The sequence below is a fragment of the Ornithorhynchus anatinus genome, chromosome 3 (genome assembly GCF_004115215.2).
Source record: "Ornithorhynchus anatinus isolate Pmale09 chromosome 3, mOrnAna1.pri.v4, whole genome shotgun sequence".
Lineage (NCBI taxonomy): Eukaryota > Metazoa > Chordata > Mammalia > Monotremata > Ornithorhynchidae > Ornithorhynchus > Ornithorhynchus anatinus.
In genome coordinates, this window is record NC_041730.1 from 56,069,452 (window position 1) to 56,141,540 (window position 72,089).

General features: G+C 41.5%; 2 non-coding genes across 2 annotated transcripts; both read left to right on the forward strand.

Moving 5' to 3' along the window:
- Positions 1-24,427: 24,427 nt before the first annotated feature.
- LOC114810689 lies at positions 24,428-24,565 on the forward strand. Its single transcript, XR_003758384.1, has one exon. It is a non-coding gene; the product is annotated as a small nucleolar RNA SNORA7 (small nucleolar RNA).
- Positions 24,566-69,586: 45,021 nt separating this feature from the next.
- TRNAL-CAA lies at positions 69,587-69,695 on the forward strand. The gene is made up of 2 exons: positions 69,587-69,624; positions 69,650-69,695. It is a non-coding gene; the product is annotated as a tRNA-Leu (tRNA).
- Positions 69,696-72,089: the final 2,394 nt, after the last annotated feature.

A 72,089-nucleotide genomic window follows, 5' to 3' on the forward strand; every position in this document is an offset into this window, starting at 1 on the left:
CAAATACCATAATCATTATTATTATTATTATCATTATCTGGAGTCGTTTCACTTTACTTTCTCCTGGGCTAACTAGGACATTTCCAGAGTGGACTGGGGAAGCGTGACATATTTGATTCAAATAGCTTAATGCCAAGGCTAAGTTCCTCAGACAACCAAACCTAAAGTCAGCATTCTGCCCTAAGAAAGCAAAAGCATCCAATCTTCAGGCTTCAGAGTCAGGAGTTGTCATGGAGAAGAGAGATCCCGTCTGGCTGAGCCTATGGGAGATACTGAGGGGGAAACAAAAATGACTAGAGTGCTTCTCCAGACATCCTCTGAACTGATAGGGTCACTGCTGCCCTTAGATTTCCTCTGGCATTTGACTCAGAGGGTTTTCTTCTTGTGAGACAGAAGCAGAGATTAAATCTCCCATTATTAGGAAGAGACAAGGCCTAGAGGCAGAGCTCCAATTTGACCTTCAATGAGACAAGAGCAAAATTTGACTTAAATTGGAGTAGGAGTTACAGAATCTTTCTTAATGCCATAGAAAGAGCAGTTCATTGAGGGTTCCTTGTCATAGCCACAGAAGCTCATTTGAGTTCAGGGTATAATCATACCTCCTTCTGGGCACAGAGGGGAGACTCGTCTCACTGCACGCTATCTGTATCCTGACGTAGGCCAGAGAAGATAGCCTAACCACTAGAGCCAAAAGAGCAGTAGGGTCCCAAACTAGGCAAATGAAATCCAGAGGCAGGGTTGTTTAATGGAAACGTCAAGGGTCCTGGAATCAAAGGGCCTAGGTCCTAGGCCAAAGCCTCTGTCCTGAGACTTTGAAAAACCACTAGAATGTGAGTTCATTATAGGCAGGGTATATGTCTAGCAACTCTGTTATACTGTACTCTTCCAAGTGCTTAGTCAGTGCTCTACACCCTGCAAATGCTCAGTAAATATAATTGATTGATAAGTTCTCAGGGCCTTGGGTTCCTCATCTATAAAATGGCTCAGAGGAAAGAGCCTGGGCTTGGGAGTCAGAGGTTATGGGTTCGAATTCTGACTCTGCCACTTGTCAGCTCTGTGACCATGGGCAAGTCACTTAACTTCTCTGTGCCTCAGTTACCTCATCTGTAAAATGGGGATTAACTGTGAGCCTCACGTGGGACAACCTGATTACCCTGTATCTACCCCAGCGCTTAGAAGAGTGCTCTGCACATAGTAAGCACTTAACAAATACCAACATTATTATTATTATTAATAATAATAATACTTGCCCTGCCTCTCCTCACATGAAGATTTTTAAGGACAAGATGAAAAAAGTTTGAAAAAAATGAAAACCCCATACCAAACTGTTATCATTAAGCTCTCAATCCCTTGGTAATACTTACTGAGTGCTTACTGTGTGCAGAGCACTCTTCTAAGCTCTTGGCAGAGTGCAATACTGCAGAGGTAGTAGACATACTCTTGGGATATCTGCTATTTACCAGCAGTTGTGTGGGTTACCATGGTTGAGTTTCTTTTGTTTTCTTCTCTTATGGTATTTCTTAAATGCTTACTATGTGTTGGGCACTGTCCTAAGCAATGAGTAAATATCAGTTCATCAGATTGGACACCGCCATGTCTCATGGTAGGGTTCACAGTTTTAATTCCCATTTTGCAGCTGAGGTAACTAAAACACAGAGAAGGTAAATGACTTGGCCAAGATCACAGAGCAGACATGTGGCAGAACCAGTACTCAGGGCCTCTGACTCCCAGACCCATGCTCTATCCATTAAGCAACACTGTTTCTCAGTCCATTCCAAGCACTAGGAGGATCCAGCGCCTCACATAGGAAAGGAGCCTGGCCTGCTGAACTATCGCCACCACCCACTATGTGCAGAGCACTGTACATTTCCAGATGAGCTGAAGACTTACAAGGCAGAAAGAGACACAAGACCCCACCTACAGAGATAAGACCCAGCAAGTCCTACTGCCAACTCTTAGTACAATGGTTTGCACACTTTTTTAAAAATAGTATTTATTAAGCACACATTATGTGCTAGGCACTGTACTAAGCACTAGATCTAATCATTCAGTGGTGTTTATTTAGCATTTACAGTGAGCAAAGCATTGTACTAAGCACCTCACATCAGCCTTCTTACAGTCATTCCCGCCACCTATCTCTTCACACTCTAGTCCTTACTTTGCTCTGCTACCTTGATCATCTTTCTAAAAATAACCTCCTTAGTGCATGTCTCCCCTCTCCTCAAAAACCTCCAATAGGTGCTCATCCACTTCCACATCAAACAGAAATGCCTTACCTCAGTTTTAAAAAACTCAAACAACTCTCCCACTCCCTACTCTACCTCACTTCATACTACAACCCAGCCTGCACACTTCACTCCTGTAACTCCAATTTACACACTATACATCAGTCTCGTCTATTTTGCCACCAACCCTTGTCCAAATCCTCCCTCTTGCCTGGTATTCCCTCCCCTTCTTCATATCTGACAGACCACCACTCTTCCTGTCTTCAAAGATTCATTAAAATCACATCTCCTCCAAAAGTCTTTCCCCACCCAACATGGCCCTCATTTCCCCTACGCCCTCCCCCTTCTTTGTCATCTATGTATTTGGATCTTCATCTTTTAAGCACTTGATATTCACCCCATCCTCAACCCCATAGTACTTACGTACACATCTGTAATTTTTTAATGTCTATTTTCCCATCTAGACTGTAAGTTCCTTGTGGGCAGGGAAAGTGTCTGCCAATTTTGTTGAATATACCCTCCCAAACCCTTAGTATAGTGCTCTACACATAATAAGTACTCAATTAATACCATTGATTGAGTGATTGATTGATAAATACCACTGATTGCTTGTGTAAGCTCTGTTTGGGCAAGGAACATCTCTATCAACTCTGTTTTAGTGTACTCTCGCAAGTGCATGGTACAGTGCTCCGCACACAATAAATGCTCAATAAATATGATTGGTTAATTGATTGATTATTACTCTTAGGTTAGCCAGATATCTTGGACAGATGGTAATTTCCTTTATTCCATTTCCTGAGCCTGTTTTTCCAGAATATTCTTCCAAAGGAAAGATATCTCTGTCCCACATTTGAGAAACAGAGACTATCCCTCTGCAAGAGCAGCCAAGGTGAATCAAGCAGGCTCAAAGCCAGCATCTTTATTCTTCAATCTGAACTGTCTCCACCCAAATTGTCTTCACTCAGCACACTCGAGAGTTTAAAGTGGGGACTCATGTCCTTACTGTCCCCACCAGAAAAGTTTTGGGCATAGAATATTTTCATACTTTACTACTGATTACATATCTTGAGGGAGTTTACAGCCTTGTAAATAACACTGCTGAGACCACTCATCAAATATTGCATTCAGTTCTGAGGCTCTTCAGATGTAGAAAGATGTTGATAAATTGCAGCAAATTCCAAGAAGAGCAACTGAAATGATTAAGGGTCTGGAGGAATTGATTTATGAGAAAACATTAAAACAACTAAATATGTATGGCTTGACTACCCAACGATTAAGTGTGGGTGGGGGGATTTGACAAATATATATTAGTATCCAAAGGATATGCGCCCCAAGGAGAGAGGAGCTAAGCACTGTAGAGAAAATAATAAAACGAAAAATTGAAAAAAATACACTGAAACTTCCCCGACTCTGTGCCACCAGATTGTGCCTACTCAAGACTCTCTTACCACTCCTTCTGAGAAAGGAAAGATATTCTGTGAAATAACAGTTTAGGGCTTCTGAGGAAATACACAAAAGGCAAGTTTAAAAAGAAAATTATGCTGATGATGTTCTAAAAATATAAACTATATGTCAGAAAGCATGGTTATGCATGTGATACACACACACAAACACACACACACACACATACCCACATTTCTCCCCATCCATTCAACAGAAGACACCCTGAAGATGTTCAGTGAGACTTTGTCAGCCAAATTGGAAGAGCCAAGAGGACACCACTAGAGCTGCAAATCCAAATTATAAAGCTTCTGCCCCTATTGCTGGCTGTGGAAACCTAAAAAACTCCATACAGGGAATGTCACTGTTTATTTCATATTGTACTTTCCCAAGCACTTAGTACAGCACTCTGCACACAGTAAGCACTCAATAAATACAACTGAATGGGAAAATGGGAGAGGGAAGTGAGGAAGCAAACAGGAGTGGAAGGAATAAAAAGACAGAGAGAGGGAGAGAGCACAAATACACAACACAGATGGAAGCAGATGAATACACTACAGTATGGGAGTGATCACTGTGGCTTGTAAACACCTGCACGCATGGATCCTGTCTATCCACTGGTCTGTTCCAAACACTTAGTAAGGTGTTCTGCATACAGTAAGCACTCAGTAAATATAATTGACTGTGGCTTCCCTGGACAAAAACACCATTCTACAAGGTCAGTGGAGAGAATTGGATGACCAGCAAATGTTGGATTAGGTAGTCTCCTTATACATCTCTATTTGGCAGGTTCCAACAAGGAGCTATCCCTTCGTAGACAGTGATCTTGCTATCTGGCAAATTTCTCTGTTCCATGGCCTTTCCCCTCCCATTCCTTGCCTTTCAGAAAGAGAATTCTGACATTATTTTCCTCAGGGAGTCTGGAACACTGTTAAGTATAAAACTAAACAAAAGCTTAACCTCTGAGTCTCCCTATTTAACCTTGTCCATCTGACCTCCACTTTATCCCAATCCTTCACTGGAATTGGCAGGTTCCACTGAAGTCATCATTTAGTGAGTGTACTCTACAAAAATAATTAAAGGACATGAAAATGGATCTTCTCTTATGGCCAAAAAGTCAGCAATATCAAGCAATCAATCAATAAATATCAAGCAAACAATGCTATGTATTGAGTGTTTATTATGTGCAGAGCACTGTATTAAGCAGTTGTAAAAGGAAGTGGGGCCTATAGGAAGGAGTATGGAACTGGGAATCAGAGGACCTGGGTTTTAATCCCAGCTCTGTCAACTGCTTGCTGAATGACCTTGGACAAGTCACTTAACATCTCTGAACCTCAGGCTCCTCAACTGTAAAATGGGGATTAAATACCTGTTCACCTTCCTATCTAGACTGTGAGTCTCATGCAAGACAGGTACTCTGTCCAAACCAATTAAGTCGCACCTACACCAGTGTTTAAAACAGTATTTGACATATAGTAAGTGCTTAACAAATTTCATTTTTAAAAAATACAATAGAGTTGGTAAACACAATCACTGTCCACAAGGAGTTTACAGCCTACAGGGGGAGACAGACATTAAAATAAATGACAGATAGAAGAAATAGTAGTAGAGCATGTGGATAAGTGCTCTGAGATATCCTTTTCTGTTTTCCTCAGTGCCTGGGCCACCTTTCATATTATTTTTGCTTGATCTTAAAGAAAAGGAGGCTGAACTCTGGTATGATACAGTCAAAGGCTCAAAGTCAACTCAGATGATAATCCTCAATGGAGAGGTTTGTGCAGTGTCTGTAAGGACAGTGTAAACAAAACCAAGATGGAGTTGACACAAGTAGGATCTTAAATACCTGTTGTAAACACTAAAATATGTTCTGTGGAATTTTAATAACAATTGCCCAAAACATAGTTCCACGAAACAAAAATTCCACCAGAGAAGCAACGTGGTGTAATGGAAAGAGCATGGGCCTGGGAGTCAGAGGATCTGGGTTCTAGTTCTGGTTCTGCCACTTGTCTGCTGTGTGACCTTGGACAGGTAACAGCGTGGCTCAGTGGAAAGAGCATGGGTTCTAATCCCGGCTTCATCATTTGTCAGCTGTGGACTTTGGCAATCACTTAACTTTTCTGTGCTTGTTACCTTATCTGAAAAATGGGGATTAAGACTGTGAGCCCCACATGGGACAATCTGATTACCTTGTATCTACCCCCCTGCTTAGAACAGTGCTTGGTTAGATAGTAAGTGCTTAAAAAATACCATAATAATTATTAATACTATTACTAGCTTCTCTATGTCTCAGTTACTTCATCTGTAAATAGAGATTGAGACTGTGAACCCCTGGACGGACATGGACTGCATTCAACCTGGTTATTGTGTGCCTATCCCAGTGTTTAGTACAGTGACTAGCACATTGCAAGCACTCAACAAATACCATTCAAACAAACAAACAAACAAACAAATAGGCCTGACAGTGGTTTCTGTGATCCATAAAAGTGAGTTTGGCTGAAGAGGCAGATGCAGGACTTGCCCCTAGTTACCCCATAAACATCATTCTTTGGTTGGTTACCAGAATCATGGAGCTGGGCATAACTTTGTTCCCAGTATTGTCTCTCCACTAGGCAGGGTGTCATCACACTTTGTGTCGGACTGCTGCGTGTCAAATCACTCTCACCGCTGTGCCTGCCAGCATATTCTAGTCTTCCTCTGGGGCCACCTATTTACAGGGCTGAAGGAAAGCAAGCAGATGTACTTCCACCTGAGAACTGCACACAGTTTTTCCCAGGTGTTTCTGAAAACGGCACCGAGACTACATTTGGGATTCAATATACATCAATTTTAATTCAAGATGTTTGTTGCCTGCGGATTCCCTGTGACCAACATTTAACTAAAATCAATGAACTCTGTGGTTAACCTAAATAGAAATCAACATTTGGCCATCTTGATAATTACAGTTTAGTTTGCACATTCCTGAAGCTGCTCATCAGGGCTAGAAAGGCGATGAGTTTCACATTAAATGCTTCTTTTAGGCCAGCATGGCTTTTTACAACAGATCCTCCTGCCCTCTCTGGTTTGAATTTGTATGGCCCCTGTGGATTCACAATCCCTGTTGAATTTTGCAAGCCTGACGACAATGACCATAATTGAGGTATTTGTTGAGCACCTACTATGGGCCAAGCACTGTACAAAACTCTGGGGTAGAATCATGTTAATCATGTCAGACAGAGCCTCTGTTCCATCTGGGGCTCACATTATAAGTAGGAGGTAAAATAACCTAGTAGTTAGAGGATAGACCTACGAGTCACTTTGACCTGGGTTCAAATCCTGGTTGTTCTGCCACTTGTCTGCTGTGTGACCTTGGGTAAGTCACTTCTCTCCTCTGGTCCTCAGTTCCCGCATCTGTAAAATGGGTACCAAGACAGAGAGCCCTGTGTGGGACAGTGATGTGGTCCAACCCAATTTATTGTAGAATGGTTTAGTGGCAAGAGCATGGGCTTGGGAATTAGAGGTCGTGGATTCTAATCCTGACTCTGCCACTTGTCTGTTGTGTGAACTTAACTACTCTGTGCCTCAGTTACCTCATCTGTAAAATGGGGATTGAGAGTGTGAGCCCCAGGTGGGACAACCTGATTACCTTGTATCTATCCCAACGCTTAGAACAGTGCTTGCCACATAGTAAGTGTTTAACAAATACTATAGTTATTATTATTGTATCTGCCCAAGCCCTTAGTACAGTGCTTGGAACATGCTAAGCACTAACCAGATACCACAATTACTATTACTGTTATTACTCTCCATTTTACTGATGAGGAAATTGAAGCAAAGAGAATTTAGTGACTTACCCATGGCAAACCAGGAGGAAAGTGGCAAAGCTGAGATTAGAACCCAGCCTTCTGACTCCCAGGCCCATGTTGCTTCCACTAGGCCACCCTGTTCAAGGAAAATGCCCAAGGAGAATTCCACCAAGTAGGCCTTTGTAAGTCACTGGGCAGAAGAGGCAGCTGCTCCAAGCTTAGTCTTCAAAGAAAGGTGCCCATGGGTGTACAGGAATTCACATTCACATCTTGTTGGGGAGAGGCAGGGCCAACTTGGATAAACATTTGGGGGATGATGGTCATGGGACTTCCTCTGTCCTCAGATCATCAGTTTTCTAATGTGGTCCTGCCAACACAGGCTCAAAATTTCTGGTTAGCTGGTGGACTGGGGTAGTGTGAGGGCTCTTTGATCAACTGTGTTCAGCCCCAGGCTCAAGTAGCATTCTTTACTTTTATGTCCACTCCCCAAGTATAATAATAATGATGGCATTTGTTAAGTGCTTACTATGTGTGAAGAATTGTTCTAAGCGCTGGAAAAATATTAAGCACTTACTATGTGCCAAGCCCTAGCAAATGGGGTTGGATCGAGTCCCTGTCCCACATTGGATTCACAGTCTTAATTGCCATTTTACAGATGGGGTAACTGAGGCCCAGAGAAGTGAAGTGACTTGTCCAAGGCCACACAGCGGACAAGTGGTGGAGCTGGGATTAGAACCCATGACATTGTGACTCCCAGGCCTGTGCTCTAGCCACTAAGCCATTCAGTGCTCCTCACATACTATATAGTTGTATATCAGATTTGAAAAAAGCAGCACTGATAGCTAAGTTATCATTATTATTATTATTATTATTATTATGGTATTTGTTAAGTGCTTACTATGTGCCAAGCACTGTTCTAAGGACTGGAGTAGATACAAGGTAATCAGGTTGTCCTACGTGGGGCTCATAGTCTTAATCCCCATTTTACAGATGAGTTAACTGAGGCACAGAGGAGTGAAGTGACTTACCCAAGGTCATACAGCAGACAAGACCTTCTGACTCCCTGGCCCGTGCTCTAGCCATTATGCCATACTGCTTCCCCAGTTACGTTCATCGCAGCTCCGCCACTTGTCTGCTCTATGACCTTGGGCAAGTCACTTCAGTTTTCTGTGTCTCCATTACCTCATCTGTAAAAAGGGGATTGAGAGTGTGAGCCCCACGAGGGACAGGGACTGTGTCCAACCCAATTTACTTGTATCCACCCCAGCACTTTGTACAATGCCTGGCACATAGCAAGCACTTAAAAAATACCAGTTATTGCAATTATGATTATCTACTTGTGTATGACTAAAAGGTCAACTGTGGGATCCACATTTCCAGGTACATTGGGCACAAAAAGGTAATTCCTAATTATATTGCTGTACACATCTGCACACAACTGTTCAACGTATGCCTATCTCCTTGTTTTGTTTTGCTATCTTCCCCTTTTAGACTGTGAGCCCGTTGGTAGGCAGCGATTGTCTCTATCTTTTGCCAAATTGTAAATTCCAAGTGCTTAGTACGGTGCTCTACACACAGTAAGCACTCAATAAATATGATTGAATGAATGAATGAATGAATGAATGCTCTTAATGATGATGTTGAGAATGATAATGGCACTGGTCTCTTGCATATAAAAAGTTGAATAAGAAAAATAGAAAGTTAGTTTTGACTCTGATTAATAACACTGTCTAAATTTGACTGCAGTTAACTCATGATTATTTGGGGAAATGGAGGAAGGTCTTAGTATAGATTACCCCAAAACACTCAAAATCAACTGAATATGCACATTTGGAGCCATAGCATGTGGTATTAAATTAGAAATGAAACTGCTCGTTAAGGTCCATGTATGCCTGCAAAGATAGACAACCACATTGTTATAAATTATTTCAATTACAGGAAAGTAGGAATATAACAGAATGAACTGAGTCTAAATATCACTAAATATCACTGATGCTATAACAATAAAAAAATCATCTGGTTATATGCTGTCATTCCCTGAACTTCTTTTTTCATTTTATTTTTCCCCGAGCTTTGTGGCTATTTCAAACTGAAATGACTGGAAGAGCAGCATAGCCTAGTGGAAAGATCACAGACATAGAAGTCAAGACCTGAGTTCTAATTCAGACTCTTCCACTTGCTTGATGAGTGATCTTGGATAAGTCATTTAATTTCTCCAGTCCTCATTCTCCCATAAACTGGGGGTTAAATGTATGTTCATTGTGAACAGGGAATGTGGCTACCAGCTCTGTTATACTGTACTCTCCCAAGTGCTTAGTACAGTGCTCAGAGGATGGTAAGCACTTAATAAATATGATTGGTTGATTGATGTTCTCCCTTCTCCTTGGACTGTGAGTCCTAACTGGGACAGGTCTGCGACTGACCTGATCATCTTGTGTCTATCACAACGTTTGACACATCAATCAATCAGTGGTATTTATTGAGAACTTACTGTGTGCAGAGCACTGTACTAAGTGGGGAAGTACAATATAATAGGGTTGGTTGACATGAACCCTGGCCTCAAAAATCTAGTAAGCATTTAACAAATACTACTATTAACATTATTATTAGTAGTAGTAGTAATAATAATAATAATAATAAGGGTGGTATCTGTTAAGTACTTACTATGTGCCAAGCACTGTTTTAAGCTCTGAGATAGATACAAGGTGATCAGGTTGTCCCACATGGAGCTCGCAATCTTAATTCCCATTTTACAGATGAGATAACTAAGGCACAGAGAAGTGAAGTGACATTCCCAAGGTCACACAGCAGACAAGTGGTGGAACAGGTATTAGAACCCATATCCTCTGACTCCCAAGCCCATGCTCTTTCCATTAAGCCACACTGCTTCTCTAGTAGTATCATTATTATTATTATTATTAAACTGAAGGGGCTGATATTTGCTCCATGCAGTATAGAAAAGTATCCTAGAAGGTCATTACAGAGATAAAAGTGAAGTTAGACATATGATTCCAGCACATTGATTTGGGGGGCACTGACATCTTCAATACTCCCTTCCAGTGTCTGTCCTTTTACTTCACTTGTGAAAGAACAGAGAAAAGTCCAAGGGTATGGGTGAAGAAGTATGACACCAGTGCTATCCATTCATTGGATAATTCATTGGGACTTCCACCATAAATGTGCACTGTATCTTCAATAGCCACACAGGTGTTACTGACAACTCTTCAGCTGCCCACTTTCTATCACTCCTCAACTCCACAAAACTCATGCTTCACCTGAGTTCTCGCACTCAACAACCTGAACACACATTTGATCTCATCTCTTCTAGTCACTATACATTCTGCCCCTTTGCTGTGTGGCTGAGGGCAAATCACTTCACTTTTCTGTGCCTCAGTTATCTCATCTGTAAAATGGAGATTGAAACTATGAGTCCCACATGGGACAAGGGATTGAGTCCAACCCGATTTACTTGCATCCACTCCCATGCTTAGTACAGTACTTAACAAATATCACAGTGATTATTATCATTACCTTCGTCAACTTTGAAACCCCTCTATACTACCACAACCTCCTCACCTGCCTTCTCTCCCACACACTTCTTCCCTGAAAATATGTCCTATTACCCCACTGAGTCCTCCAATCTTTTGACTCCATCCAATTTTCTCAAGTCTCCATACCCCATTTATCTTTCATACCCAAACTAACTTTCCTTGATCACCAAATTGTCACCTTTAATACCACCCTCTCTACTGCATTCAATGCACTAACTCCCCTCTCCCTTTGTCTATATCGTACCATTAATCCATAGCCCTGGATCACCTTCACAGCCCACTTCCTATGCTCCTGTGCATGAACCGCAGAGCACTGCTGGTGGAAATCTAGACATCAGGCCGATCTCATCCACCTCAAGATCATCCTGGCATGCTTCAACTCTGCCCTCTCCTCTGCCGGACAAAATTATTTCTCCATCCTTATTGACACCCATGCCCATTGCCCTCACCAGTTGTTACAATTGTTAACTCCCTCCTCAAACCCCCTGCCCCTGCCTCCCCCATCCCTCACCCCAATGACCTGGCTACCTACTTTACTGAGGAAAGCAAAATTATCAGGCATGATCTCCTTAAAATCTCCCCTGCTGTTCTCTAGTTCCTTCCTCCTCTTGTCCCTATGCTAACTTTCCCAACATACCCAACAACAACTATCTCAAGAGGAAATCTCTCGCCTGCCTCTTAAAATCTTCCCCCTCCACCTGTGCATCCAACTCCTGTGCCCCCTCCCTTCTTCCCTCCCTGACAGCCATCTTCAACTTTTTTCTTTCTTTTTTTCCCTATGGCTCCCTCTACAGCTCCCACAGCTCTCTCTCTCCCTCCTAACTTTCTTCTCCAAACTTTTTGAGTGAGCCGTCTGCACCCTCTGTCTCAAGTTCCTTTCCTCCAATTATCTCCTTGACCCTCACCAATCTGGCTTCCAGCCCCTTTATTCTACAGAAACCACCTTCTCAAAGGTCACCAATGATCTTTCTCTTGCCAAAGTCAACAGCCTCTACTCCATCTTAATTCTCCTCATCCTCTTAGTAGCATTCAATACCGTCAACCACCCCCATTCTCCTGGAAATATCCAACCTTGGTATCACTGACACTGTCTTCTCTTGTTTCTCCTCCTATCTCTCTGGCCACTTGTTCTCAGTATCTTTTGTGGGTTCCTCCTCTGCCTCTCACCCCCTAACTATGGGAGTCCCTCAGGATTCAATCCTAGGTCCTCTTCCATTTTCCATCTACACCCTCTCCCTTGGAGAACTTATTTGCTCATATTGCTTCAACTACCACATCTCTGCAGATGATTCTCAAATCTACATCTCCAACCCAGAATTCTCTCCCTCTTTTCAGACTCACATATCCTCCTAACTTTAGGACATCTCTACTTGGATGTCCTGCTGTCACCTCAAACTTAATATGTCCAAAACATAACTCCTTATCTTCCCACCCAAATCTTGTTCTCCCCTTGACTTTCCCATCACTGTAGACAGCACCACCATCAATCTTGTCTCACAAGCCCATATCCTTGACCCATAACCTCTCTCTCATTCAACCCACATATTCTATCCATCCTTAAGTCCCCTTTGTTCAACTTTCACATCATCACTAAAATCCATCCTTTCTGCTCCATTTAAACTGCTACCATGTTAATCCAAGCATTTATCCTATATTGCCTGGATTACTGCATTAGCCTCTTTGCTGATCTCTCTGTGTCCTGACTCTTCCCACTCAAGTTCATACTTCACTCTGCTGCCTGGATCATTTTCCTACAAAAACGTTAAGTCCAGGTTTCCCCACTCCTCACGAACCTCCCGTGGTTGTCCATCTACCTCTGTATCACACTGAAACTCCTTACCATTGACTTCAAAGCACTTGCCCGCTCCTATCTCAGATTGCTACTTTCCTACAACAACCCAGGCCACACGTTTCTCCCCTCTAATAACAACCTACTCACTGTATCTTGATCTCATCTATCTCGCTGTCAACCTCTTGCCCATGTCCTGCCTCTGGCCTGGAGTGACCTCGCTTTTCATATCTGACAGACAATTACTCCACCCATCTTCCAAGCATTATTGAAGGCATATCTCCTCCAAGAGACCTTCCCTGAGTAAATCCTTATTTCCTCTTTTTCCACTTCCTTCTACATCACCTTGACCTGCTCCATTTATTCACTACCCACCCACCCTCCAGTCTCCCAGTACTTATGCACATATCCTTAATTTATCTGTTTATATTAATGTCTGTTTCCCCCTCTAGACCATAAGCTCATTGTGGACATGGAATATGTCTGTCATATTGTTTTGTACTCTCCCAAAAGCTTGCTACAGTGCCCTGCACACAGTAAGGGTTCAATAAGTGCAACTGATTGATTGTTGATTGATTGATTCATTTATTCCTAATAATAAACCTTGTAAAAATAGGAACATAAAGTGGTTACCTGTTTAAAATGGGTGCCCTAGTGAATCAACCCCATGCCTGAGAGCCAGAGGACCTCGGTTCTAATCCTGACTCCACCATTTGCTTGCTATGTTACCTTGGAGAACTCACTTAACTTATCTGTGCCTCAGTTTCCTCAACTGTAAAATGGGAATTCAATACTTATTCTCCTTCATACTTAGACTGTGAGCCCCATATGGAACAGGGGCTGTGTTTGACCTTATTAACTTGTATCTAACCAGAGCTTAATACAGAGCTTTATACGTAGTAAGCATTTAACAAATAACATAAAATATGAATATTTGGACTGAACTGACAGAGATATGACACCTTGTAACAGCTGATGATGCAGTTGGTCCAAAATGCATTCTGTGTCTCTAAGCCTAACCTTAACTTTATTCCTCACCATAATTGTAGCCCTAGCCCTACCTGTCAATGATCAATCCTGGCAGCATTCTGAAATTGATTGCTCTAACTCCTGACTGCCTGTGAATGTCATATCTTGCTTGGTCAGCTTTTAGAATATGGTGGTTTGTCAGTCTGCACAGTATAATAAATAGGAAACAATAAGTTAACCCCACAATTCTTCAGGGAAGCAGTAAAATCTTCAGCTGGCAAGCATCCAATATAGTCAAGCAAAATGTTTGTCATTTCATTCATTTACGTAGTGGATTGTATTTCTCTAGAATTAATGGATAAAAGACAAAACTTTCTGTCGAGTGGAATATTTTCCCTTCACCTTATTATCCAACTCCCTTTCTAATTTCATCATTAAAAAGTTTTCTGGTAAGTATATTATGAGACACTGATGGGCAATTTTTCACACCAGAAATATGCTTAATCAGATTACCTTTAAAGATAATGTTTCCCAGGGTATATGCATTCCCTATGCAGGTGAGTTTCCCTTTCTTTATTACAGACAAAGTGATGCAGTAAACAGGCAATAAAGGAGTAAATTGCAACACTAGAACTGCTGTTTCCTATAAAATAAATGACTTAAGAAAACTGCAAATAAAGTAGTGATTACTAAGAGTCATTCGAGCATCTCGAAGTCACCATTCAAAATGGTGTCTTATTCACAGGTATGGAAAATTTCCCCTCGGGCTTACTCCCAAGATGTTAAGTCACTCTGATTAACTAAAGTGAAACCTCATTCACCTTGCTTGTCCAAGAGGGCATATTGTTTTGGCAAAGGGCATAAGTCAGTTTTAACATCCAGCTTTGCTCTGTCTTTTCACTCTTTTCACTACTTCCTAGCTTGGTGACAAAGGGGTATAAGGGAGTGGATTTGGAATAATCAGTGAGTGGCATAAGTAAATACAGTATGTTATTATACTATGTTGCTAAATCTAAAATAAACTAAGGTTTATGAGCCTGTGACAGTTAAACCTAGAAATCAGTGGTGATGTATGCCACTTACCGATATATCTAATTGTCCTCTGTGTTTGAAGAAAATCCCCTGATGGTGAAATTTACATGAGTGCATGACTAAAAACTGGAACCACAGTTCCAGCCATAATGTGCACCCCAAAATTTCATCCCTGTTATGTTATCATGCTTGACATTTTCAGTGTCTTACACTGTTTTCATTTTTGTCTCCATATCTATCAGTTCTTTTGCAAGTTTTGTCCAAAATGAGCCACTATTTTCTTTATTACTGTGCTATACTGGACCATTCTCTGCATTTCATTCCCAATTCTTGTCAGATATATAGCATTATGCAAAGCCTTTCTACTGTCTCCTCTGTCCTCCTTATTTTCAGTTCTCCAACTTCAGCTTTCCAAACAGGTATTTTTGGATATCCTGTGTAGGATCATTTTCATCCCTCTTGCCCTCTTCCTTCTCTTTTCCCTGCCTGTCATCTTCAACTGTTCACTTTTCAATGGCTCCTTCCCCACTGCTTTCAAACATGCTCATACCTCCCCATTAAATAAGAGTCCCTTGACCCCACAGCTCCCTCCAATTATTGCCATATGTCCCTCCATCTATTTCTCTCCAAACACTCAGAGTGAGTTGTCTACACCCATTGTCTCAAGTTCCTTTCCTCCAGTTCTCTCCTTGACACCCTCCATTCTTTTCTCCACTCCTTTTATTCCACAGAAACTGCTCTCTCAAAGGTCAGCAACGATCTCCTTCTTCCTGAATCAAATGGCCTCTATTCCATCCTAATCTTCCTCAGCCTCTCAGCTGCCTTCAATCACTCCTTTTTGCTGGAGTCATTATAATGATAATCAGTATTGTAGTTGTTAAGTGCTTACTATGTGCCAAGCACTGTCTGCTGTGTGACTATGGGCAAGCCACTTAACTTCTCTGTGCCTCAGTTACTTCATCTGTAAAATGGGGATTAAAACTGTGAGCCCCACGTGGGACAACCTGATCACCCTGTATCTATCCCAGTGCTTCGAATAGTGCTCTGCACATAGTAAGCACTTAACAAATGCCATTATTATTATTATTATTACTGTCTTAAGTACCCGGGTAGATACAAGTTAATTGGGTTGGACACAGTCCCTTTCCCACATGGATACACACTCTTAATCCCCATTTTACAAATGAAGTAATTGAGGCCCAGAAAAGTGAAGTGACTTGTCCAAAATCACACAGCAGATTAGTGGTGGAGCTGGGATTAGAACTCATGACTCATGTGCTCACAGGTCTGTGCTCGATCCACTACTCAATGCTGTTTTCAACCTTGGTTTCATCAACAGTGTCCTTTTCTCCTCCTATCTCTCTGGCCACTCCTTCTCAGTTTCCTTTGCAGGTTCCTCCTCTGCCTCCCACTTTCTAACTGTAAAAGTCTCTCAAGGTTCAGTTCTGGGTCCCCTTCTATTCTCCATCTACACTCACTCCCTTGGAGAACTCATTTACTCCCATAACTTCAACTATCATCTCTACGTGGATGATTTCCAAATCTCCATCTTCATCCTCATTTTCTCTCCTATGCATTCTCAAATTTCCTCCTGCCTTCAAAATAGCTGTATTCAGATATTCTGCTATCACCTTAAATGGAATATATCTAAAACAGAACTCCTTACCTTCTCACCCAAACCCTATCCTCCCCGCAACTTTTCCATCAGTGTAGATGGCACTACCATCTTCCATGTCTCACAAGCGCATAACCTTGGCATGATCCTCAACTCATCTCTCTCATTCAATCCACATTTTTAATCTGTCACCAAATACTGTAGATTCAACATTCACAACACTGCTAAAATCTGCCTTCTCGTTCTCCTCATTCAAACTTCTACCATGTTAATTCAAGCAATTGTCCTACACTGCCTTGATTACTGTATCATCCTCCTTGCTGACCTCCCTCCCTCTGTCTCTCTCCACTCCAGTCCATACTTCTCTCTGCTGCCCGGATCACTTTTCTACAAAAATGTTCAGTCCAAGTTTTTTCACTCATCAAGAACCGCCAGTTGTTTTCCATCCAGCTCCACATCAGAGTCCCTACCATCGATTTTAAAGCACCCAATCACCTTGCCCCCTCCTATCTTACCTCTCTGCTTTCCTATGACAATCCAGCCCATACACTGTGCCAACCTACTCACTTTACCTTGGTCTCATCTACCTGGGCACTGACCGCTCACTCATGTCCTGCCTGTGGTCTGGAATGTCCTCCTTCTTCATATCTGACAGATGATTGCTCTCTCTACTGTCAAAACTTTATTAAAACAAATCTCCACCATGAGGCCTTCCCTGACTAAGCCCTCATTTTCTCTTCTCCCACTCCCTTCTGCATCATCCTTGCACTTGGACTTTCACCCTTTATTCACCCTTCTCTCAGTCCTACAACACCTATGTACATATCCACAATTTATTCAATCATATTAATGTCTTCTGCCCCTCTGGACTGTAAGCTCATTGTGGGCAAGGAATACATCTACCAATTCTGTTATACTGTACCCTCCCAAGAGCTTAGTATAGTGTTGCACAGTGTACACTGCACATAGTGAGCATTCAATAAATACTACTGATAGATATTTCCCACCCAACACAGTTGGAAGCAGCATGCTCTGTTTATAGGATACGGGCTTGGGAGTCAGAAGGACCTGAGTTCTAATCCTGACTCTGTCACTTGTCTGCTGTGTGACCTTGGGCAAGTCATTTCACTTCTCTGTGCCGCAGTCACCTCATCTGTAAAATGGGGATTAAGACTGTGAGCCTCATTTGGGACATGGACTATGTCCAACCTAATTAGCTTGTATCTACCCTAGCACTTAGACCAGTGCTTGACACATATTAAGCACTTAATAAATACCATCATCATTATTATTATTTGTGAGAATAGATGACATCAACCCTAGGAGACTGACTTGGTTCTAGAACTTAATTTCTTGTGATCCTGTCCTGCTACTGATATTGAACACAGCTATTAACTGATGCTGATGGAAGTGGTCTCAAGGAGCCTGATATTGTACCTCTAGGACATGTAGGTCTTACCACCCAAGGAGGAGGTTGAAGAGCACTCCTGCTCTACAGACTGTTAATTTGTCTGAATCCTGATATCATAGCCCCCCCCCCTTCATCTTACCAAAGGGTGGATTAACCTTCTTGATTGATTTTTCTACTTCCCTGCCTATTGTTGCATCGTTAGACAGTGCCCTACATATGTATATAGTTTTGGGGCAGCAATAAGGTCTGTGTTTCCAATAGAAACTCAGTAATGATACATCCTTGTTTTATTCCTTGGAAGATGGGAAATGAATCAACAGGCCACCTCAGCTCTAGCCTGGACAGTTATACCATCATGAATCAGAACCCTGATAAACTTTTCAGGGAAGCCACATTTGCCAAGTAACTTTCAGATCTCAGTTCTACTGAGGACATCAAACATATTTGTAGGGCCTATGAAACAAAGTCTTGGTGCCATTCCCTTCTCTTTTCCTTCATGATGTGCAGAGATTGGAAACCAAATCGTGATTCCAGAAGTAATGATGATTAATAACAATTAAGGTATCCATTAAGTGCTTATTATACATCAAACACTGTTCTAAGCACTGGAGTGGATACAAGTTAATCAGGTCAGACACAATCCCCTTCCCAAATGGGGCTCACAGTCTAAGTAGGAAGAAGAACATGCATTGAATCCCCTTTTTTCAATTGAGAAAACTGAAGCAGAAAGAAGTTAAGTGACTTGGTCAAGGTCTTACACAGCAAGCAGGTGGCAGGGCTGGGATTAGAACCCAGGTCATCTGACTCCTAGGCCCATGGTCTTTCCACTAGGTGACAATGCTTCCTTAGTAGACTGACAATATTATTTAGAAATTATTCCAGGAGTACTGCATTATGAGAGTAATGAGATGTTTCAATTATTGCAACAATTATAACAATAATTGCAGTATTTGTTAACCATTTACTATGTGCCCAGCATTTTATTAAATGCTGAGGTAGATACAAGATAATTGGGTTGGACACAGTCTCCATCCCACATAAGACTCACAGTCTTAATCCCCATTTTTCAGATGAGGTAACTAAGGTACAGAGAAATGAAGTGACTTGCCCAGGGTCTTACAGCAAATGCAGGATTAGAACCCAGGTCCTTCTGACTCCCAGACCTGTGTTGCATCCACTAGGCCATGCTGCTTCTCAACCCAATCCTTTTAACCTTTCTCTTGAACACTGGTGACGATGGCATCTTTGAGAACCAGTGGCATTTCTTCAGTGGTCCATGTATTAAGAGGGTGCATGAATGGGGAAATAAGGTGTCCCTTCCATGCTTGTAGATCTCTGCAGGCTCATCATCAGGTGCAGGCGTGATTTGTAATTTCCAAGCACTTAGTACTGTGCTCTGCACACAGTAAGCACTCAATAAATACCAATGAATGAGTGAATGGATGAATGATTCCACTTCTCAGGGCTCCAGCCTATGCTATGACATTCCCAATAATTTCTCCAAAGCCATTCTTCACATATTGGAAGATTTTGCATGTTTTACAAAGCCTCGGCTTCAACAGTAGTAGGTGTGGTGAGGAGAACTTTGAAATGTCCTTGCCATTTTGAAGGATCCCCTCCTCATCTCCAAGGGGACTGAAAACAATGGCACCCTTAGGAGGATCCATGACTGCACAAACCAGCCACATTATGGCTTTAGTAATAACTATGAATAATAATAGTACTTATTAAACATTTACTCTGTGCCAAACAACTGTACTAAGAGCAAGGGTAGATTTAAGACAGAATGTTGGGCACAATCCCTGTAATGCAAAGCGCTTAAAATTGAAGTAGCTCACAATCAATCCAAGTGTGTAGAAGTGTTTGGTTTTGTGTCAATTTGCATAGCCTTGGATCTTTTCACTTTCACATCACACCAACTTTTTTTATGGTATTTGTTCAGGATTAATTAGGTTCCATGCATTACGTGCTGGTGTAGATAAAAGTTAATAGGGCTAGACATAGTCCATGACCCACAAGGGCCTCACAATCTTAATCCATATTTTGCAGATTAGGTAACTGAGGCACAGAGAAGTTAAGTGACATGCCCCAGTTCACACAGCAGACAAGTGGTGGAGCCAGGATTAGAACCCAAGTCCTTCAGACACCCAGGCCCATGCTGTATCCACTAGGCAACGCTGCTTCTCTGCAGTGAGTATTGTTCTACTTGATTTTCAAGTGGCAACACAGGTTTCTGAAAATTCCACTTTCATCAGAGTTCTCTGGGCCGCAAGATTCTACTGCTACAATTGATGATCCACAGCAAGCCAACTTCTTATCTTTGAATCATTTACAATGAACCTGAAGATGTCCAATATCTTGGCAACGGTGCGGGATACAGCACCACGGAGAAATGCTCATTTATCATGCATGTTGGGGATTGTGGTCTGATTTTTTTTTTGAGGCCTGAGACTTTGGGCAATCTCAGGGCAGTCTCCAGAGTCCAGCAGGCTGGTATAGAGAGAGGGGAGCATCTTAGAGCCCTCAAAAACTATGGCCAGAAGTTATCAATTGAGAGATTCCCTGGGCTAAACTAGAGGCACACACGGCTTAATAATTTTACTGTAAAAAAATAAATACCTCTTCATGGTGTCAGGATAATAATGTCTTCAAGCCCCAGATTGAAACAAAAATCATTAGTGGTGGACCCCCTTCTCCTCCTACTACTATAACTACTACTAGTAATAATAATAGTACTTGCTAATTCTTACTGTGTGCCTTTACACAGTACTAAACACTGGGATGGATACCAGATCAGCCACAGTCCCTGTCTCACAGTCTAAGAACAGGTATAGAATCACCATCTGAAAGATGAGGAAAATGAGGCACAGAGAAGTTAAGTGACTTACCCAAGATCACACAGCAGGCAAGTGGCAGAGCTGCTATTAGCACCCAGGTCCTCTGACTCCAAGTCCAGTGCTTTTTCCACTAAGCCTCATTGCTTCTCAGATTTTGTTTGGGCCATTAAGACAAAGGAGGATTTTGCAAATTCTTGTCAGTTTCATGTTAGGTGTGTTCCATTAAGATTTGATCATAGCTAGACATAATTCCAACCAGCCAGTTCATTTATTTCATTCCCATTCTTTGTCTTTCCCAGGGAAGAAAAAGGAAATATACTTGGCTCTTTCCTAGAAGCCCTGGAAAAGGGCTTAGTTGGGGAGGGGACATATAAATTTGAAAAACTGTCCCTAAAGTAATGATTTCTCTCCAAATCACTGTAATATTGGTAAAAAAAACTCCTATCCATTTTATGACATTTCAGGAACTGGTAACTTGCTCCACCAATTACAGTACATCATTTATCTACATTTCCATAATTATGAGAGGGAGTAGGATAATGTTGGGAAGTTAACTTGATTAATTTATTAAATTTCAGATTTTAACATGATTTGTCATTCCCAATTTGGTAATGATCTGGATTTTCTACAATTAACCCTGGTCTGTTCATAGGCCAATATACTAACCAATTTCAGGAGGTTTCCAGGTAAAATCTCAGAAAACTGCAAACCCACAAATTCATCAAAATGTTAAATGTGTTACAGTATTCCGCAGTGCACAAGGCAAATGCCTAGTTTGCGCGTGAACCATAATTAAATATATCTTTGTTTTCATTGTAAATTGACTTTTTTCAATTTAGTCATAACTTTTCCACACTACATAGACTGTAAAATTCTATAATTTGCCATGAGATTACAAGTTATTCTTGAAAATGAAAAAGATTCTATTACATTTAAATCTGTTCTTTTGTACAGGGGTTTATTACTTTTCCCTAGATGCAGGAAATACTTCCCTAGGATCATATACATTATGAATGAGAAAAAGAGTGTCTGAGGGTGCTTTGAGTTCTACAAAGACAGAAGCTTTAAAAATTACACTTAAAAAATAGTTTTCTGAAAAAGGGACCTTCAATATCTGCAAAGAAGCTATGCACAATTCCTTGACTATAATAATAATAATGAGAAGTAGAAGAAAAAGGAAGAAAGAAAAGGAGGAGGAAGAAGAGGAAGAGAAGGATGAAGAGGAGGAGGAGAAGGACAAGGAGGAGGAAGAGGAGAACAGGTTATTTGGGCTCTCATTCTTGTCTTTATTATATGTTTGCAACTTTTTTCTGCTTGTCTTCTGCATTAGATTGCAATAGTTCGAGAGCAGAGACTACGTCTTTCATTTATATTGTATTTTCCATGCATGAAGTATAGTATTCTGCATAAAGTTGTGCTCAGTAAATACTGATGATAATGGTGATGATGAACTCAGTATTAGACCCTAGTCCTTCTGACTCCCACCCTCAAACTCTTTCCTCTAGAACACTGCTATTTAGGTTGGGTGGGTGTCTGGGGAGAGATCAATTTAGGAACTAAAGCTTCAAGCAAGAAAACTATAGTAGATTTAAATATGTGGTCAATTTCCTCATGTTTCCTGTGAGGCACAACTCTTGAAAAGGGCCTTTAAGCCATTGATTGCTTAGTAGCTAATTAGAAGGATTTGTGTTTAATACTAAACATTGATTTTTTTAGTATCTTATTTCTGTTCTGGATTTTAGAACACTTGTACAGACATCTGTCTTCCCGGGAAGCTCATGTTAATGACTCTTACCTGCCCAAGCCATCTTCATACCTAGTTAACAAAGCACCAGCTAGAAAATCTACAATTGATCAGGTGACATTTAAAACATGTGAAATACTGAAAGAACAGATAAAATGAGTAAAGAGTATATATCTAATATCACTTGATTTCAGTTCTATAGGTGAAACCATAATGTAATGCAATATGCTGAACAGCATCACTGGGACATAGCTAAAGTTCAAAAGTAATGGGTGTTTGATCTTTGAGGAGATTTATAGTTTTTTTTGGACACAAAATTAAGTCTATTGATTTGAAAAAAAAATAGAATAATAGAATATTCTCCAACAATATGCTGGAAATGCACCGGTCTGTGATCAAAGTAATATATAAATGATATCTTTAACCACATTAAGAAACATTATTTCCACTATAGCCTTTCCCTTACAATTGCCAGTGATTTTATTAAAGATCTCGCACTTAAATTATCAATATCTAGTGCCAATTAAAAGAAAGTTTAGGCCAAATTTCAGCTATGTCATCTTCAAATAAAGATAATCTGTATATCCAATGGATATTGATTTTTAAAGTCCTATGGCTTGGTTTTTAAAACATAGATCCACTAGAATAAAAATAAATATTGAATCCTCATGTTTTTAATTGATTGAATGCTACCTGATTTATTATCTATTGAACATATGGAAATTTTATTTCTATAAAGAAAATAAAAATACAAGCAAAGATATTATAGGGTCAGACTAGTGGTCCATCCAGTCCAGTATTGTTTCTCTGACAGTAAACAATAGGATTTTTGGAGACACTATATGATGGACGGTTGCTCTCCTATACTCCCGTCTTCATGATTGAAAAGTGCCATTCACTCCCACATTTTTTGTTTCTTTCTCCGCACTAACTTTCCCTCATGTAGCACACTATGGACTTCTTATCCATTAATTATACCAAAACACTCTACTGAACCTACTAATATTCTCTACTTGCACAACTTTCTGTGTGCTATACTGTGAAGAAAAAAATGTTATACAGTAAAAATTCCTTTGTTACCAAGCATTACAAGGAAACAAAGTGTTTCCTTTGTTCTTTTTGAACCTATTCATATTTCTTTTCTGTAACTCAACACAGTCTAATAGATATCACCTTGCACTTTTTTATTAATTTCTCTCATACTGTCTTCTTTTGTGAGTCTGCTAATTATTCCTTGAGTTTAACTTATTGATAGTTTCTCCCTGGAGGTGCTTTGCCTGATAATTTTTCCTCCCTTGAGTAAATATGAAGCCCCATGGCCTAGTGGAACGATCATAGACCAGGGAGTCAAAGGACCTGGGTTCTAATCCTGCCCTGTCACATCTTCTGTATGATCTTGAATAAATCATTGAATTTCTCTGTGCCTCATTACATCATCTGTAAAATGGGGATTAAGACTGTGAGTTCCATGTGGGGCAGGGACTGTGTCCAATCTGATTAACTTGTATCTACCCCAGTGCTTAAAACAGTGCTCGGCACATTGTAAGCATTTAACAAACACCATATTTATTATTATTATTATATGTAACATGTACATATTCTTAATTTCAATCAGTCATATTAATTGTTTACTGTGTGCAGAACACAGTATTAAGTGCTTGGGAGAGTAGAATACAACAGAGTTGCTAGACATATTTCCTGTCCACAAGGAGCATACAGTTTTGAGGTGGAGACAGACATTAATATAAACAAATGCAATACAGATACATGCATAAGTGCTGTGGGGCTGAGGATGGGGTGAATAAAAAGTACAAATCCAAGTGCAAGGACACATAGTGGGAGAAGAAGAAATGAGGGCTTAGTTGGGGATGACCTCTTGGAAGAGATGGGCTCTAGACTGTGAGCCCATTGTGGGCAGGGATTGCCTCTCTTTATTGCTGTATTGTACTTTCCAAGTTCTTAGTACAGTGCTCAGTATACAGTAAGTGCTCAATAAATACAATTGAATGAATAAAGCTTTGAAATAGAAGTTCCCCTCTCAGGTTTGCATCTGGAGAGTTTCCAGTACTTTACCAGTCTCGACTACGAGAGGGAGAGTCAAGCAGAGGCATACCCATTCTATTTCTAGCTTTGGCAGTGGCTAGCGAGTGGAACGCAATCTGCTACAAATCAAAACTCACCATTCCTGGGTAGCAGCGGCATGAGAGAGTCGAGGGTGGAGACTCAAGTTTACTGCGCAGAAAGAGACAATGGAAAACCCCTTTCGGATTTTTTCCAAGAAATCTCTATGGATACACTACCAGAAAGATTGTTGATGGAGGAGGGGTTTCTGCAATAAATGTATCCATGGTGTTGCCATGGTTTGGAGACAACTTGACAGCATTAGACAAGACAAAATACAAGTTAATCAGTTTGTAGACTGTTTCTGTCCCAACTGGAGTTCACAGTCTGAGAAGAAAACAGATATTGGGTAATCATTTTGCAGTTGAAGAAATTGAGGCACAGAGAAGTCAAGTGATTTGCCCAAGGTCACACAGCAGGCAAATTATTTAAAGGAAATTATTTGAAGTTTCCATTCACACTTAAGAAATATATGCATGACTGAGTCCTAAAGTCAAACATCTTCAACTGGGAAACCCGAAGACATGCAGTTTCACCAGGCACAATTAGGTAAAATATGGATGGTGATGAGTAGCAGAGTGGCCTAGTGGAAAGAGCATGGGCCTAGGAGTCAGATGACCTGGGTTCTAATCCCAACTCTATCACTAATCTGATGTGTGACCTTGGGCAAGTCACATAATTTCTCTGTACCTCAGTTCCTCCATCTGCAAAATGGAGATTCAACACCTGTTCTCCCTCCTGTTCATATTGTGAGCCCCATGTGGGATCTAATTATCTGGTATTTACCCCAGTGGTTAGTACACTTCTTGAAACATAGTAAGCACTTAACAAATACCACAATTTATTAGTGGTGGTGGTAGTAGTAGCAGCAGCAGTAAGAGTAGTAACATCGATAAGACTGTAAATTTCTTGCAGTCTGGTGCCTTGTACCCTAAACATCTAGATCAATCAATCAGTGGCATTCATTGATTACTTACTATGTGCAAAGCACTTTACTCAGTGTTTGGGAAAGTGCAAACCCCGACAGAGTTGGTAGACAAGATCCCTGCCCATTTAGAATAGGTTCATTCACCCAGTGGGTGCTCAATGAAGACACTAAAAAACTGACTGTAAACTCCTTTTAAGCCTCCCCATGGACTTGCAGTTTGCAGAAGTGGGAAAGTGGCATATGTCATTACTCCTAATCAATAATGCATTAAATTGTAAACAGGTTGTTCCTTTCAATACTTGGAAGTGTGGTAAATTTCAATGCAATGCTATCCATCACGCCCCAGGTGCTTGAAGGCAGAAATCAGAAATCTATCAGCTTTCAAGGACTGAGTGGTGGGAAAGGGAGCAAAACACCTCCAATTTGGACTGGGCAAAAACAAAACTGCTAACAGATACTGAGCAGCAATATATTTTGATATTTTATTGCCTGTCCAATCAGGAAGAGGGCCAGAGGAGGGCAAAATACTTTGTAAAATAGTTACATTCAATCCAAGGAAAATAACCAAGGGATATGGAGACAGAAGTCACAAAAGGACCCTCTCCTCTCCATCCAAACTGCTACCATGTTAATACAAGGACATGTCCTATCCCACCTTGATTACTACATCAGCCTCCTTGATCACCTCCCTGCCTCATGTCTCTTCCCAGTCCAGTCCATACTTCATTCTGCTGCTCAGTTCATTTTTCTACAAAACCGTTCAGATCATGTTTCCCCACTCCTCACGAAACTCCAGTGATTTCCCATCTACCTCTGCATCTCCTTTCCATCGGCTTTAAAGCACTCAATCACGTTGCCCCTTCTACCTCACATCACTGGTTTCCTACTACAACCCAGTCCATACATTTTTCTCTTTAAATGCCAACCTACTCACAGTACCTTGATCTTGTCTATCTCACTTCTACCACTTGTCCACATGCTGCCTCTGGCCTCAAATGTCTTCCCTCTTCATATCAGACAGACACTTAATTACTTCAAAGCCTTATTGACACATCTCTTCCAAGAGGACTTCCCCGACTAAGCCCTCATTTCCTCTTTTCCCACTCCCTTCTGTATCACCCTGATTTGTTCCTTTTTTTCATCCCTCCCTCAGCACTTATATACAGAGCACAGGCCTGGGGGTTAGTAGGACCTGGGTTCTAATCCTGGTTCTGCCACATGTCTGCTGTGTGACTTTGGGCAAGTTACTTAACTTCTCTGGGCCTCGGTTATCTCATTTGCATAATGGAGATGAAGAGTGTAAGCTCATTTTGGACAAGGAATATGTCTACCAACTCTGTTGTATTGTATTTTCCCAAGCATTTAATACAATGCTCTGCACACCCTAAGTGCTCAATAAATATGATTGACTGATTAATGTGCTAGTCCACAGGAATCCCATGGAGAATCGCATCACCGTACCTTGATGTGTTTTGCAGATCCAATCCCAAGAGGTGATATTGACCCTACATAAATCACAGTAACATCTGAAATAGAAAAGGTGGATGAATTCAGCAAATGGACCTGTCTAGTTGATGTTTGTTCCATTGTGAAAGTTGGCTCCTTGCTCTGAAAATCAATGGCTTCTTAAAGAGCATGTGGCTCAGAGACTTTCTGGGCTTATATACCAGAATGGAAGAAAATTCCATTGACCTCATGTTAACCTTCTCTCCTCAATATCCCCCTGTCTAATGTAATGACTGGAATTCCACATCATAAACAACCCTCTCCAGCCCTCTCTACCAAAGCAAGTCCTTGAGAAAATGACAAAGTCCCCAAGAATAGTAAAAAAGCATTCCTTCAGCATTTCTTTGGTAGCCTTTGCCAGTGTCCAGCAACAGTAATACCCCCTCGTGCCCTGAAAGTGTGAATGCAGCTTCCTAATAATCTAATGTACTATCCAGGAAGAATGGGCAGCTAGGAAATAAAGGCTTCATGAAGCCAATCTGACTTTATTGACAGGGATCCTACTGTTTGGTGAATTCCCTAAAGATTGGTTGTTTTAGAGGCAGCTTTACAAAGTGATTTTTCCCTTTCACAAGTCTACAAAGCATCAGTTTTGACATTGCTAGGGAAAAGCTGTGGGGCAGAGGGAGGAAGCAGCATACAGCCCGGGTTGATGACCAGGATTCCTGGACAATCAGGAAAAATGCTGCCAGGGAAGTTCTCCTAAAAGTGCTCTGAATGGGACTTGCATCCAGCTACCCCACCCCCACCACTTTTATTCCCAATTTTCATGGAATTGGATCAAGGATACTGACTGTGCACCTCTCCCGGACTGCTCCTGCCTTGTTCCCAGCAGAGAATCAGGGAGAATCAGGAGAAAGATTGCAAGAGAAAATAACATGTTCTCCTTTCTCTCCCACTTCTAATCAGTATATTGTCAAACTTTAAAAGTTATTGAAACTTCATCAGGTTTATAAGGGGAGAAAAACACCTTTCCCTATTCAACTCCAAACTTCAATGGTGGCATCCAAACTTCTCCCCATCCCCCATCACTTCCCATAGTTTACGATATGAGTTTTCCCAGAGCTTTTGCTAAGGAAAGACGCCAGTACCGGTTGTCAGGAGAACTGGGAAACAGATTGTCTCCAGATATGAGAAGCAAGATACAGTGGGTGCTGAGTGTCCCCTTTACCATTCTTTCACAGAAGGGATTGTGTCACTGACACAGGGGACTCAGGCAGATTTTCCACCAATCAGACCATGGTGAGCACTGAAAAGGCAGATTTGCTGACCAATCCAATCCTGCCTGAGGGAACCAACTGGGGAAGTGATGGTAGGAAAAACATATCATAAACTGATGTTTTAAATTGATAGAATCCAAACACAGGTTTTCCAGAAGTATTTTGCTTGTCATGGAAGTCATAGATTAGCAAGCCTCAAACATACTGGGCACCTTAAATGATCCCAACTCTATTGTAGTAGTGTATATCTGTGGTTCTATGTATACGTGTGTGTGTGTATATATGCTTGCAATTATCCATTGCTTTTCAAGGTGCTGCAATTGACAGTGACCTTTTATAAGGTGTGTGAGAAGATCTATCCCTGACAAGCAACTGACTCTTGATGGACTGAGAGTTGATTAATTCTGCTTCCTTGATTCACCATCTTCCCAAAGAGTCTCACCCACTCCCTACAACATTGATTGCTGTGCAAATAATAATGAATATGTAAACTCTTCCTACCTGACACAGCAGAGGGAAATCACCTCCAGTTACATGCATAACAGATTGGGGATTCTTGGCATTTGTCTGCTTATACTTAAGCCATCAAGCAGAAAAGATTTTCAGTTAATGAAATCAGACAGTCTTTGTCACTGAAATTGAGTCCTCTCTCCCTCCATCAGCCTTCGCCTGCTTGCCTGTGACTCTCTGCTTAGCCAACCCAAGCCAGTATTTCCCACTGGCTAACCAACCCTGCATTCATCGGGATGTGAGTAGCCCCAAGCTCCCTTTAAAGCTCCCATTGATCTGCTTGCAGAATTGACCTACTGCTTGTGAAATGACAAGGCAGTTCCATAGTTAAACAATAAGAAATAGCTACATTATTTTATACTCTGTTAACTAGAAGCTGTCCCGTAGGAATTCATTCATATTTTAAATACAGGTGAACACTCTTTCTTTCCTCTCTTTGTATATGAAATGAAGTTTCTATGACTGAATAGGACAGTGGAATATGTAGAGTCACCCTGCAGTGTGGCAAAAAAGGCAAGTATTAGATGGAATGATAGATTCTAGTTCTGGTTGTGTAAATCTATTTCTATGCATCTCTTTTCCAGTCACTTAATCTCTTTCAGACTTGATGCAATGTAAAGTAGAAGGTACTTGGAAAGTACAGAATAAAGTGACATGTTTCCTCCACTAAAATAGCTGGCACAAATGATGGAGAAAAACATAGGCATTTACAACTACAACTCCCTTCTCCATCTCTTCCCCTCTACCCTTCCCCATCACACACTTATATCTGGTCTCTCTTTGCATGGTATCTGGTATAAAAGGATTGGAAAACTTCCTATTATCTTGTATCAACCCCAGGATTTAGCAAATTACTTAGTAAACACACTGTGAGCCTTTTGAGGACCAGAGACCCGGGAACCTACCGATTTCTCACCCATGTATTACTTCCCAGTGTAGATTGCACTGCTTCTCTTACCAAGTCCTTAATTAATATTATGACAACCAGTAATAATAATAATAATTATAATTAATACCATTGAAAAACAAAACACCTCTTTTACTTGTATTGGTCTGTTACCTTGGAAATCATGGAAGGATAAAAAGATGTTTAAGATCATGATGAATTTCTTCCAATAAGCACTGGATGGTATTATGTCTTCTATTCTCTTTTTGTATGTTCAGATTACCTCATTGCTGGCCATTCATATGAATAACCGCATAGCTTAGTGGATAGAGCACATGCCTGGGAGTCAGAAGGATCTGCCTTCTAGTCCCAGCTCTGCTACATATCTGCTGTGTGACCCTGGACAAGTCACTTAGCTTCTTTGGACCTCAGTCACCTCATCTGTAAAATGGGGATTAAGACTGTGAGCCCCATGTGGGACAGTGACTGCATCTAACCTGATTAGCCTGTATCTACCCCAGTGCTTAGAACAGTGCTTGGCACGTAGCACATAACATGTATTATAATTATTACTAATTATTATATGAGCCATCTTTCTCTCCATTTGGCTTGGTTGAGCTGAGCTGATCATTAGACAAAACATGGAGTTCCCTAGAGCCCACTGCTGCCAGTATCTCCCTACCCCAAGCTACTGGGTGTCCAGTACAAGAAAGGGTGTCCAATCTAATTCACTTTTGTCCACCCCAACACTTAGTACAAAGTACCTGGCATATAGTAAGAGCTTAACAAACACCACAATTATTATCAAGGATCTTACAATATACAAGGGGAGGCTGACTTAAAATAAATTACAGCGACGGGGGAATGGCAGAGTCTAAGAATAAGTACATAAGTGTGGTGGGACTGGGATGGAGAGTATCAAAATGCTTAAGGGGTACAGAACCCAGTGCAAAGAGGTTTCCAAAGTCTTTAAATGAGGGACTGAAGTGAGAATGGCTTCCCTATTTCTATATGGAAAGTTGGAGATAAAGTTAGAACCCAAGGGTGTCAGGACAAAAACCAGCATAGCCTAGTGGACAGACCACAGACTTGGGAGTCAGAAAACCTGGGTTCTAATCACAGACCTTGAGCAAGTCACTTCATTTCTCTCTGCCTCAGTTTCCTCATGTCTCAAATGATGATTCAATATCTGTTCTCCCTCCTATTTAGACTGTGAGAACTGAAGGGAAGCGAGACTATGTCCAGCCTAATTAACTTGCATCTTCCCTAGAGTTTAGCACTGTATTAGCATATGTGTTTGACAAATATTATTACTATTACCAAGTTTTCTTTGTCCAGGCACCAATTTTCCAATCTAAGCACAGGTCAGTAGGACCTCTATAAGTGTATGGGGGGTGGTGTCCAACTCAGGACTCTATCAAAAGTTTTCTTTCTGCATTCATTTCAAGATAGATTAGAAAACACAGAAAAAATAAGAATGAATGAGAAATTCACTAATCTGAACATGAATGCTTATTGCCCTTTCTTTCATATGAAATTATACTTTCAACTCCCTAAAGCTTTCTGCAAACAAAGAGAGTGAAGAGAACAGATTTTTAAAAAATGACATATGTATCAACATAGTGTATCATTAGTTGTTCATATACATATGCTTTTTTGACTCTATCCTTCTTTGTATGTTCAGAATGAGTAAAATTTGTCACATAAACATATATTATTTAACAAAGAGATGCTGGATGACCTAGAGAAGCAGCATGGCATAGTGGAAAAGGCACAGACCTGGGAGTCAAAGGACCTGGGTTTTAATCCTAGCTCTGTCAATTCACTGCTGTGTGACCTTGGGCAAGTCACTTAACTACTATGTGTTTCAGTTTCCTCAACTGTATAATGGAGATTAAAAACCTATTTTCCTTCCTACTTGGACTGTGAGCCCAATGTGGGCCGGGACTATGTGCAACTTGATTAACTTGCATCTGCCCCAGAGCTTGACAACTAGTAAAACACTTAATATAACAATAATAATAACAATAATAAAACAATATCCTTTTGGACAACTTATTTAAAAAACAAAGCTGTCCCCATTTGCAGGATTAATCTAACTTTGCTTAGAAAGGGTGCTAATGGTATTGCATTTTGCTTGTGTTGTATCATAAATGGATTATCAGTCTGTTAGAGTGGTTTGTGCCATATTCTGTATCAGTGGGTACTTAACAAATACTGCTTACTGACTACCATATGGTTAATTTTTTCTATGTCATGATTGTTAAGACATGGAAACAAAATCAAAACAGAGGCCTGTACGAAAACGTAAGATAACTTGGTAAATAAAATAAATCTATATTATCTCAGTTGGCCAACCTTTCTATTACCCTAAAAGAGTATCTGAACCAGAGTTATTGTATCTCTTATCACAGAATAGATTTTTGACTATTTCCCTCTAGACTGTAAGCTCGTTAAAGGCAGGGAACATGTCTGGTAATTCTTTCGTATTGTACTCCCCCAAGGGCTTAGATGGTGTTCTGCCCTTAGTAAGTGCTCAATAAATATTGACTAATTTAATTTTTGTTATACATCATGGAAAGGGTTGGCATGTTTATTCATTCTGTACATAGTATGCACTTAATAAATATGATTGATTAATTGATTGATGTCTGATTTGGACCACAAGATGTATTCATCTAACTCTATTGTGATGAAATTCACCTAATAAACTTCCACTGTGGCAAGATGAAAAATCAGACCTAAACTCTACTTTCAGGGGCTGGAAACTTTCTATACCCTCCTTCCTGAATCTTCATATAATGGGAAGAGATACAGGATGACATTAGTAACTACTGCAATCTTAAGACAGTGGAAGAAATGGGCTGTAAATTATAAGAAATGTTTCAGTTATTTGACTTAATGTTCAAAAATGTGGAACAAAATCCAATCTTCAGTGTATCTAAGTAACTCAGGACAACTGCAATTTGTACAATTCTTTGTCTCCTGAGTAACTCAGGACAACAAGACTTAATTAGAATTTTTCTAGATTTATACGTGCCTTTCCTTCAGTAACTGACAACGACAAAAGAAATCCTTGACCAGAAGGTCTGAGAACTATAGTGGCTTTCTTATTTTAGCTTTAGAAAAGGAGAAGGCAGAAGGTAATTACTTTTCTTCATTGGCTGCAATGTAATCAGACACTCTTCAGTTTCTTGTGTCTCTGTTTCCCTATTTTTACAACACAGAAAAGAATATGCATCTTATTCTGCTTTCTCGTCTTACTTCATAAGGATATTGTGAATACAGGCAAAATAAGGCTTACACGTTTGCAAAATTAATCTGCTACTTAACCTACTAGGAACACATGGGGAAAATGAATGGCCAGAATATGCAAGTCAAGTTCAATTGTTATTGGAAGCTTTTCTTCTTTAAAATAAAGTTTCATTTTATGAGTAATTTTTACATCATTCTCATAAAACCTTTAATAAAAATCCATTAAGGTAAGTAAGGGAATGCTTGTGCAAGGCTTTGAGCAACTTGAGAAATGTCCCTTAAGGAATACAAAGTGCTACGGTTATCAAGGATTGACTTTATTAATGATGAACTGTTGAACACCTTGAGCTAATATAACTCTAGGAAAATTACATTATCAAGATCTGGTGAAGAGTTTTGAACACTTCACTCAAGGACAAAAGCACGTTGGCATATTGCTCATGACCAGAGCTGTAAATTTTAGAGGTGAATGAACCAGCCATCTGACATGTCGACTCACAACTGATACCATTACTTGGATGGCTGAATCTGACCAATAAATGGCAGGTTTCTTCTCTCGGTTCATCCACCCGTAACAGAATGATTGTCATACTCTGACACGTTTATTGTTGGGTGGCTAATCCAGCTATCTGTTGTGCTCACTCTACAGCTTTTCAAGCCGTCGGAACATAATCATAAAAAGAATAGACCATTCCTAGGTAAGAGAGGCAGTGGGACACCAAAAATCCGTCCAGGAGCTGATATCCAAAATGGAATGCAGATTCCCAGGGATCTGCAGGATCCCAGGCAACAGTTTTGTAAAAGACTGTGTAAGTCTTCTCAAGGGAGAAGGCCAGAAAAATGGTATGGTAAAGGAAATGAGATGTAACTTGGAAAATAAATAAATCTCCCTTCAGATAAACCAAATATAGATGAAGGATGGAGAAAATGTTGCCCTTTTATACAAATGGCTAGGCAAAATTCAATATATGAAACAACAAAGCAGCATTTCAGAGTTTTTTTAAATTCACATTTTCAAAAATATAAACTGTAAATAGGAAAAAGAATCAAAAGTTACATCATTCAAGAGAACTGAAAACAAGCTAAAGTAAGAGCAGAAAAAGGCAGGGAGTGGGAGAAAAAGTTAAATCACCTAGATAAATTCATACACCTAGTCATCATTATTTATTGAGTACCTACTTTGTGCAGAATACTATTTGTAGGCTTTTGAGAGCTTACAATAGAAGTTGAAGACATTATCTATGCCCTCAAGTAGTTTATAATATAGTGGAGTGACAATAAAAATGTCTCTAATGATCTGCATCCAAGGTTATTCAAAGAAATGGCCCAAGTTATTTCAGGATCATCAATCAATGGTATTTACGGTGCACTTATTGTGGACCAAACACTGAACTTAGTGTTTGGGAGAGTACAATATAATAGAGTTGGTAGACATGATCCCTGCACTCAAGGAGAGTATGGTCTAGTGAGAGACAGACAATAAAATACATTTCAGGGGAAATAGAGAATAAGGATATGTATTTAAAGGCTGGGAGCCAGGGATGGAGTCAGAATCAAAGTGTTTCAAGTGTTCAGACCCAAAAGCTTAGGTGACATGAAAGGGAGGGCAAATAAGTTAGGGAAAATAAAGTAACTCCATTAATTTTGAGGATTCATTCAAGACTTGAGAGTTCGTTAGAGATTGGAAAAGACCCTATCACAGTCTATATTTCATAAAGGGAAAAGAGAAAGCCCTAGAAATATCTTCATCAGAGAATCAATAAGTAATTGAAGAGGGAGACAGGATACTGAATAAGAATCTTGTTTTTTCAGCCCCATTTGGAGGCATGATGGACATGGGTCAGAAGACCAGAACAAACAGTTCTATGCTTACACAGAACCTGCATCCAGATCCTGCCTTCCCCTGATTTTCCCATCACTGTAGAAAGCACCATCACCCTCCCTGTCTCACAGGCCTATAACCTTGTCATTATCCTTGACTCATCGTTTTCATTCAACCCACATATTCAATACCAAATATTATCAGTTCAACCTTCACGGCATTGCTAAAATCCAAGCTTTCCCCTCTAACCAATCTGCTACTATGTTAATCCAAGGAGTTATTTTATCCCTCTTTGATTGCTGCATTGGCCTTCTGGCTGGCTTTCTGGCCTCTTGCCTCTCCATTCTCCATTGCAAATTTCATTCTGCTGGCTGGATCATTTTTCTACAAAACCACTCAGTCCATTGCTCTACACTCCTCAAGAACTTCTACTGGTGGCCCATACACTTTCATTCAATATTCATTCAATGGTATTTATTGAGCGCTTACTATGTGCAGAGCACTGTACTAAGCACTTGGAATGAACAAGTCGGCAACAGATAGAGACAGTCCCTGCCGTTTGACGGGCTTACAGTCTAATCGGGGGGGACGGACAGACAAGAACAATGGCAATAAATAGAGTCAAGGGGAAGAACATCTCGTAAAAACAATGGCAACTAAATAGAATCAAGGCAATGTACAATTCATTAACAAAATAAATAGGATAATGGAAATATATACAGTTGAGCGGACGAGTACAGTGCTGAGGGGATGGGAAGGGAGAGGGGGAGGAGCAGAGGGAAAGGGGGAAAAGAGGGTTTAGCTGCGGAGAGGTGAGGGGGGGTGGTAGAGGGAGTAGAGGGAGAAGAGGAACTCAGTCTGGGAAGGCCTCTTGGAGGAGGTGAGTTTTAAGTAGGGTTTTGAAGAGGGGAAGAGAATCAGTTTGGCGGAGGTGAGGAGGGAGGGCGTTCCAGGACCGTGGGAGGACGTGGCCCAGGGGTCGATGGCGGGATAGGCGAGACCGAGGGACGGTGAGGAGGTAGGCGGCAGAGGAGCGGAGCGTGCGGGGTAGGTGGTAGAAAGAGAGAAGGGAGGAGAGGTAGGAAGGGGCAAGGTGATGGAGAGCCTTGAAGCCTAGAGTGAGGAGTTTTTGTTTGGAGCGGAGGTTGATAGGCAACCACTGGAGTTGTTTAAGAAGGGGAGCGACATGCCCAGATCGTTTCTGCAGGAAGATGAGTCGGGCAGCGGAGTGAAGAATAGACCGGAGCGGGGCGAGAGAGGAGGAAGGGAGGTCAGAGAGAAGGCTGACACAGTAGTCTAGCCGGGATATAATGAGAGCCTGTAGCAGTAAGGTAGCCATTTGGGTGGAGAGGAAAGGGCGGATCTTGGCAATATTGTAAAGGTGAAACCGGCAGGTCTTGGTAACGGATAGGATGTGTGGGGTGAACGAGAGAGACAAGTCAAGGATGACACCGAGATTGCGGGCCTGAGAGATGGGAAGGATGGTCGTGCCATCAAAGGTGATAGAGAAGTCTGGGAGAGGACCGGGTGTCTCAAACCCAAACCCCTTGCCATTGGCTTTAAATCTCAGCCTGCACACTTCACTCTTCTAATGCTAACCTCACTGTACCTCGTTCTCATCTGTCTCTCTGCTGACCTCTTGCCCACATCCTGTCTCTGGCCTGGAATGCCTTAGCTCCTCTTATACAACAGACAATGACTCTCCACTACCTCAAAGACTTACTGAAGGCACATCTCCTCCAAGAGACCTTCCCTGACTAAGCCCTCTTTTCATTTTCTTCAACTTCCTTTTGCATTACACAGACTTGCTCCCTTCATTCATTCCCCCTCCCTGCCTCATAGCACTTATATACATATCTGTAATTTATGCATTTATATTAATGCCTGTCTCCCCCTCTAAACTGTAAGCTCTTTGTGGGCAGGGAATGTATCCGTTATACTATCATAGCCTACCCTCCCAAGAGCTTAGTACACTGTTCTGCACAAAGTAAGCACTAAATAAATATGATTGACTGGCTCAATCACCTTGCTCCCTCCTATCATATCTCACTAATTCCTACTACAGTGTAGCACAATTGCTTTGCTCCTCTAATGCCAATCTACTCACTGTACTTTGATCTTATTAATCCTGCCACTGACACCTTGCCCATGTCCTCCCTCTGGCCTGGAACTCCCTCCCCTTCATATCTGACAGACCATTACTCTCCTCATGTCAAAGCCTCATTAAAATCCTCCAAGGGGCATTTCCCGACTATACCCTCATTTCCTCTACGCTTCTACATCACACTTACAATTGGATTTACTTCCTTTATTCACCCACTTTCAGTGGCAAAGCACTAATGTATAAATGCATAATTTATGTATTTTTTATCAATGTCTGTTTCCCCATTTAGATAGTAAGCTCCTTGTGGTCAGAAAATGTATTTACCCACTCTATGTTGTAGCCACAATACCATGCTATTTCCCTTCTGTGCACACAGTAAGCACTCTATAAATATGGTTGATTGATTGATTGATTGATTGATTGATTGATTACACAGCACCTGGTTGGAACACTCCCTTTCCAGAGAGTAATTTCCCAGCATAATGAGTCTCTCCTGGATGCTGAGCAGACAAGTTATCAACTATCACTGCAAGCTACAACCGGGCAATTCTTGGATTCATGAGGTCTACAAACCCCATGGAGCAGAGACTAGAGGAGGTTGAGGGGTGGAGAAGGAATCTTCTCTCTCTGACTTGTAGATCTCATAGTGAATATCTTCCTGGCAAGGGTAGGAGAAGCAGTGTGGCCTAAGTAGAGAAGCACTGTGGCCTAGTGGAAAAAACATTTCCCTGGGAGTAAGAGGACCTGGGCTCTAATCCCAGATCCACTACTCATCTACTGTGAGACCTTGGGCAAGTCACCTAACTTCTTTGTGCATCAATTTCCTCATCTGTAAAATGGGGATTAAGACAGTGAGCCCTATATGGGACAGGGACTGTGGCCAACCTGATTCCCTTGTATCTACTCCAGTGCTTAATACAATTCCTGACCCATAGTAAAGGCTAAACAGATACCACAAAAAAATGTTAAGGTGTGTGGCTTGGCTTGTTCTTTACCACATTCCTCACACACCACCATCACAAGGAGGTTTGATTGGATTTGTTGGCCCTAAAAGTATTGGTTTTTCACCCAGTGAGAAGTTTCCTAAAGAAGCCCGTAGATCTGAGTGGTCATTTGAAGCTAAATTCGGAAATCGTACCAACAACAACAACAAAACAAAATAAAACACTACCATCTGTGGCTGAAAGAAAAGGCCATGAAGTGGGTGAGGAGGATAAGGTGGTGTGTTGGATCTCAGATGACATTTTGGTTCTTGGAAAGAGCCAGAAGTTTATCCTAGCAAAGGAGCAGAATATTGCTGAAGTAAGATAATGCTTTCTTTTCCTATTTCTTAGGAATTATGGCCTATAAGAAGGGCAGATAGAGAGGTAATCTCCAGGAGAATTATTTTACATGGAGGTTCTTTATTTCCTATCCTATTTTCTTAGCTAAATATACTTCTAAATGTATGATCCTTCTATTTTAAAGAAAAGGCTCAGCATAAATTAAAGCGTACTTTTGTATCTCATGCTATAAAATCATCATTTTGCAGTCTGTTCCATTTTACAGGTGTCATATATGGAACTAAGCAACTGATAGACAAAAGGCAAGGATTACTTTCTGAGCTTTTTTTTAAATCCAAACCAAAACCACGAATATATTGTCAACTGTCCATTTAGAATTCTGAAACTATCTATTTTAATGATGGTTTCTCATTTTATCTCTGTCTTGGGGCCTGGAGTAAGATGTAATTGGATTAAGCCTTAAGAAATAAGAAACCAGAGTAAATTGGAGACTCAGCAAAATTAAGACATTAAGACAGCCAAAGATGCTCTGTGAATTCTGAATGCACTGTGAATTCTGAATAGTCCTGCCTTACTATTAGGTGTACTTCAGGGAATTCTCCAGAGTTGTGGGCAAAACCATATACTCAAGACATTGTTGACTCTAGAAATATTTGATTTATATTTTCCGTTGATTTTAGGTAAGGAATATGTCTACCAACTCTGTTGCATTGTACACTGGAAAAAGCACGGGCTTGGGAGGTAGAGGTCGTGGGTTCTAATCCCGGCTCTGCCACTTGTCAGCTGTGTGACTTGGGGCAAGTCACTTAACTTCTCTGTTCCCTCATCTGTAAAATGGGGATTAAGACTGTGAGCCTCACATGGGACAACCTCATTACCCTGCATCTACCCCAGCGCTTAGAACAGTGCTTGGCACATAGTAAGTGCTTAATAAATACCAGCATTATTCATTCAATAGTATTTATTGAGCACTTACTATGTGCAGGGCACTGTACTAAGCGCATATCATTACTCTGCATTCAATAAGATCTCAATAAATACTACTGATTGAAGAAAATTTGTGGAAGAATCTTTCCTGCTCAGAGGGAATGAACCAAACTTCCAAAGAACTCTAAATGAGTTCAGTAGGACTCATAAACAGTATTTGTTTCTGTTGCTTTTTCAGTATCAACATCACTGATACTTACTAGATGCCTCCTCAGTGGTGTGTTTGCAACCCCTTTCAGGCCCTTCACCACCAACCACTCTGCAGTTGGGATATTTTATTTAGAACTACTTGGCCATTCCTTGGGTCTGAGTCCTCTATTCAACTCATATAGGGGGAAAGGTTAAGATGAGAATAGAGCCAGATGAAGATGACCCATGTAGATGGAATCGGTGGTGTGATTAGAGAGAGCCTTAGTAAGCCTTTAGGTTGAATACAAGACCTGTAATTCGATAAGGAATGGCAGAAGCAGGTCTTGTCCAGACAGAGATGAGGGGAGATGAGTGGTCTTAAGAGCTGAGTTTTTTTATGGGCCCCTGAGCATTTCAAAATTCCAACTCTGCAAAGCCATGACCAAGAGTCAAGGGCTTAAGTTCACCGTGGGGCCTGATCTTGTCAGGATTTTCAGCCAGTTCATCTTCAGTGGCTCCTGCAAGATGTCGTGACCCAGAAAGGGAGGTTGGAAGAGAAGTGTGGCTCTTCACTGCTCAGTCTCTCTGCCTGTCAGAAAGGCAGCAGTCACCTCTGGCAGAGATCTGTGACTGGATGAAAACAGGGTTTGACTGGGGAAGCTTTCATTTTTGTGCCTAGGGAACCAGGAAACTAAAACCTTCTGGAAGAAACTCTCCACCAGTTTGTGAAGTGCCAGGAGGCTTGTCTCCATTTGCAATGATAGTGTTTTCATTTGGGCTTAATCCATCATTTCTCCCCTGCCTCAGCCTCCTTCTAGAAGGTAAACATAATGGTAAGGCCACCACGCCTGCTATAATGACACAGTCAGAAATGCTAAATTGCATCTGACTCACCCTTCCAAATTAATAACTACATAATTCACTGCACCTGAAGGATGCTACTAAAAATGAAGACCAATGGACATCTTCACGATTAGCCATTCATTTTTAAGTGCTTCCTAAGAACCTTTACAAGCCATTACTGACATTCAAACCAAGAAAGACGTGAGTGTTACATTAAGGGGTGAGAGAGGGTCTTCCTCTCTCCCAGAAGCCAGTCACCTATTGAGTGGCAACAGAGAGGCATAAACCTGCTGCATCATTGGCGAGTGGCCGGGGGGTAGCATAATATCACACATCTCCTGCCTGTGCTCTGAAGGGCATTTATTCAGAGACATATTGGCCCCTCCGGAGCCATGTGACCTAGTGCCAAGAGTACAGGATTGGGAGTCAGGAATCCTGAGTTCTAATCCCAGTTATGCCACTTGTCTGTTGGGTGACCTTGGGCAAGTCATTTCACTTCTCTGGGCCTCATTTACCTCATCCATAAAATGGGGATTAAATGCTTGTTCTCAGCGTGGCTCATTGGAAAGAGCCTGGGCTTAGGAGCCAGAGGTCATGGGTTTGAATACTGACTCCGCCACTTGTCATCTGGGTAACTGTGGGCAAGTCACTTCACTTCTCTGGGCCTCAGTTCCCTCATATAGAAAATGGGGATGAAGACTGTGAACCTCACGTGGGACAACCTGATTACCCTGTATCTACCCCAGTGCTTAGAACAGTGCTCTGCACATAGTAAGTGCTTTACAAATACCAACATTATTATTATTACTCCCTTAGACTCTCAGGCCCATGTGGGACAAGAACAGAGTCTGATCTGATTATATGATAGCTCCCTCAGTGCCTAGTACAGTATTCCTCATAGTAAACACTTTAATGCACAAGTATTATCAATAATAGTATTACACATAGAGAGTTCATGCAAACTCCCCTGGATCGCACTGTTTTGTCATGGAACCACACACACCTCTGGTAATTTAATAACCTTCAATCCTTAGAAACTGCTGCTGGCTTCTGAGACAAGAATGTGAGGATCCCCACTGGACCTGCATTTCCTGCTGGGAAAAGGGAAGAGGGTAGTTGTAATGGTTGTCCCTGATGTGCTTGTCAGTGCCTGTGGTAGCATACCTATTGCCATTTCTACATGTAGGCATAGGAAGAGTGTGACTATCTGTAACAGTTACATGGAATGGTCTTATAGTCAATTGTATATTGAATTATTTATTCAGCTAATGAACCTCCCACATTTGCTCTAATACCTGCCATATCCTTATTTTTCCTTCTGCTCACATTCATTGTACATTATTTTTACCTGTCTCCCCTCTTAGGTTGTAAGCTACTCGTGAACAAAGGATGTGAGTTTGGCTTCTGAAAATGAGTATTTGGAATGTGCTAGAGTGTGAGACTAGTGCCAGCTGATTCCATAGAGTTCAGGTCTTCACCTTGGGATGCTTTGTTCCTCCCCAGGGACTCCAGGGACCAATTATTTGGAGAGAGCTCTGATCTTTTTATTGATGATCTATTACATTGTGGTTCCACAACAGAGCAGTGTGTTCCAGGACAGTTTGCATTCCCAGTGCTTGGAACAATACTTGACACACAATAAGCATTTAATAAATATCATCATCATCATGACCTCTCTGGGGGCTATTAGTACTGCTATCAATAATACTTGTGGCATTTGTTAAGTGTTTATTATGAGAAGCATTGCACTAGGCACTGAAGGAGCTACAAGACAAGCATCCATGACGAAGCCTGAGCTTCCGTAAAGAAGCACCTGCAGTGTGTTCTGGACAGATCCCAGGAACCAGCTTTGGCTCCCCAGTGTGTCAGTCTGGAGACTCCATCCCAATCACACCTTGCACTGCCCTAGCTGAAAGAGAAAAAAACTTACAGCGCCTATAAAATATTCAGAAAGTAGAGGTGTATGATGCTTTATCAGTAAGCTCTGTCTGTGCATATGACTCAGACCCTGAACTGAAAAGAGATTGCAATTCTGTTCCTTTAGCTACTGTGTGCCCCTGCTTTCATTTATATTTTGTGTATTTGTTCTTGGTTTTAAGTTATCTTAGTATGCTATTGTTTCATCACTCAGTATGTCTGTCACCAGTCCCTCTCCCTGCTTTATAAGAGTTCAGCCAGAGAAGGGCCAGGGAACTTTATCTAATTCCCACCAGTGTTTTAATAATAACTGTGGTATTTGTTGTGTGCTTACATGTTCCAAGGACTGTACTAAGTGCTGGGGTAGATACAAGGTAATTGGGTTGGACACAGTCCCTATCCTACATCGGGGGGGGGGGGGGGGGTCACATTCTTAATCCACATTTGAAAGATAAGGGAATTGAGGCCCAGAGAAGTGAAGTGACTTGCCCAAGGTCACACAGAGACAAGTGGCAGATCTGGGATTAGAACCCACAACCTTCTGACTCCCAGGCCCGTATTCTATCCACTAGACTATGCTGTTTCTTCTGTGTGCTCTTTCCCAGTGCATAGTACAGTGCTGAGCACAAGGTAATCACTTCAACATTATTTCTGCAATTGAGGCAGAGCTGAATTCCAAACCAGAGTCTAAGAGATTATGTCAACACAATTTAAATCTTGGCACCTTGGAAAATTTTAGCTCTAGGTTTTAGAATCCTTCCCAGGGAATGAAGGATCTTTAGAAAAAGAAAGAAATCCACCTGGTGTTTAAAGAACACCTTCGTTTCCTATCCTGCAACCTTCTGTAAGGGCTCTCTGGGTATTTTAGCATGATACTTGCTGATGGCTTTATGATTATGAGAGTTGCATACTGTGCATCAGAAAACCTCAAATAACCATAAGCCTTTCCAGCTCAATGGCTTCTCTGGCCAGAATAAAATCCCTTTAATGGTTCAGTAGCAACAGAAATCAAAGTAATAAGAAGATGAGATTATTGAGCCCTGGAAGTTCACAAACATCCTGCTCCTGCCCTTTCTCAGAAAACTCAACTAAACTGGTAAATCAGCCCTTTGAAGGTATTGAACAATCAAACTATTAGAGCTATTTCCCTGAACAGACAGGTAGGAAGAATGCCTCAGAACAGTATATTCCCTCTTTGACTTCCAAAGGCTGAAACACATCAGTCTGAATGGAAAAATATTTGGCTTCCCTTCCTATCACCATTAACAAAACAACCATCCTCCCCTTTCTTCAAGCCTGTAATCTTAGCATTATCCTTAGTTCCTCCCTCTCTTTCTACTCCCATATTGGATCTGTCACCAAATCCGGTTGATTCTTCTCTATAACAACTCCAGATTCTGCCCCTTTCATTTCATCCAAACCACCACTCCACACATCCTGGCCTTTGTCATACCCCACCTCAGTTACTGCACCAGCCTCCTCACAGATGTGCCTGCTTCCAGTCTCTCCCTTCTCCAGTCCATCAGCTACTTAGATCACTTTTCCTCAAGCATCATTCTGTTCCCATTTCCCTGATCCTTAAAAAATTCCAGTGGTTGTTCACTCCTCTTTGACTCAAACAGAAATTCCTTATTATTGACTTTAAGGACTCAATCAGCTCTCTTAAGCAATTAATCAATCAATGGTATTTATTGAGTGCATACTGAATTCAGAATATTGTACTAAGATCTTGGGAGAGTAATAATAATGTTGGTATTTGTTAAGCGCTTATTATGTGCAGAGCACTATTCTAAGCACTGGGGTAGACACAAGGGAATCAGGTTGTCCCACGTGGGGCTCACAGTCTTAATCCTCATTTTACAGATGAGGTAACAGGCACAGAGAAGTTAAGTGACTTGCCCACAGTCACACAGCTGACAAGTGGCAGAGCTAGGATTCGAACCCATGATCTCTGACTCCAAAGCCCGTGCTCTTTCCATTGAGCCACACTGCTTAGACATGTTCCCTGCCCACCACAAGCTTAGAGTCTCCCCTCCTATTTATTCTCTCAGCACTCCCACAGCACCGCTGCTCACATGCTTTACTCCTCTCAAGCCATCCTACTCATTGTGTCTCGTTCTCAACCCTTTGCTGCCAACCTCTTAATCTTTCATTTTCAATCTTTCATTTTCCCTCCCAGCAATCCCTCCAGTTTTTACTTTAGCATGTTCAGTTCAGTTTTAAGCCCTTGGGCTCTCACACTCTATGTTACACTTATGTGTATATCTTTATATCTCATTGCCTCCTCTTATATGTCATTTATTTTGGTGTCTGTCTTCCTTGCTAGGCTCCAATACCCTTGAGCATATGGATCATGTCCTCTAGCTCTATTGTACTCTACCAAGTGCTTAGTATAGTGCTCAGCACAGATTAAGTGCTTAGTAAATACTAGCCAGAATTCTGTTTTTCCATGCTAGACTTCTAAATGACTAAATAGTCTCTGACACTTGCACAAGCTCCTACTTTCCTTCATCAATCGATTTCATTTATTGAACACTTAGACTGTGAGACCACTGTTCTGAGCTCTTGGGAGAGTACAATGGAGCTAATGGACATTATTTCAGCCTTAAAGGAGTTTACAGTCTAGTGGGAGAGAGAGAAACTAAAATAAATTACAGGTATGGGGAGGCAACAGAGTTCAAAGATATGTTCATAAGTGCTACAGGGGTATTCAGGAAGGAGATGAATACCTAAGTGACCAAGTGATGTGAAAGTTCCACAGTGTTAATAGGAGGCAGAAAAAAGGAGGGAGAGATGAGAGATTAATCAGGGAAGGCCTCCTGGAGGAAATGTAATTTTAGTTGGGCTTTGAGGATACAGCGAGTAGTGAAATGAAAAACGAGGAAGTCCCAGGCAGGAGGGTGGGTATGAGCAAAAACTCGGTGGCAAGGGAGATGAGAACAAGGGACAGTGCATTGATTGGTTTGAGAAGAGCAAAATATGTGAGCTGGAACTTATTGAGCACCTTAAAGCCAGTGACCAGGACTTTCTGTTTGATGCAGAGATGGACGGAAAAACTTGGAAGGATTTTGAAGAATGGGAGATGTGCTCAGATGTTTTAGAAAAATGACATAGACAGTGGAGTGAAGTATAGACTAGAGCAGCAGGGCCTAGTGGAAAGAGCACAGCTGCCCGGGAATCAGTGGACTTGCGTTCTAATCCCACCTCCACCACTTGTCTGCTGTGTTATTTGGGGCATATCACTTAACTTCTCTGTGCCTCAATTCCCTCAGCTGCAAAATGGTGATTCAATACCAGTTTATCTTGTATCCACCCCGGTACTTACTATAGTGCTTGACACAAAGTAAGCACTGAACAAATACCATAGACTATTATTGCTATTATTATTATTATAGAGGGGAGAAGCTGGAAGCTGATGGAATAGTTATTGTCATGAAATGACAAGTGCTTGCCTAGTATGGTGATGGCTTGTATGACAAGGAAGGGTCTGGAAATGTGAAGAAGGAACCAAAACCATTTGGTGATTGACAGAATATACAGATTGAAGGAGAAAAGAAAGTCAAGGATAATTCCATGATTTGGGGATTGAGAGATGATGGTGTTTTCATCAGAGATGGGAAATTTAGGATAAGATTTGCAATGGAAGATAAGGAGTTCTGTTTTGACATCAACACAGACCTCCTTGGTCTTTTATTATAAGAGTTATATCCTAGGGCTCTCCACCCCAACTGCATCTTGCATCTCAGGTCTCTAGGTTTTCTTTCTCTTCTTATCTTTAGGGACTCTCAGCTTCCCAGGGGTTGGCAGAGGTCCTGGATGTTTTGGGGTGAAGTAAAACTTATAGATATTCACAACCTCTGAGGCAAATCAATCAAATAATAAATCAATCCATCATATTTATTGATGTTTACTGTGTGCAGAGCACTATACTAATTACTGGGAAGAGTACAACAGAGATAATAATAATAATAATCATGGTATTTGTTAAGTGCTTACTATGTGCCAAGTATTGATCTAAGCACTGCAGTAGATACAAGGTAAGCAGGATGTCCCATGTGGGGCTCACCGTCTTAATCACCATTTTACAGATGAAACAACTGAGGCACAGAGTAGTGAAGTGGTTTGCCCAAGGTCAAACATCAGACAAGTGGTGGAGTCGGAATTAGCACCCACGTCCTCTGACTCCCAAGCCCGTGTGCTTTCCACTAAGCCACGCTGCTTCTCCATTTAGGGAGAGTTGGTAACCTGCTCCCTGACCACAAGGAACTCACAGAGAAGGAGAGACAGACTTTGAAATACATTACAGATAAAATTATTATTATTATGATAATTATGGTATTTGTTAAGTGCTTACTATGTGCCAGGCACTGGACTAAGCGTTGGGATGGATACAAGTGAATCAGGTTGGGCACAGTTCCCAAGCCACACAGGGCTCACAGTCTCAATCCCTATTTGACAGATGAGATAACTGAGGCCCAGAGAAGTGAAGTGACTTACCCAAGGTCACATAGCATGCAAGTGGTGGAGCCAGGATTAGAACCCATGACCTCTGATTCCCAGGCCTGTGGTCTACCCACTATGCTAGGCTTCTTCTCTGCATGAGTACTGTGGGACTGAGGATGGGGTGAATAAAAGATATACAGATCCAAGTGCAAGGGTGATACAGAAGGGAGAGGGAGTAGGAGAAATGAGGGCTTAGTGAAGGAAGGCCTCTTGGAAGAATTATGAGGCAAAGAAAGTTGTTCTCCCAAAGAGACAGACAGACAGACAGACACACACACACACACACACACACAGAGGCACACACACCCTCAATCAGGAAAACCTACAGTTCCCATTCTCCCAGGTGTTGACAAATCAAATAGGAGAACAATACTTATAGTTCCATGAGAGCATCTGGCAGAAGAACCTTTCTTATTTACATGTTTGGTATACCCAGGAGAAGCAGGCTATAAGGAAATAAAGTGCTCAGAGAATATTGGGTGATTTGCCCCATGACTCCTCCCTCTCCTGCCCTGTTTTCTAGCAGGACAATCAGCACTCTGGATATATATTGAGAGTGTGGGAAATGGTGCAGTACCTGTGGCAAGCAGTGGAGGTGAGGAAGGCATTAAAGATAGGAACGAAGGCAAGGAGAGAAAGTGAGTTGAAATGAGTTTTCCCATCAGCCTACCAACTTCTCTAGAAATCATAGAGGGCAAAAACATTAATAAACCTGATAAATAATCATTCATGACCCCTTGACCAATTCTGAGAGATATCTTCCCAGTGTCTATTCATCAACATATGAGGCAAGAGCAACTCCAGGAAGGACAATTGCCCTTCATGCTTCGAACATTCATAGTTATTCTGAGAATAGAGAGAATTCTCCCCTGGTCAGGGTTTCAAGAGTTCCGAATGGATGGAGGAGAGCAGGGAATGAGGTGTGCAGTTCTGTTCCTTGCACTGTTCCAGGCATAGTTGGTAGCTAGAAATGAGCAATCAGATTTAGGAGACTAATGCCCATGACCATTATGGTAAATTCAATGTTTCTGGGTGTTCAGATGGTATATTTGTTTCAATCCAGTCAAGAAACTAACGAAGCATCATGCATCATTAAGCTGGACAAGGCGATGATAAATAGCATTGTTATGTGCCTATGGTTGCTAGGCTGCTGAAGGCCCTAAATTGGCAACTCTCATTATTTCCAGTCGTCCAGACAGACAAGATGCTAAATGACTGTCAATGCAATTGTTAGAGACTAAGGACAATGGAGGAAACATCAGTTCACACCCAGAGCACTTTACAAGGGCCTGTCTGGGCCATAATGGGTTTCTTTGACTTCAGTATCCTCATGAGCACAGTCAGTCAGTCAGTAAACCAATTGTATTTATTGATCGATTACTGTATGCAGAGCACTGTACTAAGTGCTTGGGAGTTTACAATATAAAAAATATAATAGGCACATTTCCTGCCCACAATGAGCTTCCAGTTTAGAGGGGGAGGCAGACATTAATATAAATAAATAAATTACAGATATGTGCATAACTGCTGTGGGCTCAAAGGGTGGATGAATACAGGGAGCAAGTCAGGGTGAGGTAGGAAGGAGTTGAAGAAAAGGAAAAAAAGGGCTTAGTCAGGGAAGGCATCTTGGAGGAAATTTGCCTTCAATAAGCCTTTGAAGGTGGTGAGAGTAATTGTCTGATATGAGGAGGGAGGGTATTCCAGGCCAGAGGTAGGGTTTGGGCAAAAGGTCATCAGCGAGATAGACAAGATTGAAGTACACTGAGGTTAGCATTAGAGGAATGAAGTGGGGGGTCTGGGTTGTAGTAGGAGAGTAAAGAGGTGAGGTGGGAGGGAGTAAGGTTATTGAAGTGCTTTAAAGCAGATGGTAAGGAGTTTCTGTTTGATGCAGAGATGGATGGGCAACCACTAGAGTTTCCTGAGGAGTGGGGAAACAGCCCAACGTTTCCATAGAAACATAATCTGGGCACAAGATCTGCTTTGTGGCCATGGACAAGTCACTTAATTTCTTTAGACCTCTGTTTCCTTATCTGTAAAATGGGGATTCAATTCCTTTTCTCTCTCCTACTTAAACTGTGAGCCTCATATGGAAAAGAGACTTTGACCTGATTATCTTGTAGCTACTCCAGAGCTGAGTACAGTGCTTGGGGCATAGTAAATGCTTAACAAATACCACAGTTATTAACATTATTATTAACTGAAGAACAGGGCCCCTGTCTAATTCCCACCTTCACTTTCTTTCCCAGAGCTTAGTTCAGGGCTCTACACACAGTAAGTGTTAAAAAAAACCCAACTGTTTCTACTACCATTATTATTCTCTTCAAATGTTTTGTATCAGGCTAGGCAGAAAAAGCTCATCCTCAAGACTGTAAGCTCATTATGGGTAGGGAATGTGTCTGTTGTTGTACTGAACTCTTCCAGGCTATTACAGTGCTCTGTACACAGTAAGCACTCAATAAATACGATTGAATACAAGGAAACAGAGGGAGAAAGTTTTTGGAAATTAAGAACAATTGAGGAAACAACACTTCATACCCAGAGCACTTTATGAAGGACTCTTTGTGCCATATTGGGATTCTCTGTCTCCAGTGTGCTCATGAGCACAGTCAGTCCTTCATTAAGTCAATTACATTTATTGAGCAATTACTGTGGGCAGAGCACTGTACTAAGCACTTGGGAGAGTACAATATAACAATATAAAAGACACATTCCTGCCCACAATAAGCTTACATTCTAGAGGTGGAGTCAGACATTGATATAAATAAATTACAAATATGTACATAAATGCAGTGGGGCTAGGAGGTTGGATGAATAAAGGAAACAAGTCAGGATGTCGCTGAAGGGAGTTGAAGTAAAGGAAAAAAGGGCTCAGTCAGGGATGGCCTCTTGGAGGAGATGGGTCTTCAGTAAGGCTTTAAAGATGATGAATTATCTGTCAGATATGAGGAGGGAGGGCATTCTAGGCCAGATGAAAGAGAGGGGTGAGAAGTCAGCAAGGATTAGTAATGGAAAAATAATTAGCACTCTATATCCCTCCAATTATTAAAAAGAAGAAAAAAAAATGACTCTTTCAAAGGCCCCTGATAGTGTGAACTTGGGTTCTACACTTCTTTATTTAGGAGGTGGGCTGAATGGACAGGACAAGCAGTGTGGCCTAATGGGTAGAGCAGGGGGGTCTGGAAATCAGAAGGATCTGGGTTCTAAACCTTGCTCTCCCACATGCTTCAATGCTGCTGCTGCAAGTTGCTTCACTTTCTCTGGGCCTCAGTTACCTCATAGGTAAAATCTACAGATTCTGAGCCTCATCTGGGACAGAGACTGTGTCCAACCTGATTTGCTTGTATCCACCCCAGCACTTAGAACAATGCCTCACACATAGTTAAGTGCTTAACAAATACCACTATTATTATTATCATTATTATTATTATTATTGAATTATAATCACAATGAAAAGCACCAAAATCTGTTCAGAGCATTAGCCTAAAATACCTCTTAAAGGCTGCTTGATTTTTCTTGTGAAGGGCCAAAGCAATAATCTGGGTCTAGCAGAGACTCCTGAATGGAGATAAATCCAAAATCTGCAATCCTTGCTCAAAGCTCCAACTGCCTCCACGAGGAGAGAGCTGGAACAGCTGAGTTTTGTTGGGCAAACCACCCTCACTGTCCTGTTTCATCCCTGGAAAAAAACCAAAAAAATGTCAGCATCTCCCTCTATCAATCCCAAACCATCCCTCAATTCACATACACCCAGAATGATCTCATTTTTCCTTCTTCCTCTTGTTTTTGGATTTGTCAAGTGCTTGACTAAGTGAGAACAGCCAACAGATGGATCAAGAGGGCAGCAGGTGCTCTCAGTAACACAACTTTGCAGAAATGAACAACCCCTCTGTTTCAACTAATTATCTCATATTTCAATGGAAGGGGTGTTTTTGTCCCCCCTTTTCAATCTGATTCCAAACCTCTAAGTTAACCAGGCAGAGCCCAGAGGCCCACATGCTCTCTTTTGTTTATTTTGGAGCCCTTATTCCAAACAAGGGGGTGAACATTCCTCTAAAAATGTTCTGCAGTACCAAAGATTCAGCCCAGAACTCTCTATGGTTGCAGGAAGAATCCCCATTGAGCCCTTCAGACTGCAAGCTCTTTGAGGTAGGGAACATATTCCAATGCTTGAATTTTTTCTAAGCACTTAGTACTGTGCTCTGCACAAGTAAATACTACTGACTGATTGAAGGAAAGTATTGAGGGAAACTCTCGATAAGAGTGAAGTTTTGAGTGAGGAATGATGTTTCCATATACCTCTTCCAAGCAGGGCAAGGGAAGGCAATCGGTTCCTCTGAATGTATTATCACCCCAAGTGTGAACAGTCCAAAAGATGCAACTGATGTATCCAAAGATCTGTCTATGCCTGGAACACTGGGCACATTTCTGGTTGCTCTTTCTAGGGCATAATAAAGCCAGAAAAGGAAAATAAGCAGGGTAAGGAAGTGATTAAGAGGAGTTAACGAGTCTTCCACTGAAAGATATGGTGTGAGATGTTTCAGTTTGCAAAGATGAAAGCTTGAGAGGAGTCATGATTGATGGCCACTAAATCTCAAAGGGTGGAAACAGAGCAAAAGAGGGATTGTTATTCATCTCATCCCATAACAGCAAACTAAGCCAGCTACTACTGAAGCTTGAAGGTGGTTGGATCAAGATGAAGGAGAGGAGACACTTCTTCACACTGCTGATAAAACAAGCACACAGAATTTATGACCACAGAAGTGGATACAGGCAGAAAATATCAATAGATTCAAGTGACTTTAGACAAGTTCATAGACAATAGGTCCCAGGTGGGTTATTTAAGGAGAAAGTTATAATGTTTAGATCATTCAATCAATTAATCAATAGTATTTGTTGAGCACTTACCATCTGCCAAGCACTGTACTAAGCACTTGTGTGAGTTAAACGGAATCTGTAGACATGTTCCTGCCCACAACAAGTTTACATTCTAGAGGTGATACCTATATAACCATGAGGAGGGATGCCAAGAAGAGCCACTAAAAATCTCTTTCTCCAAGGATCCTTTGGTGTCAGAAATGGACTAATTTTCTGGATGGACCCTGAGTTTTGATGTGGGGTAGCATTACTTATGGCCTTCTGTTCTTAGAAGAAACCTGGTGGCATCTTTGGTACCTGGCAAGAAGGTGGCTGCGTTGCTTCTAAAACACATATCAGCAACCTTATACAAACAGTCATGGAGTAAGTCTACCCTGAGTACTAAAGGGAGAGTTTAGTGATGCAAATGTAGACTCAAAAGTACCCCTGTGTACCAATTTCAGCTTGATGTTCAACAGGTATTTGATTTTCTTACTGTTGTCCATTCTTCACAAGTACCACCAAGTTCAGCACTGTTGACATGAGTTTAACATCAATGCTCGGAGACTGACTTCTTTCTGAAACTTTGTGATCATCTCTTGTTTGATATTGAGTCCAGCATGTGTGTGATGCTGATGGAAATTTTCAAGAAGTTGAATATGACACTGATGGTCTGTGACACATGACATCGAGACTGCAAGCTTGTTATAGGAAGGGGATGTGCCTAGAACGTCCTGTATTGTACTCTCCCAAGCACTTAATATGGTGCTTTGCTCACAGTAAGTGCTCAATAAATATGATTCATTAGTGAATTTATTGGTGATCTAGTTCTCCCAGACATAGAAAATGTTAGACAATGTCATGGTTCAGTATAGAGCTTAACATCATGCTGCTTTAGACACACTCTGAAAATCTCCCAAAGAATGCGCTAACCTTCTTGATTTGACATTCTACTTCCTTGTCTATCTCTGCGCCATTTATCACTGCCTAGATAAGTGAATTCTGTGACGGATTTTATTTTCATGTTGCCAATTCAGATTTTTGTTTCTGTGAACAGCTTCTATGGTTGCAGCTGATACATTACCTTGGATTTTTTTGAGTTAGTATTAGTCTGTAACCCTGGGCTGATATGGCAAAACTATTTACAACTGTTTATCAATCTAAGATATTTACTGATCACTTTCTGTGTACAGAGCACTGTGTCAAGAGCTTGAAAGAGTACCATACAACACCTTTATTGGGAGCAAATCTTCAGAGCATAGTTATCTGCGTATATCAATTCTTGATTTATGAATTCTAAGATTCGGGTTGATGGTAAAAGAGTTTATTGAGTTGGAAGCAGAAGCATATTCCTTTCAGCGCATTTTCCAGTACAATAAATTGTTTAGAATTGGGACTATTATGTAACACTCATTTACCCCACTGTGATGGGGAATGGATAGGGCAGGGTCCTGCCAGGCTTAACATCTGAAAAATGTCATCATGCAGTAGTTTCAGGTTCGTAGCAAGCTTTTCATGACAACCAAAGTTGCTAGGCCATTTAAGCAGTTTAGATCTACTGATGACGTCAAATATTCCTATATGGTCTACAAAAATTGTAGAGCGGCCTTGATACCGCTCTTTGCGTTATTCCTGCTTCTGATATAGCGAGATGATCATGTCGACCGTTCCTCGCTGTTTCTGAAGCCAAACTAGGATTCTGCAGTGTTCAGTTGATGACTATCATATCTGATCCAGGAGAAGGTATGTTGGACAATTTTCTATGCTTTGAAGAAACTAAGACCGTGAGTCCCATGTGGGACATGGACTGTGTCGAAACTTACTAGCTTGTATTTTGCTCCAGTGCCTAGTACAGTGCTTAGTACAGTACCCCTGCTTCAAAGACTTATTAAAGGCACATCTCCTCCAAGAGGCCTTCTGTGACTAAGCTCTTCTGCCTTTCATTTTCTCCCACTCCCTTCTGCATCACCCTGACTTGCTCCCTTTGTCCTCCCCTCTCTCAACCCCACAGCACTTATGTTCATATCTGAAATTCATTTATTTTTATTAATGCCTGTCTCCACCTCTCTAGACTGTAAGGTCATTGGGGGCAGGGAATGTGTCTGTTTATCGTATTGTACTCTCGCAAGTGTTTAGTACAGACATAGTAAGCACTTGATAAATACGATTGAATGAATGAATGAATGAATGTGTGGCACATAGCACTTAATAAATACCATAGAAAAGGGACTTGTCTACAACTGTAGTATGTATGTTGATACAATCAATATTATCTCTTCTCTTCAGAAACATCCCTACTCCTTCCTGCCCCTTGTCAAAGATGAGGCTGGAGTCATCTCCAACAGTCTAGTCCCCTTCCCTGGCCAAGCCAAAGTCTGACTGAAGGGTTGGTGGGTTGTCCCATCCCACAGTGTCTACATTTGACACTGTTGTCCTCCAGGAAACAGTCTCTGAGACTATTTTTTATTTTTATCAATCTGGAGAGCAATTTAATTTACAGAAACCATATCAGGCTGCATCAACACCAACAATGCAGACTGACAGGATAAAGTAATCATAAGGAGCATTGACAATTTTGCTAATGAATAAAAAGAGAATTCAGAAAATGAGGGATTCCACATTTTTGATTGACTGTCTACACTGATTGGACTGATGGAAAACTTCTCAACTCTTCATTTTGCTTTGGCCATATAGACACAGTCCAAACAGGAACATGGGACCTGGAATGGTTATACTTGTCTTGTAACCCTGATTTATTCTCCTCAATTCCCTAGGCAATTGTTTCAGCCCCCCATTTTGCTTTGGTTGTGGGTACCTGGGGCCTGATGGACAGTAGATTTATAGCTCTGCATAAGTACTTATTCAGGGAGAAGTAATTAAGAAACATTTCTGTGCTATAGCTGGGTGTTCAGGGCTCTGGCAGGGTTCCCATTCACCCAATTTGTTGCAGGCTGCAAGAGATAAAATGACATGACACTTTATCAGATTAGTGCTTGAAATTATAGATCAAGTGTGGCTTGGTACATATTCTATTGGGCCAGGTGCAGATTACTGTTCATACTAAACATGGTGGAAATATTGGTTCAGAGGACTGGATTAGAAGCTGTTTCTTTGGCAGTGTTTTGCCAATCAAGAATTTTTCACACTTTGGAGTGTACCATCTGGCTATGGGGGGGCGGAGGAGAAGGTCATCAGAATGTGAGAATAATTCATTAGCACAAGTAATAATGGGCAATAACTGATTTTCAGTGGTTTCGATGAAATCACATCTTTCTTGTTTTGGGAAATAAATGGGCTTGATTTTCTGGACATGTCTGATCTAAGGAATTCAATATGCTTGTCATTCCTCGGTAATCCTCTATATCCAGGAATCCATGTTGTAAAAGACTCCTCTCTTTTCCCCCTCTAGACTGTGATCTCATTGTGGGCAGGGATGTCTACTGTTATATTGTATTCTCCCAAGTGCTTAGTACAGTGCTTTGCACAGAGTAAGTGTTCAATAAATGCAATTGAATGAATGAATAACCACTCTCCCTGAGTGTGTCAGAGAGGTAATAGATGGAGCAGAGCTATGAGGGGGTGAAAACCACAGCCACTGCCCAGGTAACAAATTAGCTCCTTGCATATAAGCCTTGGTATGGTAGAGGATGGGGAGGGGGGAAGATACAGGGTTGTTTTTATGGTATTTGTTAAGTGCTTATTATCTGCCAGACACTGTACTAAACACTGGGGTAGATATAAGCTAATCAGTTTGGACACAGTCCATGTTCCACTTGAGTCTCACAGTCTTAATCTCCATTTTACAGATGAGGTAACTGAGGCACAAAGAAGTTAAGTAACTTGTCCAAGGTCACAGCAGACAAGTGGCAGAACCAGGTTTAAAGCCCAGGTCCTTCTGACTCCCAGGCCTGTGCTCCATCCATTAGGCTATGCTGGGTCTTGGTACTTTCTTCTATTTCTCTAGAGGGTGTGTCCTGCATGCCTTTGAAGTGCAAGAAGAATTCCGCTCTTATTTTTCTATTTTTCATTTTCCCAGAATATAATAGCTCCATAAAATGATTTTTTTAACATTATCTCCAGAAGCAATGAATAATATTAGATGTTCTGAGTGAGTTAAAAATTACTGAGTTTACAATTCAGTCAACAAAAATAACCTCAATTAAACCCTATGGGGGATTTCACAAATATTTATATTTCCTGATTTGGTTTCCTTAGAAGGGATTTACTGTTTGAATCTGAATCATTACTTTATATTTTTCACTGTTTTAAGATTCTCAAGAGGATGTACTGATTACGTCTTTTCAAAATCTAGAGAAACAAAAAATTGCCATTCTTAGAGTTTTTGTTCCAGGAATCCAAAATCACAAGTGAATGCAGATCTGAAAAAAAACACAGCTCAGTTATAAGTTTAGAATTCTATGAACTGCATTCTCCTACATGGCTAATCAGAAATACTAAAGGCTCAGGGGTGTTCAAGATCCAGAAAGCTGACCTTGTTGATAGTGACTCAAACCTAGAATGATACACATCCAAAACCTTCAGAAACAGCCATGGTGCCGATTACTAAATACGTCCAAGTATAAACCGTTAGGAGACACTTCAATAGTTTTGCCACAAATGCCTACAATGCTGACCAAGTAAAATGACATACTGTTTCCTAATATGTTTAAATAAAAACTATCAGAAACTATATCTATATTATTCCTCAAAATGCGGAACTGAAAATAGTACGGAACTGAAAACCGTAGTTTGTAAACACACCAGAAGTTCTTGCATGTCTGACAGATGGTGCACACAGGACAGTGGTTGGCTATATTTTCGGAAGCTCTGATGACTGTTATATGGGATTTTGTGGTGAAGGAAGACAGGAATTGCAGAGGATTAAAGGAATCGGCTATGCATAATGGTGTGGCTCAGAACAGCTCTCCTGGAGCACTTCTGCGTGAATGGCCATCCTGTTATCCCAAGAGCTCATCACCCCGATGAATTGTGACGTTCACATGGCCTGTCACGCTCAGAAGACAGATGAATAAAAGATGGCTCAGGAATAAAGAACCTCTTCCTACAAAGTCTGCAGCAAAACCTTGCCACAGAAAGGGAAGAAAAAAATGAGAAAATAAGATGCATGAGATGAAATACATCCTCAAATCCCACTTCTAAAGAGGGGATAAAGGATCAATTCTTTGTCCGGGGAGGGTTGTCACTGGAGAAATTGAGAACTTTGGCTTGTGGATTGTTTTTAACACTAATTCATTAAAAAAAATAAAATTGCTTTCATATCATTGCCATGTTTACTTACTGTAATAACTCATAACCTAAATGTCAGCTTCTGCATGCTTGCCAAAGTCAAATATTAGAGTGATGATTACTTTGGGAAATCATCATTTCTCTTCCTAGCAGATAGGCCAGAATACCAATAGTTGGAAGTATTTCTACAGTAAATAGTCCTTTGTATTTTCAGAGCTGGTTAGATAGCATCTAGTCCTGATCTTTTACTACAACCAGGGAAATGGGGAGATGACTTGCTTTGTTATTCTTGGATTGGAAATGGGAAAATTGGTGAGGCAAAAAAGCTAAATAATCTGTCCAAATGCCACACAACTAGTTAGGAGTGGACCCTACAGAGGAGAATGTGAGTTCAGATATCTTGATCTTCACATTTGTCCCATTATCATAAGTGCCCCTATATCTTTCCAAAACCAGCCATTCTCCTGTTATGGAAAAATGAGAGGTCTGGAATGAAAAGACAACAGTTGACAACTGGGAAAAGTTTAAACCACTCAAAGGGAGCAATGTGCTACTTTTTTTTAAGGCTAATCAATTTTATCAGATTTGTTCTGCTTAGATCTTTGCCTTTTCAAAGTTTTGCTTCCAAGAAGAATCCATCAACTAACTTCAGTTATATTTTTTTTGTTTTTTCTGCCACTGAAAACAGAACTTAGATCCCATGGTAAGCAGGTCCCAGTGGCGTAATGTTTAATTCAACATGATTCCGTGATGATATTTTTCTCTGTTTTAAAGTAGAATAAAGAGTTGGTACAATCGTGGAGGCATGGCATAAATATTGAGGTCAGGTGTAGTCTCCTGCTGACTCCCTAGGAGTTAATTTGCTCACAGCTCAGCCTAGCTTTCAAACATCTGATTGCATCAATTATCAGCAGACTTCAGCTCTCCTCTCCATTCAGGCTTCTGTATTAACTTCTGGAAGCCGGTTGCTAAGGAGATCTACCCTATCAATTATAATTAGGCAGATCTTTTCAAGCAAGGCATTTATTCAGTAGAAGCTCATTAAGGGGCCCAATCCCTCCACTAATTGCAAAGTTCATTTTACCCTGGAAGACCTGAAAACCCTAGGAATTTGATCTGATGCTTCCCTGGCTAAAATCAACAGTTTGGTATGAAATTATAGTCCAATTTGTATTGCCCATGAAACATACAGTGAACCTCAGATAAGATTTACATTTTCTTCTTCTCCTCCAAGTAGTATCTTAATAAACACACTGGATCAACCTGCCACTGTCAATACCCAAACCCAGGTCTACCCAATTATCTAGGTCTATCATGCTTCAGGGAAACCTCATTTTTTTCCTAAAATACCTAGATAAAAACAAAAACAGATAAAACAAAAAACAGATAAAAGCAGATTAAAAAATTAAAGCCAGGGTGAGTGGAGTAGATGCAACAAATGTGGTCAGAATCATTCGTGCCTAGAAAAAAGTTCCCAATGTGTCATGTGGATGTGTCACTTTTCAAGATAACCTGCAAATGTCAGCATATCCTTAGGAATCTCTAGGGTTATGTTTTTATTTTTGTGCAAGTTAATTGCTTAAAGTCTTATTTTTCCAAAACACTTCAATGTCAGTTGACTCATGCTAGACTCATTCCAGTAAGGTAGAGAGAGACAGATGACATTCCCATCCCCATTTGAAATAAAAGGAAATTGAGACCCAGAGAGGTTAAGTTACTTCTCCAAGGTCGTAAATCAGAATGGATTAGAGTGTGTTCAACAAAACAGGTCTCCTGACTCCCACACTCTTGCCCTTTCCACACTGCCCCAGAATAAGTAAATTGCAGATGGTAGTAAAAAATACAATAAGCTCATCGTGGGAAAGGAAACGTACTGTTATATATATATATATGTTATACTGTACTGTCCCAACCACTTCATTCATTCATTCATTCAATAGTATTTATTGAGCGCTTACTATGTGCAGAGCACTGTACTAAGCGCTTGTAATGCACAAATCAGTAACAGATAGAGACAGTCCCTGCCCTTTGATGGGCTTACAGTCTAATCGGGGGAGACGGACAGACAAGAACAATAGCAATAAATAGAATAAAGGGGATGAACATCTCATTAAAACAATAGCAAATGCTCTACTCACAGTAAGTGCTCAATAAATGAATGACATCAAAACAGTATTTCATTCACTTGTATGTAATAATAATAATGATGGTATTTGTTAAGCGCTTACTATGTGCAGAGCACTGTTCTAAGCGCTGGGGTAGACACAGGGGAATCAGGTTGTCCCACGTGGGGCTCACAGACTTCATCCCCATTTTACAGATGAGGTAACTGAGGCACAGAGAAGTGAAGCGACTTGCCCACAGTCACACAGCTGGCAAGTGGCAGAGCTGGGATTTGAACTCATGACCTCTGACTCCAAAGCCCGGGCTCTTTCCACTGAGCCACGCTGCCTCTCTGTATGTGGCTTAATGATATCATTGGATAATGAACCACAGGGATGCTGTGCCCTCCTATCACAGTGAGGGCAGGGATTGTCTCTATCTGTTGCTGAATTGTACATTCCAAGTGCTTAGTACAGTGCTGTGCACATTGTAAGCGCTCAATAAATACTATTGAATGAATGAATGAATGAAGTAGAGGGGAATAAGCCATTTATCCAATCATAAGGTCAAATCTCACTTTTTGGTCCTCAATTGAGTCTTACTGTGGGTGAAAGAAAAAGAAAAAAAATCCCCCCACCCTTGACAACAGCCATTAAGCCAGGCACACAGCCTAACTTGATGACATCAAGTACCCTAGCACCTCCTCAGCCTCCTGGCACATGGTCTCTCTCTCTCTCTCCCTCTCTCTCTCTCTCTCCCCCTTTTTAATGGTATTAAGTGCTAACTATGTGCCACACACTGGGAGTAGTGCAAGATAATGCTCAGGTTGGACAGAGTCCCTGTCCTTCACTGGGCTCACAATCTTAATCCCCATTTTACAGATAAAATAACTGAGGCACAGTGAAGTGAAATGACTTGCCAAGCAGCATGGCTCAGTGGAAAGAGCACGGGCTTGGGAGTCAGAGGTCATGGGTTCTAATCCCAACTGTGCCACTTGTCAGCTGTGTGACTTTGGGCAAGTCACTTCACTTCTCTGTGCCTCAGTTACCTCATCTGTAAAATGGGGATTAAGACTGTGAGCCCCACTGGGGGCAACCTGATCATTTTGTATCCCCCCCCAGTGCTTAGAACAGTGCTTTGCACATAGTAAGTGTTTAATAAATGCCATTATTATTATTATTAATATGTTTTAACCATTAGGCTATGCTGCTTCTCTCTTCTTGACTGAACACTGTTCCTCTATATTGCAGGTTATTTCCAGCCTTGCTGTGGAGACAGATTGGAGTGGAACTCAACACCCATACACCAGGAGCATGTCCTGTCATTCAGGTAGGGGTATGGAGAGTCAGTCAGTCAGCCAGTCAATCATATTTATTGAGCACTCATCATGAGCAGAACACTGTACTAAGTGCTTGAAGGAATATGATGAAGCAATATAACAGACACATTCCCTCCTCACAGTGATCTTACAGTCTAGAGGGGGAGGAGATAATGAAGTCCCACTTGAGAAGCAGTGTGGCCTGGAAGAAAGAGCTGGGGCCTAAGAGATAGAGGATCTGGGTTCTAATCCCAGCTCTGCAACTTGCCTGCTGTGTGACCCTAGACAAGTCACGTCACTGTGTTTCAGTTTCCTCATCTGCAAAATAGGGATGAAAACCATGTTCTACTCTCCGAGCCCCATGTGGGACAAGGACTGTGTCAGACCTCATTATCTTGTATCGACCCCAGTTCTTGACACATAATAAGCGCTTAACGAATAACATTATTATCATTATTAACTAATTATCCCTATTAGCCCTTCTTCCTTGGGGGCAGCTCTGTCATTAGGAATATTTGACTTCAAATCAGTCAATCAATCAGTCTATCAATTTACTGAGCATCTACTGTTTGCAGAGCCCTGCACAAAGTGAGGTATGGTGTAATAGAGTTGGCAGAAACGTTCCCTGCCCACAGTGAGTTTACAATCTAGACTAGAAGGCTTACGGTCTAGAGGGGGAGGTTTATGGCCTGCAATTTCAGGGTGGATGAAAGTACTTCCTGGGTCTATGGAGGATAGCAGTCCTATACTCTTAAGCCAGAAAAGGCTTACCCTCAGTTCCAGTGAAGAATTGTTCCAAGAATGGGGTTTCATCATCTGCCCATAATGCACCATTTTGGGAATGTGTCTCTTATTGCTATATTGCACTCTCCCAAGTGCTTATTACAGTGTTCTGCACAAGGTAAGCAGTCAGTAAATGTGATTGACAGACTGACCATCCACCTTTCTGAGGTTTATGCAAGAAACATCTGAAGAAGGTCAGAGTGCAGCCTTGTATGCATGCTGTGCATCATCTTGTTAAGAGCTTATTATGTGCCAGGCATTGTACTAAGTCCTAGGGTAGAAACAAAGTAATCAGGCGGGACACAGTCCTTGTCCCACAGTCTTAATTCCCATTTTACAGATAGGGAGACAACAAGGTGTAGTGGGAGTCGGAGGACATGGGTTCTAATTCCAGCTCTACCACTTGTCTGCTGCTTGGCCTTGGGGCAAGTCCCTTCACTTCTCTGTGCCTCAGTTACCTCTTTTGTAAAATGGGGATTGAAACTGGGAGACCCACGTGGGACAGGGACTGTGTCCAACTTAATTTCCTTGTGTCCATCCCAGCGCTTAGTAGAGTGCCTGGCACATAGTAAGTACTTAACAAATACCACAATTATTAATTACTATTCTGAGGTAACAGGCACAGAGAAGTGAAGTGATTTGCCCAATATCACGCAGCGGACAAGTGGTGGAGCTGGAATTAGAACCCAGATCCTCAAACTCCAAGGCCTGAGCTCTTTCTACTAGGCTATGCTGCTTCTTTTCCCCCTACCTATTCAGGAGCGTACCTTCCCTCATCCGGAGTGGCCATCCCTTCAGTCAACCAGAAGAGTCCTAGTTTTTAGCTGGTCTGTCCTCTCTCTACTGACAAGGCACTGGACTCCCAGACATAAAGATGCACTGTAGTTTCATTTTAAACACCCAGCTTCCCTCTGGCATGGTTCCCACTGTCTATTCCTGAGGCTTAGAAATGGCCCTTGTGTTTAGATGGATGAGGGAGGGGAACACAGAGGCTCTAGATCAAGAGATGACTTCAATAATCTCCCTAACTGAAAGCTCTATGTTTGGGTGACCTTCCACAAAATCTCCTATATCATTCTGTAGGCAGGGAACATATCTACCAGATCTCTCCCAAGCACTTAGTACGGTGCTCCACATAGTGTAAGTATTCAATAAATATTATTAATTGATTGATTACCCTCTATGCCTGGTAAAATGCTGTGATGCCACATGCACCTGGAAGTCTGGTATCTGCAAGGGCCACCACTAAAAGTTTCTTATCATCCCTTTTTATAGGACTCCAAGAGAATTATTATTGTGTTCCTTGGTTTGTTTCCTATTCTGTATAAGACAAGTCCTGGGCTGACGCTTATTCCCAGAGCCTCCTTCATAATCTTCCAAGGTCTAGAAAAAATCCCAACTCTGTACCCATGCCTTGAAGAATTCCATTTCCCAGTTTATTCTTCTGTCCTGAGGCTGAGCTTCTAAGAGCAACTGCTAACTATGCACAGAGTGTTCCTGAGATTGTATTGTCCTCCAAAAACCAGACAGTTCCTGATTATCACAGGAGTGTAGCCTGTCACCCTCCAGAACAAATAGCATCACCTGCCACCACTCTGTGGCACTCCATTTTATAAAATGATATGTAGTTATTAAGGAGTGAGGGATATTGATTTCTCCCTGTGTCTCTTGCTTGTACAATCGCTTCGATAACAACAACAACAAAATGTATGTTAAATAGACGGGGAAGACATAACGGTTGCATTCTTCCATCCTCGCTAATATAGTACTTACCCTTTGCTCCCGGTAGCCATCAAATCTCCTGAGTCTAACTAGCCCATTTGGATCCCGCTGATTTAATGAGAAACTTGTTACTTATTTTCCATGAAAGGTCAAAACTACAAGGAGAGTGTTTCTGAAGGTAGAGGGAACTGTGGAGGGAACTGTGGCTCTCCCCAGAGATGTTATGGACGGGTTGGAGGAGTTGGTTTTTGCTGACAAGGGGCTACGTGTTAAAGAGAAAATCTGAGAAAAGACTCGGTCAGAGGCCGCTATGAAAAAGGTTATTTGAGAAGGTCTCTCAGTATAAAGACTGACTGGGAATACTATGGAGAGCTGAAATGGGGGAAGCAGTAGTAGTATGGCCTAGTTGAATGAGTACAGGCCTGGGAGTTGGACAGATATGGATTCTAATCCCAGCTCCATCATTTGTCTATGTGACCTTGAGCAAGTCACTTCACTTCTATGTGTCTCATCTGTAAAATGCAGATTAAAACTGTTACCCCTGTGTGCGACAGGGACTATATCCAACCTGATTATCTTGTATCAACTCCAGCACTTAGTTCAGTGCCAGGCACACGTGGAAGCAGAGCACACAGGAGAAAAGCTGACAATCCACTCCAAGAATGAGGCAGACCTAGTTTAATAAATAAATCGATGGTATTTATTGAGCATTTACTCTGTGCAGAGTACTGCACTAAGTCCTTAGATTCTGGGAAACATGTACTCCTCATTTGCAAAGCTCTTAAAAAGCACCCTGCATGAATCATCCCCTGCTACCTGTACAACTGACCTCTGGGGACCAAGCACAGGTGGGGGAGGTAATGCCCCACCCCAGGGACACCAGAACTCCATCAGCCCCTGCTACAGCCCAGAAAGGACTCAAACAGTATTAGTGTGACTTCTCACCTGTAGAGCATTGAGCAGGTCACCCTCAGCAGGACCTTCTTCCACCTTTGGTCTGAGCTAGGAGGAGCCTGAAATAGGACTGCTCCTTTCTTGTTTATCATCACCCTTGTCTTTTGAATTTTTGTTTGCCTTTCTTTACTTAACTGTTAATAATTCCTCCCCACTTAACTCCCCACTGTGAGTTCCTTGGCGGACAAGATCTAATCTATACCTCATCCATGTATTTCATTCATTCATTCATTCAATAGTATTTATTGAGCGCTTACTATGTGCAGAGCACTGTACTAAGCGCTTGGGATGAACAAGTCGGCAACAGATAGAGACAGTCCCTGCCGTTTGACGGGCTTACAGTCTAATCGGGGGAGACGGACAGACAAGAACAATGGCACTAAACAGCGTCAAGGGGAAGAACATCTCGTAAAAACAATGGCAACTAAATAGAATCAAGGCGATGTACAATTCATTAACAAAATAAATAGGGTAACGAAAATATATACAGTTGAGCGGACGAGTACAGTGCTGTGGGGATGGGAAGGGAGAGGTGGAGGAGCAGAGGGAAAAGGGGAAAATGAGGCTTTAGCTGCGGAGAGGTAAAGGGGGGATGGCAGAGGGAGTAGAGGGGGAAGAGGAGCTCAGTCTGGGAACGCCTCTTGGAGGAGGTGATTTTTAAGTAGGGTTTTGAAGAGGGAAAGAGAATCAGTTTGGCGGAGGTGAGGAGGGAGGGCGTTCCAGGACCGTGGGAGGACGTGACCCAGGGGTCAACGGCGGGATAGGCGAGACCGAGGGACGGTGAGGAGGTGGGCGGCAGAGGAGCGGAGCGTGCGGGGTGGGCGGTAGAAAGAGAGAAGGGAGGAGAGGTAGGAAGGGGCAAGGTGATGGAGAGCCTCGAAGCCTAGAGTGAGGAGTTTTTGTTTGGAGCGGAGGTCGATAGGCAACCACTGGAGTTGTTTAAGAAGGGGAGTGACATGCCCAGATCGTTTCTGCAGGAAGATGAGCCGGGCAGTGGAGTGAAGAATAGACCGGAGCGGGGCGAGAGAGGAGGAAGGGAGGTCAGAGAGAAGGCTGACACAGTAGTCTAGCTGGGATATAACGAGAGCCCGTAATAGTAAGGTAGCCGTTTGGGTGGAGAGGAAAGGGCGGATCTTGGCGATTCTTTCCCAGTGATCAGTACTATGCTTTGCATGTATTAACCATATGGTAAAAACTACTATTACTGTGACTATTAAAACCCCACCTCCTTCTCTCTTTTTTCAGTGGTATTTGTTACGCACTTGTGATGTATCAGGCACTATACTAAGCAGTAAGATAGATACAAAGTAATGGGCTTGGAAACAATCCTTGATCCACATGGGGGGGCATCACAATTTTAATCCCCACTTTACTGATAAGGTAACTGATCCACAGGAAGTTAAGGTCATGTTCAACTTGTTCAAGGTCATACATCAGATAACCAATAGAATCACTCATCCTATCCCACTGGGATTATTGCCACAGCATCTTTGCTGACCTCCAGCCTCCTGTCTCTCCCCACTCCAGTCAATACTTCACTCTGCTACCCAGATCATTTTTCTACAGTAGCATTGAGGACGTCACCCCTCTCCTCAAAAAATTCCAGTGGTTTTCCATTCACCTCGATATCAAACAAAAACTCCTCACCATTTGGCTTTAAAGCACTCCATCACCTTGCCCCCTCCTACCTCACCTTGCTTCTCTCCTTCTACTACCAAGCACACATGCTTTGCTCCTCTTGTACTAACCTTCTCACTGTACCTTGATCTCACCTGTCTCTCTGCCCACCCCTAGTCCACATCCTGCCTCTGGACTGGAACACCCTCTCCCCAGTTTGACAGACAATTACTCATCATCCTTTTAAAGTCTAGTGAAGTCACTTCTCCAAGAGACCTTCTCAGTCTAAGCCTCACTTTTCCTCATCTCCACTCCCTTCCATGTTGCTCTGACTTGCTCCCTTTGCTTTTCCCCCTTCCCAGCCCCACAGCACTTATGTACATATCTGTAATTTTATTTATTTATATTGATGTCTGTCTCTCCCTCTCTAGACTATAAACTCATTGTTTAATGGTCACTGTTTATTGTTGTATTGTACTTTCCCACGTGCTTAGTATAGTACTCTGCGCGCAGTAAGTGTTCAAGAAATACAACTGAATGAATGAATGAATGGCAGAGCCAGGATTAGAACCCAGGTCCCCTGTCTCCCAGGCCCTACCTCTGTCCACTAAGCCAGGCTGCTTCTCAAGAAGTCTTCCTCCTTCAAGAAGCTTTCCCTGATTAATTACCAACATCCAAGTCTTGACAACCAAATAACTACTCTTTGTATCTATAGCCATCCTCAAGTACTTATATCTATTCAATTATTTATTTAGCTGTTTCTCCAAAATAAAGTCATACCACTCTCCACGATTTCCTAATTTTTCTTCCCATTCCCAAGATTGGTAAACAATTTCTGTCTATCTCTTCCTTTAAAATGAAGTTGGCTAAGGTAAGGAAATGTGTAGTCTAGTCTCCCAAACACTAAATGTAGTGCTCTGCACTTTGCAGGTGTTTATTAGATACCATTGATTGAGTGAAAAGCAGCAGCAGCATTCATCATTGGGTGGATTATTCTCTTTTTCATAATTCATCAATCAACAGCATTTATTGAGCATCTACTATGTGGAGAGCACTCAACTACAATCCAGCCCGCAAGCTTCACTCTTCTAAGTCACCCTATTCACTGTACATCTGCCTCATCTATCTCACAGCCAACCTCTAGCTCACAACCTACCTTTGGCCTAGAAGGCCCTCCCTCTTCATATCCAACAGACATTTCCTCTCCCCACCCTCAGAGCCTTACTGAAGACACATCTCCTTCAAAAGGACTTCTCTAAATAAGGCCTCATTTCCTCTTCTCCCACTCCATTCTGCATCATTCTGATTAGCTCCTTTTATACACTCCTCCCTCAGCCCCATCACACTTATGTACATAACCATAATTTATTTATCTTCATGTTTTTCTTCCCCTATGGATTGTAAGATCATTTTGGGCAGGGAATGAGTCTCCCAACTCCGTTATATTGTTATATTGTAACCTCTGAACTGCTTAGTATGGTGCTCTGCACACAGTAAGCATTCAATAAATATGACTGATTGATTACTAAGTGCTTGAAAGAGTCCAGTAGAATTAGTTGACATAATTCCTTCCCTCAAGAAGTTTAATCAATCACTACTTACCCAGAGCCAGTGATCCCTAAAGTGCTATGTTAGATGGTAAAAAATTGGGTTGAGAAAACAAACACCATCTTGTACAATCTGTAAACTCCCTCTTGACTGTAAGCTAGCTGTGGAGGGGGAATGTGTCCATTTACTATTGAATTGTCCATTGTGCATGTGTCCATTTACTACTGTACTCTCCCATGTGCTTAGTACAGTTCTCTGCACACAGTAAGTGCTCAATAGATATGATTAACTGACTGACTAGATCGCAAGCAGCAAAGGTGAAAGGATCATAGGCAACCTGTAATTGGAAACAATGGCGGGGGACACATGCACCTGGTCAGTGGCCACCTCTTCCTCCCCAAATTGCTGGAGGAACATAATTTCCTTTGTTGTATTCTTCTTAGAAAACATGAGATAAACCTCCCTGTGAGAAAATTAGCTGTATAAAAAACAATGTCTAATTTAGTGTCATTTTGTAAACTTCCAAAAAAAAAATGCTGAATTCTGAAACAGCCTCACTAGGATGTTACTGAGGCATAGAATGGTCCTAATGAGGGAATTATAACAAGAACTCTTCAAATACAGCTCTCCTTGAAACCCTTGTGAGAGATGGGGTTGGGAGCCTAAGAACAAACACAGAGTTAGGATAATGTGATGAGAATACCAGGAGCAGACCCACAAAAAATATTTTGATATTTGCTCCAAGCATATTTCCCATCTACCTTCAGGACAGAAACATATTTTGTTCCTACTGGAAGTAACAATGACAGTTTTCAGAAAATGCAACAAGAGAAAGTCACCATCTGCAACAATGCTACTATAGCAGAGAATGAGTACTACTAATTTAAAAAAAAGTATTTGTAAGCACTTACTAGGTGTCAAGCACCATACCAATAGACAGTAAGTGCTCAATAATACGAATGAATGGTTAATACATAATCAGAGCTGACACAGTCCCTGCCCGACATGGTGCTTAGAGTCTAAGGGAGGGAGAGAAGGGGTGCATTTAATCCCTATTTTACAAATGACGAAACTGAGGCTCAGAGAAATTGGGTGACTTTCCCAAGGACACACAGCAGGCTTCTTATCAGCAGGGACTGTGCCTACCAAGTCTACTGTATTGCTCTCTCCCACTTAGTGCAGTGCTCCATACTTGGTAAGTGCTCATTAAGTAACATTGATCTACTCCCAGTCCTGTGCTATTTCCACTAGATCCCAAATGCTTTGAAGGCCGTAACTCATCTCTTCAGTTAGCAAAATAGGGCTATTTCATAAATAGTACATACAAGAATAATTTTGTGATGATAATTGATTTAAAAAAAAACACAATGGGGCATTTGGGAATTATACTGGGAGAGACGTCTTGAAATGAATCTTCCTGTTTGGAGTGATCTCCATTCCAACGAGCTGTTTTGCATAGGCTGCACTCATAATTACCACCACACCATCACCTTGTAGACATTTAATAGCTTAATAAGATGTTTAATGGTTATCTTTCACAATGGGAAATCTTGCTGAGTAAAACAGGAATATAAAACATTATTCATTGCAGCTGTGGGCTCTGACCAACTACAAAGAAATATGACAGAGAAATCTGCAGTGTGAAAGGCAGGATTTAGTATCTTGTGGAACTACGACTATGTCTGTAGTGTCTAAATGAAACCTCCTAATCCAAGCTCATCCTATCCAGACTGGTTATTGCATCAGCCTCTTTTCTGCCCTCCCAACCTCCTGCCTCTCCCCACTTCAGTCCATACTTCACTCTGCTGCCTGGATTATCTTTCTACAGGAACATTCAGGGCATGTCACCCCCCTTCCTCAAAAATCTCCAGTGGTTGCCTATCAACCTCCATATCAAACAAAAACTCCTCATTATTGGCTTTAAAGCTCTCTATCACCTTCCCCCCTTTTTACCTCACCTCCCTTCTCTCCTTCTACATCCCAGCCCACACACTATGCTCCTCTGGTGCTAGCCTTCTCACTGTGCCTCCATTTCACCTGTCTCACTGCCGACCCTTGGCCCAAGTCCTACCTCTGGCCTGGAATGCCATCCCTCCTCAAATCCACCAATCACTCTCCCCCGCCATTCAAAGACCTACTGAAGGTTTACCTCCTCCAAGAGGGCTTCCCAGATTTACTGCCCTTTTCCTCAGCTCCCCCTCCCTTCCATGTCACCTCAACTAGCTCCCTTTGCTCTCCCCTCCCCGCCAGCTCCACAACACTTATGCCTACATATTTATATAATTCTATTTATTTATATTGATGCCTGTTTACTTGTTTTGATGTCTGTCTCCCCCCCCCCCCCAAGAATGTAAGCCCACTGTGGGCAGGGATTCTTTCTCTTTATTGCTGTATTGTACTTTCCAAGCACATAATAGAGTGCTTTCCATACAGTAAGCACTCAATAAATACGATTGAATGAATGAATGAAAGCTACTTTAACCCCTGCTTATTTGGTTGGGCTAGAGACATCACAACCACTTGGCAATAGGAGCAATAGTCTAGTTAACTAATAAAATAATAATAATAATATTGATAATAATAATAAAAGGCAATAAGCTCAAATCTAGTTAGCTAAAAAGGTACTTGTAAACTCATTGTGGGCGGGAACATGTCTACCAACTCTGTTGTATTATTCCCTCCCAAGCACTTAGGACAGTGCTCTGCAGCTAGAAAGTGCTCAGTAGATCCCACTGATTGCTAATAGAAATAGGAAACAACATGGTCTAGTGGAAAAAGCATGGGCCTAGGAGTCAGAGGACCTAGATTCTAATTCCAGCTCTGCCACTTCCCTGCAGTGTGACCTTGAGCAAGTCACTTAACTGCCCTGTGCCTGCATTTCCTCATCTGTAGTAATGAGGATTATATCCATTTCTCCCTTCCCCTTAGACTGTGAACCCTGGATGGGACAGGACTGAGCCTGATCTAATACCTACCCCAGCGCTTAGTACAGTGCCTGGCATATAGTGAATGCTTTACAAATACCATCCATGTCAGGATGGCCGAGTAGTCTAAGGCACCAGACTCAAGGTAATTTCCTTCCCCGGAATGGGTGTTCTGGTCTCCGTATGGAGGTGTGGGTTCAAATCCCACTTCTGACACAGTGGGTTCTTTTTACGGGAAGCAGTGTGGTTCAATGGAAAGAGCCTGGGCTTCGGAGTCAGAGGTCATGAGTTCGACTCCCAGCTCTGCCACTTGTCAGCTGTGTGACTATGGGCAAGTCACTTAACTTCTCTGTGCCTCAGTTACCTCATCTGTAAAATGGGGATTAACTGTGAGCCTCACGTGGGACAACCTGATTACCCTGTATCTACCCCAGCACTTAGAAAAGTGCTCTGCACATAGTAAGTGTTTAACAAATACCAACATTATTACCATTATCATCATTACTAATATTGTTATTGATAATAGAAATAATAGTCATAGTATTATTTGCAATATTTGTAAGAAATCATTAATTCTTCTGATCATTTACGTTCTCAGAACAAGATACATTTTAGGGGAATAAGTTAAATCCACCTTTAAAAATGGGAGGGGAGTGGGTTCAGAGGGAAGGGATAATGAGAATAATGGGAAGATATGAGAATAAATTATCAAATAACCCATTTTCAACTAAATGTGGATAATTAGACCCTTCCTTATACCGTATGCTTGAGGATTTGGGGTCTGGTTAGCCACATGTGTGTCAGATAGACATCTAGGAGTGAAGGCAGTTCAGTGTAATCACACCTGAGTAAATTCCTCTGGCAGCTCCAGGAAGATCTTTAGCAGGACCTTCCCTTTCACCTATTAGATCAGTTCTATTTCCTGATTAAATTAGGAGATAATCCATAACTGAAACTCAGTGATTACTGGTGAGTGCAAGTTGCTGACCAATCCAATTAGCAAAGGGTTTATGCAAACATTCGGCTGGGGAAACTCAAACACTGTTAACTTGTCCAGAAGGCTCAGGGGCTCAAACACATCTATGAGTGGAAATTGACAGAGAAACAGATTTTTAGACTTTTCTGTTTGGAAGAATGTAATTTACCAAAGCTTTTATTATTATGGTATATGTTAAGCACACATTATGTGTCAAGCACTGCCTAAATGCTGGAGTAGATTAAAACTAATCAGGTGAATGTAGTCCCTACCCCACATGGGGCTCACAGTCTAAGTAGGAAGGAGGAAAGGTTGAATCCCCATTTTTCTTTGCGGTACTACAAAGCCACCAGCATGGCTTTATGAAGAGCAATTTGTGCCAAACGAACCTTTAAAAAAAAAAAGTATTTGTTTAGCACTTACTAAGTGCCAGGCACTGTACAAGAATTGACAAGGGAATTGATAATATCCTTGTAAAAGTTGCAGGGACACAAAAGTGAGAAGATACACTTTGAAAGGGAGGAATACAAAAGTACAAATTGCTTTGGATATATAAAGCACTGGAGGTGCCTAATGCTGGACTTTCCATTTTGTTCTCTGTCTAGCCCTCCCTCATAGGCTTCACCTCCTTTGCCACTACTCTAGATTGGATATACTTTCCTCTCTCCCCCAATGCACAGTTCCCAGTTTCCCGTCAAACACGAATTCCACCAAACCTAGCAGACTAGAGAGGAAAATACCACCTCTCATACTGGCACTCCAAAAGATTCAAGACAGATGCCATCTGGGCAGATGTGATAAGCCAATTATGAACCCTTAAATAAAAATGGTAGATTGGAAGATCTAAGATCCTGAGATCAGTCTCCTTTGTTGACCTCCCAGCTCCTATCTCTCCCCTTCCAATCCACACTTCACTCTGCTGCCTAGATCACTTTTCTACAAAAAATGTTTTGGACACGTTTCTCCAATCCTCAAAAACTCCAGTTGCTGCCTAACCACCTCTGCGACAAACACAAACTCCTCACCACTGGCTTTAAAGCACTACACCACCTCCTACCCTCTCCTCGCTACTCTTCTTCTATAAACCAGCCTGCACATTTCGCTCCTCTGATGCCCACCTTTTCACTGTGCCTTGATCTCGCCTATCTTGCCACCGACCCTTAGCCCACCTCTTGCCTCAGGCCTGGAATGTCTTATCACTTCAAGTCCAACAGATAGTTACTCTCCCCCACCTTTAAAGTCTTATTGAGAGAGCATCCATCGCTTCCAAGAGACCTTCCCAGACTAAACCCCTCCTTCCCTCTTCTCCCACTCTGTTCTGTATCTCCCTGACTTGCTCCTTTTGTTCTTCTCCCCTTCCAGCCTCACTGCACTTCTGTACATATCTGTAGTAATTTATTTGTATTGATATCTGTCTCCCCCACTCTAGACTGAAAGTTCGTAGTGGGTGGGGAATGTGTCTGTTTACTGTTGTATTGTACTCTCCCAAGAGCTTAGTACAGTGAACTGCACACAGTAAGTGGTAAGTAAATGAATGAATAAATACGTTTGAATGAAATGAAAGACAACTAGTTAATGATTAAGTCTTCATTAGCAGGACAACTTTCTTTGTAACCTGATTGTCTGCTGAGAGT